The sequence below is a fragment of the Lipotes vexillifer genome, unplaced genomic scaffold (assembly GCF_000442215.2).
Source record: "Lipotes vexillifer unplaced genomic scaffold, Lipotes_vexillifer_v1.1 scaffold1002, whole genome shotgun sequence".
Lineage (NCBI taxonomy): Eukaryota > Metazoa > Chordata > Mammalia > Artiodactyla > Lipotidae > Lipotes > Lipotes vexillifer.
The window spans coordinates 1,009,953-1,073,013 of record NW_006796766.1 but is presented as its reverse complement, the minus strand read 5'-3'; the positions used below and the strand labels follow the sequence as shown (position 1 = coordinate 1,073,013).

General features: G+C 40.8%; 2 protein-coding genes across 2 annotated transcripts in view; one reads left to right on the top strand and one right to left on the bottom strand.

Annotated features, from left to right (window-relative positions):
- Positions 1-3,796: 3,796 nt before the first annotated feature.
- Positions 3,797-37,119, top strand: KMT2E (lysine methyltransferase 2E (inactive); the record flags this gene model as incomplete). Its single annotated transcript, XM_007472278.1, is given in 21 exon segments — positions 3,797-3,835; positions 8,259-8,489; positions 8,608-8,738; positions 10,041-10,158; positions 11,170-11,279; positions 14,329-14,593; positions 15,537-15,635; positions 25,178-25,342; positions 25,675-25,983; positions 29,441-29,695; positions 29,863-30,007; positions 30,567-30,817; positions 31,206-31,262; positions 31,392-31,955; positions 32,977-33,266; positions 34,171-34,259; positions 34,366-34,491; positions 34,664-34,761; positions 35,621-36,202; positions 36,205-36,360; positions 36,445-37,119. Coding segments are annotated over 21 exon segments (4,755 nt in total), but the record flags the coding sequence as incomplete, so codon positions are not given.
- A 3,131-nt stretch (positions 37,120-40,250) lies between these two features.
- The window catches only part of SRPK2 (SRSF protein kinase 2), a 128,173-nt gene continuing 105,362 nt past the window's right edge, over positions 40,251-63,061 (bottom strand). The window contains exons 11-15 of the mRNA XM_007468983.1: positions 58,994-59,094; positions 58,772-58,879; positions 53,619-53,688; positions 52,889-52,981; positions 40,251-41,898 (exon numbers count right to left, since the gene is read on the bottom strand). Coding sequence (XP_007469045.1) covers positions 41,714-41,898; positions 52,889-52,981; positions 53,619-53,688; positions 58,772-58,879; positions 58,994-59,094 — 557 coding nt within the window. The 3' untranslated portion in view covers positions 40,251-41,713. The remainder of the gene's footprint in view (positions 41,899-52,888; positions 52,982-53,618; positions 53,689-58,771; positions 58,880-58,993; positions 59,095-63,061) is intronic.

The window sequence follows — 63,061 nt, the reverse complement described above, 5'->3', positions numbered from 1 at the left end:
ATATATATATCACCAGGATATGGTGGCAGAAAACCATTTATAAGCCACTTTTTAATAAATTTGTTATAATTGCTAATGAAGTTTTTTGTCATGTAAGGTAAAAGATACTTTCCGTAATGACTATATATTTATTAAAGAGTGAAATTATACATAGGTATAAAATCATTTTTTTTGAGTAATTCTTCATGATATTATTTGGTTATTTAAGAGGCAGCATGTACTTTTATTTATTTTTTTTTTACATTTAATTAATTTTGGGGGCTGCGTTGGGTCTTGGTTGCTGCGCACAGGCTTTCTCTAGTTGAGGTGAGCAGGGCTACTCTTCATTGTGGTGCCCAGGCTTCTCACTGTGGTGGCTTCTCTTGTTGTGGAGCACGGGCTCTAGGTGCATGGGCTCAGTAGTTGTGGCACACGGGCTTAGTTGCTCCGCGGCGTGTGGGATCTTCACGGACCAGGGCTCAAACCGGTGTCCCCTGCATTGGCAGTCGGATTCTTTTTTTTGTTTTGTTTTTGTTTTTGTTTTTTTTGCGGTACGTGGGCCTCTCACTGTTGTGGCCTCTCCCGTTGCGGAGCACAGGCTCCGGATGCGCAGGCTCAGCGGCCATGGCTCACGGGCCCAGCCGCTCCACAGCATGTGGGATCTTCCCGGACTGGGGCACGAACCCGTGTCCCCTGCCTCAGCAGGCGGACTCTCAACCACTGCGCCACCAGGGAAGCCCAGCAGTCGGATTCTTAACCACTGCTCCACCAGGGAAGTCCGGCAGCATGTACTTTTAAATATCTTTTTCATTTTCTAATTTCACCTCCCTGTTTAAAATAAGTCTTGATTCTAGCAGTCTTCACATATGTGTCTCTCTCTAATTTTGCTATTCTTCTCCTGTATTTTATTCAGTCTGGACAACTATTACCAAATTCTCCCTCTGATTTCTGATATGTTATCTTTTTACTTAAGCTGTTCCCTTCATTGTTCAGAATATTCTCTTCTCCATCTTTATCTTTTAAACCCCTACTCTACTTTGAGGCCCATCTAAAGCAGTACTTTTTTCGATGAAATTTGCTATGATGATCTTTCTTTGCATTTCATCATGGCACTTGAACGTATTATTACAGCACTTAAGCACATTTTGCTTTATTTCATTGTTATTTTCCTCATCTCAGATTGTAACTTATGCAGAGAAAGTGATTGTCTATTAAGTGCTTTTTACAATTTAGGAACTCATGTTTAGGTATTGACCTAATTTTTTCATCTACTGCTTTCAAATTATGCCTTCTCTGTTTACTGTGTAAAAGTTACTTGGAAACATTATCCTTGTGTAGTTTTATTTTTAGGTCATCTAGATTAACAAATCAACTTTTTTAATAAAACAGATTTTGCATTTTCTCTGGCTGGAATGACTTTTCTTTTTTCTTTTTTCTTTTTTTTTTTGTGGTACGCGGGCCTCTCACTGCTGTGGCCTCTCCCGTTGCGGAGCACAGGCTCCGGATGCGCAGGCTCAGCGGCCATGGTTCACGGGCCCAGGCACTGCACGGCACGTGGGATCTTCCTGGACCGGGGCACAAACCCGTGTCCCCTGCATCGGCAGGCGGACTCTCAACCACTGCACCACCAGGGAAGCCCCTGGAATGACTTTTGGCTATTTAAAATGAATCAGTTCTGTCTTGGAGCACATTTTATTTGTTTCAGAATATTGTTGTATATTTAAACAGAGAATTTTTTCTCTCATGTTAAGTTAGTAATACTTGATAAGGGTTAGAAAAAAAAATCTAGGAACTGGGCGTAAAAGATTTAGTTTGCTTTACTGTTAAGTTTTTACTATTATTTAGGGGCAATATGTAGTTAAAAATATATAGCAAACGGATATATCTAATTTTGCTTTTTATTCAGCCTTTTGTTATGGCTAACTGTTAAAAATGTGAATGGAGTTAACAGCAGACATTCTGGACAGATGACATTTAAAAAATACTCATAAAACCCTATTAAGGTATTGTTGGTTGGTATTTTAGCAATTTAGGGCTTTGGCATGAAGCGTTAACACTGTTAAAGACATGGATTGTGTATTGTGACCCATATATTAGGATTTTAATATTTTTTAATTTTTAAAATTTTCTAATTTTACTTGAAAAGAATTTTTCAAACTTGATATTAATTTTTTCATAAAACTATGGTCAGCACATATTACTTACTTATGAATGTTCTATTTTTCTTTCAGTGTTTCCTCTAAATCAAACTTGCATCTTCTTTCATCATACTTCAAATTCTTCTTTTGTTTCAGCAGCACAGCCATTATCCAGGTTTAAAAATCTTTAAGTCATCTTTAGTCTTTGACATTCAGAGTTATTGTCAAAAGCACTATTGATTTTTCCTTGGGAATGTCTCTTCAATATATTGTTATTTTTCTTCCTTTTTGCTTCTATAAACCCAGTCTATGACCTTATTACCTCTAGTACAGTAATATCTTCTTTAATTTCTCCAACTTTATCCTCTTTCTACTTTAGTCCATTCTGCATTTGGTTCTGACATTTTCTGTGAATATCGTTTTTATATCCCTTCTCTGCTCAGAGGTATTTCATGGATTCCTCCATCATAGTGAAGAACATATGGTATTTAAGAATCTTAAATAAAATGCGACTTTTTATTTTTTTTTTTTTTTTTTTTTTTTTTTTTTTTTCTCTCCCGTTGCGGAGCGCAGGCTCCGGACGCGCAGGCTCAGCGGCCATGGCTCACGGGCCCAGCCGCTCTGTGGCATGTGGGATCTTCCCGGACCAGGGCACAAACCCGTGTCCCCTGCATCGGCAGGCGGACTCCCAACCCCTGCGCCACCAGGGAAGCCCAGAATGCGACTTTTTAAATAAGGCTTTCATGACCTACTTTTACATTTTTTTTAGCCAGTCTTATGTCATAACTATTTTCCGTAGGTAACAAGTGCGGTATATTAGTTTTTCTTTGAGTGCGACATATTTCTTCCTATTACGTGCCTTCTTTCATATTTCTTTAGTACCAGAATTGTATTTCTTTCAGTTGTCCACCTGTCTGAACATATCTATTCTCCATAGCCCTAGCTCTTTTTCTGTGTTTTACGTGAAGGTTCTTTGCTGCTGCTTCTCCTTCTCCTCCTCTTCCTCTTTTTAATAAAACTTGCTGTCTTCCAACGTATAGTCTGCACACAAATTTGGAACTTAAATAAATTAGGAACTGTATTGCTTACTCTAGGTTTAGTGTTCGTAAGTCTCTCGAAATAGAGTTTACACTTTGGGGAGTGGAGTGGTGAAGTAAGTCTTAGATTTAGGACTTGGCAGATTAGAGAGCTCCCATTCAATATTTAATGAGTAAGTACAGTTCTTTTCACCACAGTGCTTATAATTTCAGTCCTTACTAGTAAGTGCTCAAGTATTACTCGCTAGTTGACTTAGAAATTAAAGTAATAACAAAATTATTTTAACCCGCCCCAAACTTGGCTCATGACTTAAAACTACTGCAATATTTTTAATACCTTCCAACTTTTATCAAATATTTTTCCCTGATTGCAATATTGAGCACACAGAAAATTTAGAAATTTTCTTAGCATTGTATCTTATACATATTTTCATGTTATTACATAGTCTGTGTTTATTTTTAATAGTGCAGTGTTCTAGTAGATGACTTTACTTCAACATTCCCCTAGTTCTGACTGTATTGGTTATTACCATATTTTGTGTTATTTATGCGAGTTCAATAAAAAGCTTGAGTGAACTCACTTTTAAATATTAATTATATCCAGTTTTTAAAAAACTAACTCAGAATTCCATGTTATTTCAGGCCTTTCGTGAAGGATCTAGGAAATCATCAAGAGTTAAGGTAAACACATTAAATTTAAGCCCTTATTATCAGTTGTCAAATATCTAGTGGTTAACTAAGTCGTTGCCTGTTCATAATAAAGTAAATTATGCTGTCTTAATTCTGTGTCATTTTATTGCTTATTATCTTTACCAGAAGTGGGACGATAGAGAATTATAATAGCGTTAATATACCACTCTTGGAGATATTAACACTGTTAAAACATTAAACAAAAGGAGATATATAAGTAATTTCTAACAGTAAAATTTCTAATACTAAAATTAAAATTTTTCATTTATCATTATATTCCGTGTCTCCAGTACCACTAGTATTCTAGACATAGAAATGCGAAATAATATTTGGAATTTGAAATTTTGCTCTTTTGCAAAGTTGGAATTCTAGTGATTTAGTTGTCGGTAGTTATAAAATATTATAAAATCACCATAGATTCACCGTGTAAGTACAAACTAGTCACTTGTGCCTTGAATTATTTAGAATACATCCTCAATGTTGTAGATGCCAAGATTGCTGAGAGAAGCAAGCCCCCCCAGCTCTGCCTCCCCTTAAAAGATAGTTTCTGTTGGATCACAGAGGTCAACTATACAGTGTTACTCTAACTTTCTAGGTTAGGTAGTAAAGGAGAATGAGTATCTTAAGTTGACAGATATTAAAATAGGATGTGGGAAGCATATTAGAATACATCTGTTGTCCCCATAGTATAAAGTGTAATAATTATTAATTATTCCACATTCCTGGAAAACAGATCATTAAGCAGCTGTCCAATGATTATTCTTGCATAGTTTTGGAACTCTTTCTTAAGAATGTTAATGCATGGTGTCACTCAGCATACTGCAAGTCCAAAGTCTTATAAAATGTTCTGTATATGTTAAAGTTGGGGGTTTTATATTTACTATATTAAACTTGTATTTATGGGATTTTCACTGACACCAGAATGAAGAGGTCTGAAAAAGGGTTTTTTATTAAGCTGTTGGAACTATTGATACTCCAGTGGTTTTCCTTTTTTCCCATTTTATCTAATCTGAATAGCAGGCTTAATGAGGAAGGAGCATCTTTTACTTAACTGAGATATTTTCATTTATTATGTAAAGAAGTGACTAAGGAATTAAAATTTGAAAAATGCTTTGTTCATCTTTGAAATTTTTTCATTAACTTGAATATGTCTTTAAGATCATTACATTTCTAATAAGTAATTCATATTAAAAAGGCTCAAGAGATATAGAAGAGATGTATTGAAGAGAAACCAAGTTAGTAGAGGATTTATTTTAGGGGGGGAGGGAGAGCAAAAAAGAAAACAAATTAAAGACTGAGAGGATTTCTTTAATAAAGCTGATGAAGACCTTAATATGTGGTATCATATAGGAGAAAGACAAATACCATATATTATCACTTATATGTGGAATCCAAACAATAAAACAAATGAATAAGTAGAATAGAAATAGACTCACAGATACAGAGAACAAACTAGTAGTTACCAGTGGGGGAAGAGATGCCAAGGGCAAGATGGGGTTAGGGGCTTAAGAGGTACAAACTACTATGTATAGAATAAATAAGCTACAAGGATAATAATAATAAGCAAAGGGAATATAGCCAATATTTTATAATCACTTTAAATGAAGTATGATCAATAAAAAATTTTGAATCACTACGTTGTACACCTGAAACTAATATAATATTGTAAATCAGTTATACCTCAATATATAAATAAACAAATAAATAATAGGGGTAGTAAAAAAAAGTGATTGTAAACTTTTGTGTTGGTATATAGTATTTGAAAAACATTTTTGTATTATATAAGCCATATTCACTATAGAAAATTCTGAAAAATAAAAAAATAAAAATAAAGGCCCAAAAATATGTGATGTTTCATATTTGTATAAAAATCTGTTCTTTATCAAGTGGTCATTATAATGTAGAATATATAATTCCATAAAAGATCAGTTGGTAAAAGAAACCTACCCCTATCAAATAGTTGAGCAACTTACTATCGTTTGTTTCATTATAGAAAAGAATACTTTTTGTAATAAAGATTATTTACTTATATGGAAGGTGGACTGATGGTAAATTTTAGTAAGTGTTACCATACACATGTACATGTCTAACAGCATATATAAGAATTTTCATGAAATCTATAATGTGATTTTAAAATTTCACAGTTATGGTAGGTTGTACACATTATAGAAATAATCTATCTTCTCATAAAGGTGTTCCGTTCTGTAGGAAAATTGATGAACAGCATTTGCAAACAACCAAATTGAAACTTCTTGTGTTAATAAATCCATTATAAATTTGAATTATGCTATCGATAAGATATATGTTTTTGTTATCTGTATTTAATTGATTTTCGTCCTAAGACTGCAAATAATTAATTGAGGGAGTCTAGGCTTTAATAAACTTTTAAAATGTGTGGTAATTATGCCTTTCTGTAAGTTGCATTCCAATGAGAAAAGGATTCCCTTTTTGTTTCCTAAAACCTATTGAGAGCTTGTAAGTTTTCACTGCTTGGCATTTAGCATTCTTTTTCTTTTCTTTTTTTTAATTTTTATTAGAGTGCTGTTGATTTACAATGTTTTCTGCTATACAGCAAAGTGAATCAGTTATACATATACGTATATCCACTCTTCTTTAGATTCTTTTCCCATATAAGTCATTACAGAGTACTGAGTAGAGTTCCTTCTGCTATACAGTAGGTCCTTATTAGTTATCTATTTTATATATAGTAGTATGCATATGTCAATCCCAATGTACCAATTTATCCCTCCCCCCTTTCCCCCTTGGTAACCAAACCATAAGTTTGTTTTCTGCATCTGACTCTATTTCTGTTTTGTAAATTAGTTCATTTGTACCATTGTTTTAGATTCCACATACAAGCGATATCGTATGACATTTGTCTTTCTCTCTTTGACTTACTTCACTCAGTCTGACAATCTCTAGATCCATCCATGTTGCTGCAAATGGCATTATTTCGTTCTTTCTATGGCTGAGTAATATTCCTTTGTATGTATGTACCACCTCTTCTTTATCCATTCATCCATCGATGGACATTTAGGTTGTCCATGTCCTGGCTATTGTATATAGTGCTGCAGTGAACAATGGGGTGCATGTATCTTTTCAAGCTATGGTTTTCTGCAGACGTATGCCCAGGAGTAGGATTGCTGGATCATGTGGTAGCTCTATTCTTAGTTTTTTAAGGAACCTCCATACTGTTCTCCATAGTGGCTGTACCAATTTACCTTCCCACCAACAGTGCAAGAGGGTTCCCTGTTCTCCACACCCTCTCCAGCATTTATTGTTTGTAGAATTTTTTTTTTTCCGTAGAATTTTTGATGATGGCCATTCTGATTGGTGAGAGGTGATACCTCATTGTAGTTTTGATTTGCATTTCTTTAATAATTAGTGATGTTGAGCATCTTTTCATGTGTCTCTCGGCCATCTATTTAGGTCGTCCGCCCATTTTTTGATTGGGTTGTTAGTTTTTTTTGATATTGAGCCACATGAGCTGTTTATATACTCTGGAGGTTAATCCCTTGTTGGTCACTTTGTTTGCAAATATTTTCTCCCATTCTGTAGGTTGTCTTTTCGTTTTGTTCATGGATTCCTTTGGTGTGCAAAAGTTTTTAAGTTTAATTAGGTCCCATTTGTTTATTTTTGTTTTTATTTTCATGACTCTAAGAGATGGATCAAAAAACATCTTGCTGCATTTTGGCATTTAGCAATCTTATCTTACAGATTTTAATAGCGGGTATTAGGAGAAGCAAGCACTTAAGCTTAAAGGTCTTTATTTTGTGAGACATTTTATTCTCATGTTGAATTTATCATGTGGACAGTTGATTATAGATCTTGGAATTATACAAAATTAAGATATCAAAGTATATTTTTATTATAAAACATGTTAAAAATTGAAGTATTATATCAGAAAATAAGTTTATACTTAATATGCAGTATGTATAGTTTACATAATAATTGCAATTTTTTTTCTGGTTAAATAGAACTGTGAGTACAGAGTAGATATTGGCAGTCTCAAAAAAATTATTACACGCTATCTTTTTTTAACCGTTAGCTGACAGTGACTCCAAAGTTTTGGGTATTTTCAATTTTATTGAAAGCCCCCATTTGGCTACAGTAGTGAAGCTTAAGTTTCTGCTATTCAACTTAACTCTGCTTCCTTCAGTTTTCCAACTCGTGTGTCTGGCATCAGTATAAAAATGTATTAAGCTGCTCACTTACAGTCTTTTTTTTTTCCTTTTTCCTACTAGGACCAACTTAGAAAGCCTGTCATTATTTCTGGTTTATATTGTATTCTTTTATATAGACTGTCATATTTTGTGTGTGTGTGTGTGTGTGTGTGTGTGTGTGTGTGTGTGTGTGTGTGTGTGTGTAAATACTTAAAATCCAGATATTAATGCTTAGTTTGCTATGATTTTAGGGCTCAGCTCCAGAGATTGATCCTTCATCTGATGGTTCAAATTTTGGATGGGAGACAAAAATCAAAGCATGGATGGATCGATATGAAGAGGCAAATAATAACCAATATAGTGAGGGTGTTCAGAGGGAGGCACAAAGAATAGCTCTGAGACTGGGCAACGGAAATGACAAAAAAGAGATAAATAAATCAGATTTGAATACCAATAATTTGATCTTCAAACCTCCTGTAGAGGTAAATATATCATTTGCCAAGAGATGATAAAACAAAAACCTTTTTTTACTGTATATCTTAAGTACTTAGACTGAAAGCAGTCTGGTTTTAGTTAATCTCAACTTTTCTCTGATCATAGAGCCATATACAAAAAAATAAGAAAATTCTGAAATCTGCAAAAGATTTGCCTCCTGATGCACTTATCATTGAATACAGAGGGAAGTTTATGTTAAGAGAACAGTTTGAAGCAAATGGATATTTCTTTAAGAGGTATATTCATTTATTTCTCCATGTTTTCTGTAGTTAAGTATTGAATTTTTGGCTATTTTAAGCACAAAGCTATTGTTTATGTGTATTTTGTTTTCTAAGGGATTATTTTAATATTTAAAACTGTAGATGCAGATATATTCCTTAGTCTCTTTTTAAATAATTTATTTTTGCTTGCGTTGGGTCTTCATTGCTATGTGTGGGTTTTCTCTAGTTGTGGCAAGCGGGGACTACTCTTTGTTGCTGTGTGCGGGTGCCTCATTGCGGTGGCTTCTCTTCTTGCAGAGCACGGGCTCTAGGCATGCAGGCTTCAGTAGTTGTGGCTCACGGGCTCTAGAGCACAGGCTCAGTTGTGGCACATGGGCTTAGTTGCTCCATGGCATGTGGGATCTTCCTGGACCAGGGATCAAACCCGTGTCCCCTGCATTGGCAGGCGGCTTCTTAACCACTGCGCCACCAGGGAAGTCCCTATTCCTTAGTCTCTTACCCATCCCTATCTTGCTGACACTCCTAAAACAATCTACTTCAAAGATAAACTGTAGCAGTATAGGTGGACATTAATGAAAAAGTCTGATTACATGAGATTATAAGGAACCCTTTCCATCTAGGACATTTCCTAATTCCTTATAATTGCTAGAACCTGCAAAGACCACTGGTGACCACATCCTTCTTTTATCAGAGGATGTTCGATTTGGTCTTACATTATTGTCACCACTTTCAACTCCGACTTTCTTGGTACTGGAAGGACTTTGGAGTCCTCTTCTATTGTTTGTGATTTTGGGGGTGGGAATTGATGTGATCTCGTGATAGCCATCGCTTCCCTGAGGTCTAGAAATATGTTTGCATCTCTAGGGAAATAACAGTCTCAGCCTATATATTATAATTATTTAAAATATTTCGTATTGTTTATAACTGAGTTACTTAAGTTATGAAAGATATACAAGAATCTTTCCCTTTCGTATAGCAGATTTGATCTGAAAGAGTGCTGTAAATCAAACACGTAAATGCACTGATAGGAACTTTAATGACATCTCATTATGAATCCTTATGTAAAGGCAGTAGTCACTCCCTTTTTATCATTCTTTGTAAATTTGAATTCCCACCTGAATTAATTACCTTTGGTTTAGGTAAGGTTATATGAGCAGGTAAAAATCTTATTAGCATGAATTAGCCAAGTGGTTAAGAATGGGTTCTGGTATCAGACTGCGTATATTCAAATCTTTGCCTCCCTACTTACTATGAGTCTTTTAGAAATTTCTTAAATTCAAAATGTTAATAGTTTCTAATGCATTTCTTTTTTTGTAGACCATACCCTTTTGTTTTATTCTATTCTAAATTTCATGGTCTAGAAATGTGTGTTGATGCAAGGACTTTTGGGAATGAAGCTCGGTTCATTAGGCGTTCCTGTACTCCGAATGCAGAGGTAAGCTTATAGAAATCCTTTGGGGAGGCAGGGGTAGGGAGTGTGTGGAATCTGAGTATTAAGCACAAAAAATCTGGTGGCCTAAAACAGACCAACAGTTTTTAGTTGTTGATGCATTTTATACTGCCCAACGTCTTTCCATTATGAAAATTTAGGTGATAACTGGCTGTGAGGTCTCAAGTTACTTTGAGCATTGAAGAAATTGTGATGTTACTTGTAAGAGAAAATACTGGACTTCTCTGTTTATTCTGGAAGCTCTATTTATGAGTCAAATATATGCTCTGATTTGATCAAGGTAGATGACGAAGCTGAAAACTAAAGTAGATTTTATATGTGCTAGTATAAAATTTTTTATAAAATTATGTTTTAGAAGTGGTGTATGAAATAATATTTCTGGTTTTGTTTTTCACATGCCAAAATAAATGTTTTCTAGTTATATAATGTTACAGTTAAGTGTAGGTTTTGAAGCAAGACTTACAGATTCATGTCTTCTTTTTGACTTACTAGCTTTGTAACCTTGTCTGTGCTTCAGTTTTATCTGTAAAAAGATGTTATGTGGACTAAAGGAGTTAATGCATGTAGAGTACCTAGAACAGTGTATATCACAGAAAAGTATAGTGTTAAACTATACTTTAACTATATACTTATAAACTGTACCATTAATGCGTTTCATTAAATCAAAGATGCCATCACTTGTAAAACTCCCAATTTCACAGATTTTAAAAGGGGAAAAAATATGCACCATAGAATTGATGAAATAGTTATTTTCTTTTCGATGCTCCTAGAGCCTGCATCAAACTTGCATTGATGTGTACCTCCTTCCCAGTTGATAGCCACTGATTTAGGTACAAGTCTTGTAATTAATGGCATATTTTCCATGTTACATTTGTGAATTACTTTGAAAAGAATAGTTTTCAAAATTGCAAGATGAGATGCTTCTAAAGGTAGAAAATAACTTATAGAGACATATAACTATTTATGGAAATACAAAATTATTCTTTTAACTAACAGGTGAGGCATGAAATTGAGGATGGAACCATACATCTTTACATTTATTCTGTACAAAGTATTCCAAAGGGAACTGAAATTACTATTGCCTTTGATTTTGACTATGGGAATTGGTAAGTTCAAATCTGTAAATATGATACCTGTTGTTTTGAAATAATTCCTTAATGTCCTTATAAAAATGTAGGTATTGTCATTACTTCTTTAGCTTTTTATTTTTATTTACTATTAGGCAATTAAAAATACTTGGAAACAAGCATTCTGATATCAGCTTCCATTACAGCGTGGTTGCTTTGCTCTTCCAAACTTTTCTTATTATTGTAATGTAATGTTCATAGTATAATAATTAGTAATCCTAATTGAGCAATACTGACCTTGTTTATGTGAGAATTTTTTCCTTCTTTTCTTTCTTGTATTTTAGGTAGAGTGTAGAGTTTTACTCATTCAATTAATTTGGTTAATCAGTAGAAATGGATAATTTGACTTATTGCCCCTCAGAAGAAAAGAAATTGTGCCAAAGTTTCTTTGCAGTATAAATTGAAAGGGTTTGTTGGAGATCGTACGAGGAAACTCTGAGAACTGTTGTTCTGAAACACTAAAGAAGAGTTGATTAACACTAAGAAAAGTTAATTCTGAGTAGAGAACCTGCAATTTAAATTTTAAAAATTTTACTGTAAAAAATAGTAATACAAAAGTCCATGTAGGGAGTTCCCTGGTGGCCTGATGGTTAGGACTCTGTGCTTTCACTTCTGTGGCCTGAGTTCAATCCGTGGTCAGGGAACTGAGATCCTACAAACTGCGCGGCCAAAAAAAAAAAAAAAAGTCCATGTGCCTCATTTCCAAATTAAGAAGCAAAACATTATCCATTAAAGGCCCATATGTTTTGCAGCCAGATTGCGTCTATCCTCTGTCTTTTACCAGAGATAACTGCCATCTTTAATTTGGTGAGTTTAACATTTTTATGAGTTTAACATTTTTACTATGTCTGTAGATGTCCCTAAATAGTATGGAGTAGTTTTGTATATTTTAAAAATTTATGGAAATTATAATCTGTATTATATTGCATTCATCTTTTCTCATTCATTACTTTTGTGAGATTCAGTTCTTTTGTTATGTGTAGCTCTAATTCATTTATTTTCACTGCTGATGGCATTTATCCATTCCACTATTGGTGGACCTTTAGATTTACAAAAAATGCTGCATGTGTACATGTTCTCTCCATGATAGGGACGTAGAGGTGGAATTGCTGGGTTGTAGAATGTGTACAGCCTCAGTTTTTACCAGAGGTGGGTGAATGACCAGTTTATACTCCCATAGCTTTACTTCCTTGCAACACTTCTTTACTTTAAAAATCGATGTTAATCTGTGTGAGATAGTATCTTTTTATATTTGTAATTACCATCTTCCATGATTATTTTAAGAACCCAGAGATCCTTTTATATATTCATTTGTCATTTGGATTTCCTCTCTTATGACTTGTCTCATCATCTGTTCATTTTTCTGCTGGGTAGTCTTTTTTTTTTAAACTGATGTGGGTGGAGGCACTTCTTTATATATTCTATAATCTTTTGGGTTATAAGGATTTCAGTTCATATCCTCGTGTATTTTATTTTTAAAAGTTTGTGTGGTATCCATTTTACATGCAGACATTTTTAATGTCCATTATGTTTTCTGTCAATGAAATCCCTCTTCCTTCAGTATATGCATCTCTACTTGATTGTTGGAGTCAGATTTATCCTGATAACTAAAGTGTTTCCTTTTTAGCTCTTTCTCCACCCCCCCCCCATAATAATAGCTCTTTGCTCATTGCTTTGGGGGACTGTTTCCCACAGTGGTTAAAAATATAAGCTTTTTATAATCTGACTCTCTGCTTTCAAATCCTAGCTCAGTCACTTATATTAGTTATGCAACCTTGGACCAATTTCGTCATCTCTCTCTGCCGTATTACCTTATTATTATATGAGAAAAATAATACTCACCTAACAGGAATATTTCGAAGATTGAGTTAACACATATAAAGGGTTTAAAACCATTCTTGATACAAAATAAGTGCTGAATAAATATTAGCAGTTGTCATCATTATTATTTGCAGTTCTGTTGTCCTAAAATCAAAGAAAATATCTAGAAAAAGTTTCCAGCTAGTTTCTGTTACTGCCTGATTTGGAGAGGTGAGGGGTAGACCATGATGCTTGAGTTCTACCCCTGATTCACAGAATTAGACAGTTTGACTTGTAGCTTTCTACCAGTGTTGAAAGTGAATGAGTTAGGCATATTAGAAACTTGGAAAAGTAAATTATTTTTTATTATGAACAAACTACTCAAAACATGCAAAGTGGGAGTCTTCCGTTATTATTTAACTCTGGTTTGGGCATTCAGCCTATATCCTAGAGATGAACTGACTCTTGGTGGTAGACAAGAGGGTAGAGAGTTAAGAAATACTGAAGAGCTGAAGAGTGTGGGCTTTGGACCCAGACCTGTATTTGAATGTCATCCCTACCACTTAATGTGTGACTTTGGACAAGATACTAACCCTCTGAGCTTTAATCTCATCTGTAAAATGGGAGTAATAATGATCACTACTGTGAAGATGAGAGGTAGTGCAATTATTTTTCAAGCTTCCGTTTATTTGAAAGAGGGAATACCTAAGGGCAAAGGCAAACATGACATTCAGTTTTTTCAAGGTAGCTTTTTAAAGAACCCTGGCTATTGAAATCATTCCTTAAAGTATAAGACAAACTAGTTAAGGTTTGGTATTTATTGTACCTAGCATTTTTTATTTAGGTCAGATTTAGAGTATTTTATCATATTCTGCATACACACTTTATAGCACTCTGAGGTAACCTGGGGTTTTTGCCTTAAAATATGCCATGGTATCATTTGACTTAAAAAGACTCAGTTTTAATTTATTGGGGTTTTTTCCTTCTGTAACCCATCACTGGTTATCCTTATGATTATGACCAATCTCTGGTCAGAAATCAACTTCTAATTATTATATTGTTTTTATGAGAAAATTTATTTTGTCATAGTTACAAGGAATGAAAATTAGCAAAAATGATTGCTTATAATTAGTAATAGCATACAGTTTTGTGGAGGTGTAGCTTAAAATGGATTAGAAAATATTACAGTCTGTATCTTGAACAAATATTTACCTGGTTTTCTTTCCAGTAAGTACAAGGTGGATTGTGCATGCCTCAAAGAAAATCCAGAGTGCCCTGTTCTGAAACGTAGTTCTGAATCCACGGAAAACATCAATAGTGGTTATGAGACCAGAAGGAAGAAAGGAAAAAAAGAAAAGGATATTTCAAAAGAAAAAGATACACAAAATCAGAATATTACTTTGGATTGTGAAGGGACAGTGAACAAAATGAAGAGCCCAGAAACTAAACAGAGAAAGCTTTCTCCTCTGAGACTGTCGGTATCAAATAATCAGGTACTGAACTATGCTCTACTGATTCTTGATGAAAGAAGTTAAGAGAAGAAAATTAATTTGTCATGTTTTATCCTCTTTTTTATATAAAATGGCTTAAACTTTTTAAGTCATTCTTTTATTTAATGAAGTAGTTACAAATGTAAACTACAGGTTCTGCTAGAATTTGTACAATATTTGTTAAACTTTTAAGAAACAGCTCACCCAGCAAATCCTTGTAGAATTGAATACAAGATTTTCCTTAAGACTGGGTAATAAAAAAAATTCTTCCAGATGGCACTGTCCTTATGTTTATAATAAATGTTCTTATTTAAAGTCTTAAGCCATAATGATTCCTTTCCTTTAATATTTGGGACATAATGAAATCAATTCTATAGGGGTGACATATGATTTTTGAGAGGAAGTTATTTTAAAAACACATAAGATAAATTTGAGGAAAGAGTTTGGCCTGTACTTCCGCTTCACCAGGAAGTATTTTGTTATATGCCCTCTAAACAAATGGAAGTTAGTTAGGCGGGACCTTTTAAATGTGAAGATTAAGTAAGCTTTTATTCGTCTCCAGTGTCTTATCTTCTAAGGATAGTTTCCCTTAAGTGTTAAATTGAACAAACCTTTATTAAGCACTTGGTATTTGTAGGCACTGGGTTATGTGAAATAATTTATATGTTTATGTGTTGGTAAGAATATAAACTTAAGGCTCTGTGGACTCTATTGATAAAGAACATTATTGACTAGAACTTTGAAAAACAAAATTATTTGATTGCATGATTTTGAAAAGTTTCCTGAATTAGGAACCAGTTTTAAGTTTCTGAAATGGATTTAAGTACTCTTGTAATTTTTATGTTTAATTTGTTCTGGTTGAAAGACATTTAAAATACATGGTTCTGTGCCTCTAGTTTGTAGATGGAGTAGTAGTTTCTATAAAGCAGTCATTTCCATCTTTCAGGAACCAGATTTTATTGATGATATAGAAGAAAAAACTCCCATTAGCAATGAAGTAGAAATGGAGTCAGAGGAACAGATTGCAGAAAGGAGAAGGAAGATGGTAAGTTGGAAGGCCAGTAGCAGCTTCATGCTGTCACTTGGGTTTAGTGACACTGCTCTTCCCAAAATACTTGCTGCTGCCTTTAGGAGGGCCTTTACCTTGTTCTTTGAAGTTAGCAAACAAGATGTGTCACTGAGCATTTCTGTTTGGCTTTGTCATTACCATTCTAGTAACTTCCACTAATCTTTTGTATTTTCACTCTGTGTTCATTAGACAATTTAGAATTTCTGACATTTAAGAAATAATTTTTTAACATTTTTGAAGCAGAGTACTATTAATTTTAATGCCAGAATTACTGTTCAAAATGTTTTTCATTAACTAAATGTATCCTTTCTCTTCATAATTTAATGTAAAACAAAAATGGAATTTTAAAGCTTTTAATAGCACTAAATAAATGGCTTATGCAAAAAAGAAGAAAACGCACTGTTTGGCAGCTGCTGTTTTTACATCTCATACTGCTATCATAAAATAAGGTTTTCATTAAAATAAGTTTAGTATTTACACTCCTTGTACTATTTATTTGAAATATCTTAACCTGTTTAAAAACTAGGACAAGATATTTTCTTAAAACTCCATGGTAATTTAGCAATTGATACAATGTCTAGGCCAATTAAGAAGACATTATGATATAGTTTGCCTTAAGATTTGAAAATGACTTTATATACCAACTGATGATCTTAGTACAGGCTTTCCCCACTCCCCTTTATTTTATATGCTCCCTTGTTTCCTGTTTTAGTGATTTTCATGGAATCTCAGGTGTCATATACTTAGCAGTAGGATCTTTGGATTTTGGTCATTGTAGGCCTGCTTAAATGTAACTCTCTCTTATTGCCTTGATGGTCATTCCTCTAACACTGATGTATTGTTGATGTTCAAAATTGCAAAAGCAATGCAGAACTGTTTCACAGCCTCAGGATTTCAGAAGCACTGCTCTGATGGGACAGGGTAGTGTTAGGAACAGGAGAGAAGAAAAACAAATATAGGAGAAAATATTGGAGGAGGTTGCTTATAAAGAAAAAGGAGTTCTTCCTCTAAAAGGAATTATCTTGAACCTTTTTCAAGATTGGGTTACATCTAATAAATTACCTGTACCTACCCAAATTACCTATGGCCCTTTCTTGACTAGATGTTCAATATTGGCCAGTTCATTCCACAGTTGCCACAGCCTTGTCTTTGCAATAATCCTGCAGAAACTTTTAGAAGATCACTTTAGGGTATGATTGGTTTCTGTATGAGGCATGCGTCTGATACAAATACAGCTGTAAGGGCTGTAACAATGCTTTTGGGGGGAGAGAAATGAGAGGAAAAAAGAAAACTCAAACCTGGAGGTTTGTTATATGACTCTGGGGCTACTTCTAAAATACTTCCTTCTTTCAGTGCTGAGAAAGTTAGTTGAACTTAGAACATCCTCATTTTGAGATGGCAGAAGGAAAGAGAAATGCCTTTTTGTTGAACATGATGGAACTTTGGATAGGTAGACAAACAAGCATACTTGGGAATCCGGTTTTGTCCAGATTTTGCCTACTAGTATGCTATATTAATATAAATGAATACTTCATGTTTTTATATCTGTTTTAGCATATTCATTTTAATATATGCCACTGAGGTGGTTGTGCAGCTGAGTATTTTTCATAGGAGTAAACAAACGTAAATATTTAGAATTTGGTATTTTGAAGAGATATGAAATATTTTTTATTGAAGTATTGTTGATGTACAATATTGTATAAGTTACAGGCGTAAAATAGTGATTCACAGTTTTTAAAGGTTATACTCCATTTATAGTTATTATAAAATATTGGCTATATTCCCTGTGCTGTACAGTATATCCTTGTAGCTTATGTTCTACCTAGTAGTTTGTACCTCTTAATCTGCTACCCCTATATTTCCCCTCCCCCCCTTCCCTCTCCCCACTGGTAACCACTAGTTTATCTATATCTGTGAGTCTGCTTCTTTTTTCTTATATTCACTAGTTATATTTTTTCGATTCCACATATAAGAGATATCATACAGTATTTGTCTTTCTCTGATTTATTTCATTTAGCATAATGCCTTCCACATCCATGTTGCTGCAAATGGCAAAATTTCATTCTTGTTTTATGGCTGAGTAGTAGTCCATTTGTGTGTGTGTGTGTGTGTGAGAGAGAGATATATGCACACACACATACATATATATGTGTATATTGGTCACATCTTTATGCATTCATCTGTTGATGGACACTTAGGTTGCTGCCATATCTTGGCAATTATAAATAATGCTGCTGTGAACATTGGGGTATACGTATGTTTTTAAATTAGTGGTTTTCTTTACACACTGAGAAGTGGAATTGCTGGATCCTATTTTTAATTTTTTGAGGAACCACCATACTGTTTTCCTTAGTGACTGCACCAATTTACATTCCCGCCAACAGTGTACGAGGGTTCCCTTTTGAAGTAAGTGTTTAAAAATCCTTGGCTCCTTAACCTGTAGCCTTCAAGGTCACTGTAATGTTGTTAGTTGTAATTGCTATGTTTGCCTGGATGTTTTAATTATAGAATTTTTGCTATACTCAAATGACTGGAATGCAAAAGCATGCATCCTAGAATTCTTAAGCAATTGGTGTGGCCCCCTCCCACTCCCCAAAGTATTAGTATTTGTGGGTTGAAATATTTTGTTTTGAAAAGTTTAAGTACTCATCAGCCTTTATTACTCCAGTGTTTGCCTTTTATATTGGCTATGTTAACATCAGTAATTGGAAAGATAGGTCAACTCCTGAGAAACTTAGGTCAAACTGATTTAAATTTTCTCCTGTGATGGGACAGACTTTAAAACATTATAATAGGAGATACCAGTTCTCACGTGTATCTATGAGATTGAAATATAAAAAGTCAGACTTTCCTCCCAGATAAGTACCATGTAATGTCCAAATTCAGCCCATACTTCAGCCCATCCTTTTGTAGTATACTTCAGCCCATCCTTTTGTAGTATAGCTTGGACCATATGAAATTGTTGATTTGATAGTTTTTATCTACACAAATGACAATTCCATATACAACCTAATATAAGCATATTGCTCCGTCTCCAAAAATAGCACAGGTGATTTATGTAATTTGGTTGCTACTTTGTTCCTTTTGTTGAGAGTGGAAGATAATATCTCTGCCTTCAAGGGCATTTAGAAAACAGTTACAGTGCAGCAGGAAGTGTGGTAAAGGAGATATATGACAGGTAACTTATAGCTGGAGGGATCAGAGGTCATTTCATGAACTAGGTAGAATTTAGATTACCTTATGATGTTTAAACAAGTGCAGATTAGTTTGTGGCTAAATTGTGTGGAATTGAATGGGTGGTTATTTCTCTAGGGGAAATAGCCTGGAGGTAGTTATGTGATAAATCACATTTGGCTGGAATTATAGGCTCTTTTTTTGGGGGGTGGGTGAGGAGGGATATAGGAAACTAAGATTGGTTGATTGTAGATCACATGAAATGCTGAATGATGATTTCATGAAAGAATACTCAGATCATTAGGGGCCAGGGTAGAAGGCCATTCTTAACATTTTCCTTTTTCCTCCATTATATTTTGTCCTCTCCTTACAAAAGCTCACTTGTGGCTAAATGGTATGGAACTGAATAGATGGTTATTAGACATTTTCTCTTTAGCTAGTAAGAGATACTTCTTTGGCAGTGGGTTGGAATTGACTTGGGAGAATCTTAAGCTGAAATACAGTGGGTTGAAATACAATAATACGGTAAGTTGCAGTACAGCAGGCTGTTTATACTCACCTGGTTTCAAAACCAGGGTACTACTGAGTAGACTCTCCCAGGTCCATGGTAGTTGAGTTGAAGTTAGGTGGCCATAACCTTGTCAGAGGTTAAGTGTACAGAAGAGGGTTAGATGTTGAGAAGCTCACCTTATTTTGATGAACAGGTGATTGATTAAAAATATAAAACCTTAGAAAGATTTAAATTCAAAAGGAGGCTTGCTTCCCCTCCTTCACCCCATTTATAATGAAATGAAAAGAACCTCCTTTGTAGTATCTTTTAATATGACATTTTCAAAATAATTTTCCACAACCTTATGGAAAAACTACTTTGGGAATATAGTCTTGGTAATATTTGATGGCCTATTATAGTCAGATTGCTTAAACTGGAGTCCATGCAAGGTGGTTCAGGTGGTCTTCACATGTAGGAGGATAGAAATTTGAGACCAACAAAAGGATATGAAGGGATAATCACCTAGCTGTGAGTTTCTTAAACCTGTCAAGCATCTAGGACAGTCTAGAATTAACTGTATATCACTAGAATATAAACTACGTAAGGGCAAGGATTTGTAGGGCTCATTGCCTTAGCCCTAGCTTCTAGGGGAAAAAAAAGGTTTGGCTTTTATAAAAGTAGGTGGTCTATAATTGAGCTTATTAGATGTTCCTGGCAGCCATTTGAGGAAAGCAATAGATACGCCCATGAGTGTGAACTAAATGAATCTTATAGTCCAGGCAGGATAGGATGCAGGATTCCCCACAATTTTCTCAGCTTTGATCCTTCACATCAAAAGTATTCCATGGAACTCTAATTTAAGATGTTTTGTGAAAGAGAGAGCTTTGTGGCCAGTTGACTTTAGTAAACAGTATAGCTTGTCCCCAACTTCAAGATTTCCAGTATACATGGTGTGTTTGAAACCTCTTGAGAAATTCTGTTTATGTCAGCATTTCCTCAACCTGTACGTCCTTGCAACTTGTTTTTTTTTGTAGTGACACCTTTGACCTCCTGCAGATTTTTATTCCATAGAAAAAACACTCTGAGAAAACACTACTATACAGAATCCATGCTTTTACCAGTGTCTCTAGGAAGTGACTTGATTTAGAAGATCAGTTTAGAAGATGCAAAAGGATTTTTAATAATAGTAAACTATAGGGAGGGTAAATTTGCCAGAAAAGTCATCTGACATGTATTGTCCATCTTACTTTTCTCTCCTCAGAGCATGACTAAGTTAACGTTGATTACTAGTTTTAATTTTCTAAAGTCCCATTTTCTTCATCACAGTGTTTAGGAATTGTTTTTCCAAATATGAATAATGAATGAATGGGTAATTAATCGTAGTATCGACTAGCAAAAAGGAACCTGTTTATTTTTATAGGTTGTCTGTTCAGATGAAATGAGGATATTCAGCTTCAGCTGCCTTGTAGTAAATTCAGGATTTCCAAAATCTTGTTTAAAGACTTCATTACATACCTTCAAATTACAGTGGTATACATGGTTTATATAATGTATACACAATTCTTATTCACTTAAAAATTTGGGTGTTATATGCTGAGCACCATTTAAAGTACTGGGTGAACAAAAGAAGGCAAGGTCCCTGTTCTGGAGCAGCTTTCATGGAGGATGGGGTGGAAGGAAAAACAAACATCAAACAGGAAAGAGTACTATGAAGTTAAACTAAATCATCATGTGGTAGAGAAGAAATGGAGATACTTACTCTTTTGGAACAATTTTATTGGTAAGCAGTAATCTTAGCATTTAAAAAAAATTAATAAATAAATTCCTATTCAAAAGGTTAAGGGAAGTTAGTTGAGTAAGAAGTCTTTTAATTTCTCTATTTCAACGCTGTAAGTAATTTGGTAGGTTGGCCCTGCCATTTCCCTTTTCCTTTAAAAGGCAACTTTGTTGTTTTTGTTTTTAAGAGCCACTTCCTACTTGGTAGTAAGGTTAAAAAAAAAAGAAAAGAAAAGAAAAAAGGAAATCACAAAATACCTAAATGTCTTCATTTTGTTTCCTTCTCAATTCTTACATCCTACTACTAGCAAATTTCCTTCTAAAGCCACTGTAAGGCATCCAGAGTACATAAGCTTATTTTCACTCAGCTTCCAATTACCAAGTATCTCTAATTGGGATGAATTCTAACAATTTAGTCAGTGTCGTTTATTTTTTCAGTTGTGATATTGTATAAAACTTTAATTCGTGTTCTTTATTATGTAGTCCTTGAACTATATGGACCTTAGATTTTCACCATTTTAAAAAAATATATAAATTTATTTATTTATTTTTGCCTGTGTTGGGTCTTTGTTGCTGTGTGCAGGCTTTCTCTAGTTGCTGCGAGTGGGGGCTACTCTTCCTTGCGGTACAGGGGCTTCAGTAGTTGTGGCTCGCGGGCTCAGTTCCTCCGCGGCATGTGGGATCTTCCCGGACCAGGGCTCGAACCTGTGTCCCCGGCATTGGCAGGCGGATTCTTAACAACTGTGCCACCAGGGAAGTCCCTCACCATTTGTTGAATAGGGGCTCATACAAGAAGATCTCCACAGTCTCTTCCAAGTACAAGGTGACATGATTTCAAGTTAAATTTCTGTTGCAGTGTGTTTATACATTGAAGCACAAAATTGTAATAAAAATTCTCACTGTACCCACTCCTCAAGTGATTAAATCCTATAAAGGGATATTAAGCAGACTTTCTGCTTACAGAAAATTATTGTACTCTTGTGTGTTACTGTAAAGCCATAAACTGAAAAATGTCATAAAAGCAATCTGTAGATCTCATCAGAGATTTCTCACAGTTTTTTTAGTTCAGCGCCCAACACTCCAGCGTAAACAACAGTGTTGTTGTTAACAACAAAAGTCAGAAGTCAACCCTGTCTGATTCTAATTCTAATTGTATATCAGGGTCTATCAGTTGCCAAGCTCAGAGAGAGTAAAAATGACTTTTGAGGTCTGAACAGTCAGTGGCTTGGAATGAGTCATGATAATGAAACATGCAGGTCCTGGTGGTAGCCTTTGGTGACAAGTATCATCTAAACTACATCCAGCTCAGATGTCAGGGTCTATGGACAGTCTGCTGGGGCTAATTAGGACTCCTAATTTCTCTAGTCCCCTGAACAATCAGCTATAATTATCTCAAGCTATATATAAAACTTATTTATCAGATCTATAAAGTGGGTGGTAAATTTTCAGTCATTACATACTGTATATCTGGTTTGTGTGTCAGAGAATACACTGGTGAATATAAAAGCTGAATGACATATGAACCTTAAGGAATTTAAAATAAAAGTAGATTAGTAACTAATGTTTTTTTTCTTCACATAATCAAAAGCATGTTTACATTTTCTAAAGTGTGTGTTTTAAGGTGAAGCTGGGTTAAAGCTATTAGGATACCTGTTTAGTGCTTTCAGTTAATAGTTGTAGTAAATGTAGGAAGAATTATGTTTTATTTTGCATTATGTAGCGTGTCAGTGGTTGGTAATTGGAAAGAACAAACCGGAGCCTGGAAACTTGGATAATAATTATGGCTCTGCCTTTGAGTGATTCAGTTAATACACGTGGGCTCTGGTGTCTTCAGTAGTGTAGGACTAGATTATTTTTAAGATCCTGACCAGCTCAAAAAGATCGAGTCATCTCAAAATAAAGGATTTTGCTTTGACTATCCATTAGCTGCATTGTTTACCAAGGGAGTTCAATTTTTAAATGAATTAATTTTGTCTTTACATCAAGTAATTTTATCTCTGACCCTTACTGTATCTAAAACAAGTGAATAATGGACCATGTCAAGGAAACTTCTTTTGGCATAAATTCGTATTTATCTTAGGAAACCTTGGATAATCATGACATAGAAAGTATCTCCTTTGGGTGCCTGGCCCGTGGGTAAATTTATTTTATACATAAAATGATTCTTGCTAAGACAAGTTTGTTTCTTTTGGAAGAATGTACTTTTCCCAGATTTATTTTTAAATTTATAAGCACAATAATGAACCCCTTCTCTTTCTACCCACCCCCGTTCCACAGGTGAAGCAATTATGAAAATCGTATTTTTTAGTTACTCCAGACTTCTAAATTTAGGGTTTTAGAAAAGCCCTAATATATTGAGACAGGATTTTTATAGAGAGCCATAAATGAAAGGGGGTCAAGTAAAGTGATTTATTAAGACCAGAGACATGAATTATCTAAGGAAAGAATTCAGCTTTAAAACTTGCAGTTCCAGTAAAGAGATCATCTTTTGCCTATGTTCTTTATTATCCATCCTAGACCAAGAAAGCTAAGACGCAGATATGTGTCCACAAACAAGTAATCCTACCTCTTTGGATCTCAGTTTCCTTACCTGTAAAATAAAGAGGGTGAGGATAACACATTTTATAAGACTGACACATTTGCAGTTTCGTAGTCTGTTTTCACCAGTTATAAAGTTCTCAGAAGAGTTTTGTTTACATATTTCCCTTACCTAGTGGAACAATGAAAGAAAAAAATATAGGAAAGAGTAAGTAATAGTTTTAATAGTGTAGGTGTCTTAATGCTTGAATCTCTGCTGATAATTACTCGAACTCTAAAGCTCTGATATTGAGAAGACCATGCAGCCAGACCTTGAGTTATTGATCTTTCTTTCCCACATTGATGACAATAAAGGAAGAAAGACGAATGGATCTGAGCCTCAGGACCTGGTTCTTTCCATTTGGAGAACTGGACAGTTGATGGACATGCTTCCTGTTTCTGGTTGAAACCTGAAGCATTTGCCAGGCCCCCTGGCCAAGGCTCTGGGTCTTGCTTTTAATGTTCTCTCTCCAAAGAGAACTGACGCTCAAAGGAACTCTTGCTGTTTTCCAGTCTCTGCCTTGAACTGTCAGTGTAGACGGGAAGAGCAGAAGATAGAGGAATGCCTTATAACAATTATAATGGCGGGCAAGAGAGCCAAAGGAGAAATAGTAACACCTAAGAAATGCCTACCATTTTCCAAGTAAGGTTGGAAAACTTCACAGATAGTTTATATTTGAACTCATTAACAATTCTGTGAAGTGTAAATATTGTTACCCACATTTTATAAGATGCTCAAAAAGGTTAATAACCAGGGTTGTTACATTGCCTAGGGTCACAGAGATAGTAAATGGTAGCATCATGATTTAAACCCAGGACTTCACCCCACAATATCCTGCTATGACATGTCAATATATTCACTCCTTACGTTCATATGGATTTAACCTTTTCAACATACTATTACCTTAGGAACTTTGATCTTATTTGTATTTATTTTTTTATTATTATTTTTTTTTTGCGGTACGCGGGCCTCTCACTGCTGTGGCCTCTCCCGTTGCGGAGCACAGGCTCCGGACGCGCAGGCTCAGCGGCCACGGCTCACGGGCCCAGCCGCTCCGCGGCATGTGGGATCTTCCCGGACCGGGGCACGAACCCGCGTCCCCTGCATCGGCAGGCGGACTCTCAACCACTGCGCCACCAGGGAAGCCCCTGATCTTATTTTTAAAAGGCTGCCTAATGTATTATTGAGGAAAAAAGATTTTTGGTTTGATAAAGCAGGGTCGTTCTTGAGTCTTTTGGTTTTGCCTTACCTTTATCATTGGCATACAATCATCCAGACATTCCTTTCATTGTAATATATTTGTAATGACAGGGTTTACCACGATGTTTGGGATTCTCAAAGATCTCAAATGAATATAAATGTTTTTAATCCCATATCTACCATCAAAAGAGGTGTTTTGCTAACACCATCATAGAAATTTTTTTTTAATTTGCCATGAACATTTGGACTTCTGGATTTTACTTCACAGCAGTATTTATTATGTTACTTTAAATTTTGTAGACAAGAGAAGAAAGGAAAATGGAAGCAATTCTGCAAGCTTTTGCCAGACTTGAAAAAAGAGAGAAAAGAAGAGAACAAGCTTTGGAAAGGATCAGCACTGCCAAAACTGAAGTTAAAACTGAATGTAAAGATGCACAGATTGTCACTGACGCTGAAGTTATTCAGGTATTATTATTCAGGTCTAGTTTTATTTTCACACTTAACCACTTTCCAGTAAAATTTCCACAATTTAATAACATCTATAAAGAATTCTTGATGTGATACTAGCTTTTCAATAGCATTTTTCAAATCCTATGAGAACTTAAGACTTCAGCTATGAGACTCTACTTTCTTTGTTTTGGAGAGTAAGAAAAATTTTAATTATGTCCATTTAATATACATCAGAATTCATAAAGACATTTGGGGCAGTTAGCTTCTGAAGCAGATTGATGCCATTAGATTTCAACTACTAAGTTATATAAACATCGTATTAAAAGTTCCATTCTCTTTTGAATTAGGAACAAGCAAAAGAAGAAACTGCTAGCAAGCCAACTCCTGCCAAAGTAAATAGAACTAAACAGAGAAAAAGTTTTTCTCGGAGTAGGACTCACATCGGACAGCAGCGTCGGAGACACAGAACCGTCAGCATGTGTTCAGATATCCAGCCGTCTTCTCCTGATATAGAAGTTACTTCACAACAAAATGATACTGAAAATACTGTACTTGCAATAGAACCAGAAAGTGAAACTGCACTAACAGAAATAATTACTGAAACTGAAGTTCCAGCACTTAATAAATGTCCAACAAAGTATCCCAAAACAAAAAAGGTATGATTCTTAATGAATGTAAGAACTGTTTTTTAACAGATGTCTTATGTTAAATATATTCATGTTTTAGGAATTCAGTCTATAACATCTCATAAGGAAGAGTGATAAAGAGTCATAGCTTTTATACTAGCAAAGTTTTAAACTAAGAATGAGAATTGCAAAACGGTAAAATCAGTTAATAGAAATGTTTGCATCATTAAAGTATCCAGTATATCAAGGCTTCCTTGTAGTATTGCAATTCTGATTTCTAATGATTTAATTTTGCCTACTTTATGTACATAACTACACTTCTCAGAAACAACTAGTTTGAGATGTGTTATCCTTTCTTTATTCTTTGTAGTTTTTATAAATTTCATGGTAAAGGTAGATTGCAAGAATTAAATGTGAAGAAATTGTTGATTTCCATAGAATGTAGTAGGATGTGAAAATTTATAAGGAAGAGTAGTTTCATTTTAATTTTATTGGAGTGTAGTTGATTTACAATGTTGTGTTAGTTTCAGGTATACAGCAGTGATTCAGTTATATACATGCATACATGCATTCTTTTTTAGATTCTTTTCTCATAGCTTATCACAGAATATTGAGTTCCCTGTGCTATACAGTAGGTCCTTGTTGGTTATCTTATATATAGTAGTGTGTATGTGTTCATCCCAAGCTTCTGATTTATCCCCCCCCACCCCGTTTCCCCTTAAGTCTGTTTCTGTTTTGAAAATAAGTTCGTTTCTTTTTTTTAAAAATTAGATTCCGCGAGTGCTATCATGATATTTGTCTTTCTCTGACTTACTTCACTTAGTATGCTCATCTCTAGGTCCTGCTGCAGTGAACTTTGGGGTGCATGTATCCTTTCGGATTATGGTTTTCTCTGGATATATGCCCAGGAGTGGGATTACCAGATCATATGGTAGCTCTATTTTTAGTTTTTTAAGGAACCTCCGTACTCTCTGTACCAGTTTACATTCCCACCAACAGTGTGGGAGGGTTTCAGGAAGGGTAGTTTTAGATCAATTTATTAATAAAAATCTGTCAAAAACTACTGTCAGATTTAATGAAGCAATTGTGGTAAACAATCACTGAGATAAACCAACCTGAGCTTTACAGGAAGGCCAGAAATACAGAACACCCTTATGAAGCTTTGTTTTTCTCCTATTCTGAGTACAGCAGATTGGAGCAGATACCAAAGTGCAACCCTTAGGCTCTCTGGGCAGTGGGGTAGATCATAAATGGATCCTTCTCACGCCCTTCTATAACATAGTACTTTTAAACCCACTTTATCTGGTCTTTGTTCTTACCAAATTCAGTATAGTTTGAAGGTACTGTGAAACCATGAGAAGTATACTTCGTAAATATCTAGGAGGAACCTGGGAGTATACTTCAGTGGTGAGTCAGAGGATTAGACAGAGACGATCTAAACACAGCTCTGATTTGAAGTCTGTGCTCACCTTTGCACCTTGGGTCCTGAACAAGCAAGCCAGCACTTGATTTTGACAGTGAGCAGTTACTTTTGCCCACTTTGGGAGGACAAAAAGTAGCTGCAGATTTTCTCCATAATTTGGATTAGTGAGAAAGAAAAAAGATTCATGTTTAAAAGAAAAGCTACTTCTGGGAATTCCCTGGTGGTCAGTGGTTAAGACTCTGCACTCACTGCTGAGGGCCTGGGTTCAATCCCTGGTCTGGGAACCAACATTCCACAAGCTGCACAGTGCAGGAAAACAAAAAAAAAGGCTGCTTTCTTGATTGCAAATATGACATAGTCCCTGCCCTTTAATTATTAAATGACTAAACTGTTGTGGCACTATAGATTTAATTCCCTGGTCTTGAGATATAGGTTCCTGTATCCTGATTCTCTTAAAAAAAAAAAAAAAAAAAAAAAGAAGCCTTTTTCCCACAGGTTTTGCGTGTGATATATACTGTTGCTTTAAACAACATTACTGTTTGACAGAGTACCAAATTATCGTGATTTCCTATGATGTAAAGGCCTTCTTCAGTTTCATACATGGCACTTATTCTGTGCCAGATACTCTATGAAGAGCTTTGGTTATTTAACTCTTGTAATCCTTACAATAACCCTATTTGTAGAACTAGTTTCTCTCATGACCCTTCTTTCATAGATCAGGATTGAGATGTAGAAAAGTTATGTAACTTGCTTGAGGTTACAGTAAGTGGCAAAGCCAGGATTCACACCGGGGCAGTCTGTTGCAGGCTCCCAAGTGCTAAATTTAGCCCCACTGTTGCTTGTCCTAGAAAGGAAGTTTACATACATTGAAGAAAGGAAGGAAAGAAAAGATGCCAAAATGCTTATAGTGATTATCTCTAGAAGACAGGATGAGGGTAGACTGTTTTTGTAATGTATGTATTTCTGTATGTGTGTTGTGAGAATGTATATGTGTAAATACATATACACTAGTTTTTCTACATATTCTACAAATTACATTTATAATAAAAATAAAAGGAGTATAATTTGATAACTAGATAGAAAAGATAAAAATGCCCACACAGCAAGGAAAATGTGCTTGAGCTGAGAAATGTAATCCTTATTTCCATGCCCATTACATCTGAACTTTACTAAATAACTAGTTTTTAAAAAAAGAAAAAGTTGAGTAATCATTATACTTTAGGATCAGGTATATTCATACAGCCAGGAAAGACTGAACTACGTACATTGTAGATGCAAAAAAATAGAATTAAGAAAGGGATTATGTGAATTTTCAAAGCATGGGAACTTAAGAGATTTCAACCCCCTTAAATCATTAGTGATTGTCAATGCCGACAGCTTTAAAAAAAAAAAAAAAAAATATATTCATCACCCATAATCTTACCCCCTTATATATATATATATATATATATATGCACTGGCCTCAGCTGGAGATTCTGATGGGCAACCAGAGTAGGAAAACACTGCCTAGGGCTTCCCCGGTGGCACAGTGGTTGCGAGTCCGCCTGCCGATGCACAGGACACGGGTTTGTGCCCTGGTCCGGGAAGATCCCACATGCCGCCGAGCGGCTGGGCCCATGAGCCATGGCCGCTGAGCCTGCGCGTCCCACAACGGGAAAGGCCGCAGCAGTGAGAGGCCCGCGTACTGCAAAACAAACAAACAAACAACAACAACAAAAAAAACACTGCCTAAAGTCTGAGGAACTAAACATTTTACACATAACACAGAAGCAGTTTAGTGTTTGTGTTTTTAAGATAGTACTGAGATCTCCTAGATTTTTACTATTTTATAAAAACTATCATGTGTTTTGTTCCTACAAAGTATAATTGGGTAAAAAAATTTAGTAATAAGTGTAGATAACCAAGGAAATGCAGAATGACTTATATTGACGTTTTAGACATCATATATGAAGGATTTAAATCTCTCATTTTAGATATGTCAGTTACAAATTTGGTATTAGAATATTCTATAGGAGAATCTGTATAATTTACATATATAGTGATCCAGATTTTCCTTCTCTCTAGCACTTGGTCAATGAATGGTTAAGTGAGAAGAATGAGAAGACGGGAAAACCTTCAGACACCCTTTCAGAAAAGCCTCTGCGCATAACTACAGATCCTGAAGTGTTAGCTACACAGCTCAATTCTTTACCGGGTCTCACTTATAGTCCGCACGTATACTCTACTCCTAAGCACTACATTAGATTCACTTCACCATTCCTTTCAGAAAAAAGGAGAAGAAAAGAACCTCCTGAAAACATTTCTGGCTCGTGCAAGAAGGTAAACTTTTCTTTGGATATGAAAATCTAGTATGGGCCAAATGCCATTCTCATTCCTTACTCTACCAGTCCTGGTAGTGAAATGCTTTTGGAATTGGCTGTACATTTATAGGATATGTAAACAGCTACAAACTGATTTCTCTTCATTTATTGTTCTATATATTTCAGCGGTGGTTGAAACAAGCTCTGGAAGAAGAAAACTCAGCAATTTTACACAGATTTAATTCACCCTGTCAAGAAAGATCCAGAAGTCCTACAGTCAATGGTGAAAATAGAAGTCCACTACTATTAAATGACAGCTGTTCTCTTCCAGGTAGAATTTCTTTTCAGTGTTGTTCTAGTGTGGAGAATGTGGCAGGATATATATAGCATATATATATCCTAATTATTATGTACCTTTCAAAAGAAGCACATTGTTACATATATTTTCTCTTTTCTGTCCTCCAAAGTTTTAGACGAAGGTAGACATGAAAACCTTAATTTGCAAGTACCATGTACAATATGTTGGGGCTTATGGTTGAATTTTGGGCCTAGTTGGCCAGCTGTTTTTCAACAAGATTCAAAAGGACTCTTAGAAATCAGTTAAATTAACAGCTGTACTTGCAAGATTTCTTAGAGCCCCCCCCCCCACCAGGCCTGTAAGCCTTCTGGCAAGATAATATGCTTGCTAACAGGGAAAATGACTAAGTTGGGGGGCGGGGGGCGGGGTGGGGGAGAGATTGCTTCCTGTTATCTTTAAAAACTGTGAAATTTAATTTCGGGGTGACAATCATCATAATTACGATTGCTGATGTTTTTTGGTCTTCCCCAGAATATATTACAGATTATAGCAAATAGCAGCAGTATAATTTCTTAACTTATTTCACCAACAGATTTAACTACACCACTAAAAAAACGAAGACTCTATCAGTTACTAGATTCTGCTTACTCAGAAACCTCCACACCTACTCCTTCACCATATGCTACCCCAACTCACACAGATATTACTCCTACGGATCCATCATTTGCCACTCCTCCACGGGCAAAGTCAGACGACGAAGCTTGTAGAAATGGTTATAAGCCCATTTATTCACCAGTTACCCCAGTAACTCCTGGCACACCGGGAAATACCATGCACTTTGAGGTGAGAAAAAACAGAAACAAAAACCCATGGGGATGGGGTTTCTTTAATAGCTGTTTTTTTCTCCCTTTAATAATTAGTGTACTGAGAGCAGAAAAGAATTCTTAAGAATCTAAGAGCGAAAATTTGGAACATGCATTTGTGAATTTAAACTTTATTTTTTTATTAAAATGCACATAACTTTCATTTCATCTGATTGATATACAAAAGTCAGACTAAATGACTATGTGTATCAAAGTGACCTTAAAGCAAAATATAAGGGGAATGGAAATAAAGAAGTTTAAAACCAAAGTCTGTGTAGTAGTTTCTCATTTTAAGTTCTCATTTCTATAAATATCATGGGTTTGTTAACGTATTTTAATTTTCAATTATGATTATTTCTTTTATGTAGAATATTTCTTCCCCAGAAAGTTCTCCAGAAATTAAGAGACGCACTTATAGTCAAGAGGTAAGGAGATACTAAAAAAAGGTTTTTTAAATCGGTGACTTTTCCCTAGTATCATTATAAATTATTGGTAGATTTAATGTAACTAGCTTCCAAATGTGGTTAATTTTTTTTTTTTAATTCTGTAAACAGGGCTTTGACAGATCTTCAACCATGTTAACATTGGGGCCTTTTAGAAATTCTAATTTAACTGAACTCGGTCTGCAAGAAATAAAGACTATTGGTTATACCAGCCCTAGGAGTAGGACTGAAGTCAGTAGGCAGTGCCCTGGAGAAAAGGAATCTGTGTCAGACCTTCAACCGGGACTCGATACAGTCGAGCAAGCTGCCTTACATAAAACCATGGAAACACCTGCACATGATAGGACTGAGTCTAACAGCCAACTGGAATCTGCTCACTCTGGACGGGGCCCAATATATTCTTCCTGGGTAAAGAGTCCTGACAGAACAGGAGTTAACTTCTCAGTAAACTCCAACTTGAGGGACCTGACACCCTCACATCAGTTGGAGGTTGGAGGAGGCTTCCGAATAAGTGAGTCAAAGTGCCTGATGCAGGATGATACTAGAGGCATGTTTATGGAAACACCTGTGTTTTGTACTTCAGAAGATGGGCTTGTATCTGGTTTTGGACGGACTATTAATGACAATTTGATCGACGGAAGTTGCACACCCCAGAATCCACCACAAAAGAAAAAGGTTACAAATTTAACGATTTATAGTCCTTTTAATAGTGTTTTTTTCATACTACTTCTGAGGATAATTAGTAGTTATAATATGTATTGTGTAAGGCATTCATACTTTATTCATATTGAATTATTGATACGTACATTTTTAAACCTTTTGTAAATGCTCAGTGAATTAGATTATGTTTGCAGAGAGCTAGTGATATGGAAAATTCCTATAAGGAGCATGGTTTCAGAGATCGAAACCTCAAGGTGATTTATTTCACTGAAAGAGTAACTTTTAAAGATAACCACTTCCCAACCAAATAAACAGAATTGAATAATATTTGTGTTCTTATTACCCTTATTTTACATAGAACAGGCAGCCTATGTAGAAGAAATGCCTCTTTCCTCATCCTTAATACCTGCAGTATTTAGGCCATGGATATAAAAGTATTTATTATATAAATAATAAGTTCCCTGATTTACCACCATTATTCGGTTGGCAGATATACCGAGACAATTGGAATGCCTTATTTCAGATCAGTGGGAGAAACTACAACACGTATTTTATTTGTTAATAGGCTTATTGCTTTGCAAGTCGAAAGAATTTTAGTGATGTGTGCTTTTAATTTTTATAACAGAGTCCAGTTGGCAACTTTGTGGGAAGCAATATAGTATAGTGGAAAGAGCACGGGCTTTCAAGTAAGACCTAGGTTCGAATCCCGGCTCCAACACTCACCAGCTGTGTGACCTTGAGTGAGTGAGTTACTCAATTTCCTCATCTGTAAAATGGGGATGATAATATACCTATTTCATAGGGTTGTTGTGAGGATTAAATGAGATAATGTATGTAAATCATCTAAATACAATGCCTGGCATATAGTAGGCATTTGATAATTGTTAATTATTATTGTTTGTTCAGAATCAAATTATTTTATATAATTTTCTTAATGTAAATATAGTAATTCTCTTTAGAAAGAAAAGAATAGATTGACACTGACATATAAAAACAAGGATAAAAGATTTGCTTTTCCTTATCTTTCTTGCTTAAGGTTTCTCTATTAGAATACCGGAAAAGACAACGTGAGGCTAGGAAAAGTGGCTCTAAGGCAGAACACTTTCCACTGGTTCATGTATCACCTCACACAAGTGGAAACTTGAGCAGCAACAATGCTGACGGGTGTGCCAACGGGAATGAAAATGGGGAGCAGGTAGAAAGCACTGCTAGCCTACCTTTACCAACACCAGCTACAGTTTATAATGCTACTTTGGAAGAAACCAGCAATAACTGTCCTGTCAAGGAAGCTTCTGCCAGTGAAAAGAATGAACCAGAAGTCCAATGGTAAGCTGCCTGCTGAAAAAAAAACCTAACTAACTAACTGGTAACTTTAGAACTACAAGTAATATACCTTATAATGACAGTAGTCTTTGTTATTTTATCATCCAGTCAAGTCAGGATCTTAACTTTTTACATAGCTGATTTTGAACGGAGCTTATATATTCGTAAAGACTGGTAGTATCCTATTCCGAAAAACAACAAAGTTTTTGTTAATCAGCTGCCTTCCCGTTTGTTGTTCTCCTAAAGCAGAGGTTTGTGATCATAATTTTGACAGATCCTTTTTGCTGATAAGAGTTTTAAGCCAGTTAAGTATTTCCCTGCATCATGAAAGGTCCATTGTATCTACTCCTTGATAATTTTCACACAAATATTCCTCTCCAAAGAACCTTTATCCTAGTCAACATCCGGCAGTTTCTTTGTCACCCTTACCAGTTGCCTTGAGAGTACAGCCATGTTTAGTGTTTCTTCGATAGGAATAGAAGAAGCTGGATACAGAAGGGTCCTGCAAAGGGCAGGAGGCCACATTCACTTTGCTCCATGGTCCTCTTACCTCTGAGCTTCCTGCTAGCCTTATAATCCAGACCCAAGGTAATTTGTCAGGGGTATATGTGGTCCCTTTGGTAACCTGAAGTGACGTTCTGAATGTTGTTTTGCTACCCCCTTCAACAACCCCCTCCTTTTCACCAAGAAATTGCTTAAGACAAAGGAATGGCGTCTGCTTGAGTTCTTCAAATAAGTAAAAGTCTCAGTTCTGGGGGGTGTTGTGGGCTGGGGTGGGGAGCTGTTATCAAAGCTTTTTCCCCAACGAGCAAAGCCTTTATCTGAGAGGCTGTGTTGGCCATCAAGGGACACAAACTGATCTAGCTGGCAGCAGCTTCTGAACTGTTGTTATGACTTGATTTTAAAGGACCGCCTCAACTTCAGTGGAGCAAGTGCGAGAGAGGAGTTATCAGAGAGCTTTACTACTCAGTGATCACCGAAAAGATAAAGATAGTGGTAAGTGAGCTTGTTGCTTTGCCAAAAAGTGGGAGTCAGCTAATCACTGCACCCCCGTTCTGTGCTTCTAACGTTCTCTTTGGGTCTGCTTCTGCTTCATCTCTAGGGGGAGAGTCACCATGTGTCCCATGTTCACCGATTCATGTTCCGTCTTCACCTTCATCTCATTCAAATCACATTCCCCAGTTGCAACCCAAGGGCCCAGTCCCTTCTTTCAGTGAACTTATGGAAGGTCAGTAAGCAGATGACCTATCATGGTTGTTGTTTTAAATACCTCTTCAGAAAGGAGAGAGAGCGCCTTTATAAGACGTTGGTTTGAATAGTAGAATGTACGTCCAAGTATTAGTAAAAAGCACTATTTATCGTGCAGTTTTACATTTTCTATGGTTCCTTACGCTTTACAGATCCTGATCCTGAAAATCCAGAACCCACGACTACAAGTGAATGTGCATCCCCAGATACTTCCCAAAATACTTGTAAAAGCCCTTCAAAAATGAGCAAGGTAATAACGACCTTTGAACGTGGCCCTTCAGAAAAGTGGATGGTAATGTGCACATGGAGGTTCTTCTGCTGTACCAGGGATCAGTTTCTGATTTCTGGACACTTCTCCTGTTCAAGTTCCCATGTGCTGAACGTACTTCACTTGCTCCAAGAGTTCCTTCCACCCCTTCCTTATCCTAGTGTCTAGGAAATTCATAATCTTTTCATAAAATATTTGACCGGCCAGTTAATTCTCTAAAAACAAACGGTCAGGTGACATTCTTAATTTAAAAGAAATGCTGCCTCTATCCTGGATCATGAAGACATGATAATCCAGTGGGGCAGTATCTTTGGAAACTAACGATGAGGAAATCTGAGATTGATTTTTTCTTTTTCCTTAAAGAACATCATTATACGTTCAAGTAGTCTTATCCTTGGATTACCTGAATTTGAACAATGGAAAAGGTATTACAAGTGAAAACAGTTCGGGGGAGCAGGTTTATCTACCCAAGCAAATTTATCCTTAGGTGGAGTATAGAAATTTCAATTATGGAATTGAAACTCGCCTGCAGTGTTTAAGTGTGGTTCTTTCAGAATAGGAGTCAAAGACAGGTTTCACTGCTCAGGGGAAAAAGGGCAGATTAATTTCCTTAACTTGCCTTCAATAAAAATTCAGGGAATTCAGTTGAAGCTTATTATCAGAACTTGCTCAACTACCTAAAAGAACTGGCGTTTTAACATCCCAAGCCTCTGTAGTTGTCCTCCTCTCAGACCTCTTATTCCCTGCCCCCGTTCCAATTAATATTTAGCTAACATTCAACACCAGTAATAACAAACCTCAGTGTACATAAAATGTTTCTAAATTTGTTTTCTTCTCACAGCCTGGTTCACCGGGACCTGTAATTCCTGCCCAGCCACATGGGAAAATACTCACAAAACCAGATTCCCACTGGGAGGGAGCAGTTACTGTGTCAGAAGCTGAGAACGGTGTCCACCTGAAAACAGAACTCCATCAAAAACAGCTGTCAAGTAACACCCAAGCACTTTCGAAGAATCATCCTCCACAGCCACTTGTTCGCAGTTCATCTGAGCAACTTTCACAGAAGCTGCCTTCCGCGCCCGTGAAGTTGCACTGTCCTCCATCACCTCACGTAGAAAATCCTCCAAAGTCGTCGACGCCTCAGACGCCTGTACAACACGGTTATCTTTCACCAAAGCCTCCTTCACAGCAGTTAGGCTCTCCCTACAGGCCTCACCACTCACAGTCACCTCAAGTTGGAACACCTCAGCGAGAGCCTCAAAGAAATTTTTACCCAGCAGCACAGAACCTTCAAGCAAGTACGCAGCAGGCCCCTTCTGGAGCGCTGTTCACGCAGACGCCCTCAGGACAGCCCCCGGCAGCGCTCAGTCAGCAGTTTGAGTAAGTGATACTTGGATCCAGCTCAAAATTCAAAAGGTATGACTGCCACCACCATCCCCAAGCCATTCAGTTCCTTCTTTGGAGGCACCCAGTGTTGTGTGCGTGTGTCCTTCTAGAGTGAGTTTAGGCTTAAATGAGCAAATGCACGCACCCCTCCCTCATTTTACACAAATAATTTTTACAGTTTTGCACCTTTCAAAAGTTATCTAAATTATAATGTTACGGGATTTTACAAAAGGCAATAACCTTCAGGACTGTTGTTGTGCAACAGCTGTTCTGCAATAGAGGCAGAACAGTTTGGGGGATGGGGAAGTATGTGTGCCCAGTGGCCCGAAATCACACCTGCAGAGGCCACGATCACCTTCTCTTCTCATAGAGTTGGTGCTATCTGTAGGCTTTTAGAGTTTTGCCAAAAAAAAAGCCCCCCCTCCCCCTCCCGCCCCGCATCACCATCCACCGCCCCACCCCTCCACAGGACTCCCAGGTCTGCAAGCACAACACCAGCACGTGGTGAGCTCCGCCCCTCCACCACCCCCTCCGCCGCCGCCTTCCGGTGTTCTGGCTTCCGGGCATCATACCCCATCGGCTCCAGCCTTACACCACCCACCTCATCAAGGACCTCCACTTTTTCCTTCAACTGCTCATCCAGCCGTACCACCGTACCCCTCCCAAGCTACTACACATCACACCACTCTGGGACCGGGACCCCAACACCAGCCTTCTGGAACAGGGCCACATTGTCCTTTACCAGTCGCAGGTCCTCATCTCCAGCCCCAAGGACCAAACAGTATTCCCACACCTACCGCTTCAGGGTTCTGTCCTCATCCTGGCTCTGTGGCCCTGCCACATGGGGTTCAAGGACCTCAGCAGGCATCTCCAGTGCCTGGACAGATTCCAATTCACAGAGCACAGGTGCCACCAACATTTCAGAACAATTACCATGGTTCAGGGTGGCATTAAAATGGACTCCAAAAACATTTTTTAAAATGTTCTGTAAGATAAACTGTACATTTCATATGTACCTGTTAAGGTACTTTTTAAAGCTTGTACATGAAACTTTGTATAAAAAACAAAACAAACACCAGTGCTCTCTCATCATTGTATTTTTCCCATTTTTGCTTTTTAAAAAAATCCCTTAAAAAATGTGCTGTTAAGCCAGTGTAGGTATCTTTTATTTTGTAAGTGAACATTCCAGCTGTTTTTCTGGCAGTAGATTTGATGCTACATGATCTTTAAATTTTATTGTTGGAATTAAATTCAGTTAGTGAATGTTTTCTATATTATTATGTTATACATATGCATTAAATACACGGCTAAGTAATGGCAGTACGAGGATTTTCTTTCAATCAATCAGCAGTTCTGTGAGTGCATCTTATGTATTAAAAAAAATGCAATACAGATTTTTAGTTTGGTGTGAAGATGGCTCATTTTGTTTTATCGGTTATTTGCAAGCAAAATGTAATTTAACGTATAGATGATTTTTAATGTCTCCTGAAAAACTGTAAATACTGCGTTTCTTTTGCGTATATAATTGCTTACAGCTTTTCTCATTTGACATATAGCACTGTACATATGACATGTCTCTGCAAAACTGTGTGATCTTTGTGAAAGTAGTACAGTATATGGCCTTTAATTCCTCTATTTTAAATATACTGTCACATTGAAGCACTGGTTGGGCATTTTAATTCATGTTAATAAACCACAATTATGTCAGTTTTACCAAATTGTCCTGTACCACTTCTGAGATTGGGGTCTGTTTATACAAGTGTTTGTTTTTACAGAAGTTACCTTTTCCAGATAGAGTTTGTAAGGAGCCTTCCATTTTCTTTCGCAACTACTACCTCAGCTGGACGGGACTGCAGCAAGATCAGGAGGCGGTAAAGGCTTGTTCCTGGAAGGTTTCCTACATGTTATTGTTTTGCAGGAGCAGGAGCCATGAGAAACTACCGTGCTACGTAAATGCTGCACGCATTTGCTTATATCTGACATCGTACAAGATGAGTCCATTCCATTGAAGCGTCCCATGATTCAACTACAGACTAATTTACAGCTGTTTGAAAGTACGGAACATTTTACCTAAAAACACAGGAATATCTAATTTGTACATGTTAGAACATAACTGAAATGTCCTACTGATGAACCAAAATTAGTTGAACACCTTAACATTTACTGTCTAGCTATATAGTATTTTAAAGAGTAGCAGGAAATTTTACAAATTGGTTTTGGGTGTACAAAACTACAGGAAAAACGCATTCTTAGCTCTCTCAAGTGAAATGAAAGTGGCCTCTCAAGTGAACATTTTATTGCTGAAATACAAAATTACTAGTTATTATTTTGGAATAATAAATTCTTATTTGTCTTCCACCTCTCAGGAGGATTAAGTATAAACCAATAGTAGTGGCAGTATTTGTCAACACATAGTTCACCATCCAGTTACTTGACATAATTTGACACAGTATACAAATTCTGTGTATTGGAGAAAAAAGTAAACAGACTAAAAATGACTAAGATTGGCAGTAGTATGTCATGTTTTTACACTTTTAATTTCCATTTCCTTTTCAAAACAGCTACATTAACACAGCTGTGTTTAGGGCTCAATCCTAATCAAGTTTTAGAAGAACTTAGGTCAACTTTGCCATCCTTGATTATCAAACAAGATTCTACTTACGGTATTTGCTAAAGAAATACCTGTCCACGAAGAAGTGGCTTTACATCATCCAGTCATCCACTCCCCCCCGCCCCCCCCCACCGATAGTTTCAAACAGAAGACAAAGTTAACTAGCATAGTGAACTATGAATATTCACACCTCTTTAAAAGGACTGTCCTAAAGAAAGATTTTAATTCCTCATAGTTTTAGATTTGCCTACTATACAAATAATGTATATGGAAGCTTTTCTGTAAACTGCATTAATTTCTAAAAAAAAATTAATGGGAGAAAACTGGAATTTAAGAAGTAATTTCACCGGCAGATACAAACTGAAGTTCTCTACCCCAGCTGTTAACTAGCTACGGACGATCCAAGTACGGGAAGAAGCAAGTTAGTAAATCAGTTTTCACCTAGAAAGCTAATGCTTTTTTGAAGCTCCTATTATATCCACTTTTCCTCTGCCTTGGGGCAGTTCTAATTTCCAGACAGCCAGCTTCTGAATCTGCTATCATCACATATGTGATCCACTGCTTGTCATTTTCCATGACGACTTCACATGGACTAGAGAAAGGAAAAGATAGGACATTCAACTGAAGTCACGGAGCTGGCTACAGTGTTCTGCATAACCAGTGGTTCTCGTTTAGCTTATATGCATTCATCATCATCAAGCCACCAAGAATCTGCTAAAAACCATACCATACCTAACACAAATGTATATTCCTTCTAGAACAATTGCTTTTACATTTATAAACTAGTTAGGCTATTTTATCCTAAATGAGAGATCCTTACAAAGTTTGTAATTATCTGGATTATTTTCTAACATGAGCCCAAACTGTATTAGACAAATTTCATTCAAGTGTGCCATAACCCTGATAAAAATTCTTATGGACTTAGGGAAGACATATGTGAACTCCGTAATTCTCGTGAGAATGATTCCTGTGCAAATTGTGGATGGCATCACTGGTCTACAGCCACTATCTTTCACAGAACCTACAAGGTCACCTACAGCCTCAGAAGAAAAACTTAGCATGCACATTTCATAAGTGAATGGTATCTTCCACCTCACAGCGATACGATCTAATGCTAACTCCTAAGAGGATTACGTGTCTTGTTCCCTCACAGTGAATGCTGTTAAAAAAAAGAAAACTGACAATGTGCAAACAAAATGTTAACTAGTATGTTTTTGATGATACGTGAATGAAAAAGGTTCACAGAAATTCTACGTAATGGATCTATACTACAGCATCTTTTCTAGATCCATATCCTACCCTTACAAAACGATGAATGTTTTCCTTGTATTAAGCCTTAATGCATGTTCTACAAGTACATTTCCTGCTACAGGAATGCTGATACTTCCTTTCGTTCTGGTTACACTACATTAAAAGGATAGCAAACGTTTATTGATTCTATCGCTTCAAATATAGGCCAATGACCAAGGCAATGTCTGGAAAAGAAACCCAAAACACTTTAATTTTTAAGACAACTGCAAGCACCTCAAACAATGGATTATTGTTACAACACTTGTTAACTTTTCACAATCTAGTTATTGCAAAGGCATATGGATAAATGTTAATGGACAAAGTCAAGAAAAACGAGGCACCTTGAGGAATGTAAAACAAACAAAAAAATTCAATCCACTGATTTCTAAAAGAGGCTAAATGTACCTCTATATATTACATTCTAAAATTGTATTGCCTACTATGGTTTGTGTTCTGGATTCTACAGTTTTAAGGAAATGCATAAACAAAATTGTGCGCAATCTGCAAAGGGAAAAAATCATTTTCTCAACTTCAACGCATGGAAAGACAATGAAAAAGCTAGTAAAATGTGTTGTAGCCACACACGAAACCGTCTCTGGAATGAATGCAATCCCTGTTACCTCTGAGATGTTAGTATTCTGCCCACTGCACTGCAAATTGTACATATCATACCTTGGTTCTAGACAAACACGAGCAAGCTTTTCCAAAAATATATATTTTTTCACTCCACACACTGAACATGTTTCTCTTGTCCAATTTAATCTATGTAGAGTTTAACTTACAGGGCTTGGAGGAGGCAACACCACATGGTATCAGGCTACCACATTTTTAAAGGGAAATTGCTCTTTTTCCTTAAAAGTACCTTTAATTTAAAAAATGCAAAAATATGAATGGGAGTGCTAAACTATAATACGTATTTTAGAATGAGAAGCATGTCTTTTCTTTGTATAAAGTGCCATATAGGGAATGATATAACCCAGAGCCAGTTGTTTAAAATCCAATGCAAAAGGACTGTCACGGAATGAAAAGTTTGCGCAACTCCTTGGAGTAGTTAAAGTCCATTACATGCAACTTAGGCTACAAAGCACTCAAGACTGGGTAGCTTTTCTGAAATTTGAGTCCCCATCCCATATTTAATGGAAATTAACATTTACAGGGTGCATTTACATACACTATAATACAGGAATGATGTCCCTTTGCCAGAAGATCAAATTGTACATTTCCTTGCTATTTCTTGGTTCCAACTTGATAATTTCTTAAGATTGTAAATTATATAGTACTCAGCTAAAATATTTCTTCATAAATAGTTACAAAACCTGCCAAAACACAAGGAGGAAAGTATTTTTCGTTCAAAAAAAAATTGACATTTGAATGTCACACAACACAAGAAACAATGCTTAGAGACATGTTATTGTTTCCAGAAGTAAAGTGGGTCAGTAACTACTAAGCTGAAGACAAAAGACTGCCCTTCCCCAGGACCACAGGGCACAAAAAAGCAAAATGTCAAACGACAGTACCTCAAAGCAAAATAAAAGGTCTGAGGATGAAGCCAGCTCACTTGTAATCCTGTTAAGAACGAGAGTCCCCCTTTAGGGCCAATGCGCTGGACAACATGTGCCAGCTCAGAATGCGTGTGTGCAGAATCTGCTAAGAATTCAACCAAGGATGCCGAAGGCATTCGCCAGCTGAGGCTCGTTTTTCTGGAACCATTTCTAACATTGGGATCAGGAAATCTGTAAACTGTGCAGCATCTTCATGGGGCCAACCATACTTTTCCACAAGTACATCAAAGAGGCTCCAGGGCTTCAGCTTGGTGATGTGCCGCAGCTCTCCTACAGGGAAAAACAGGCATGTCAAGAAAGCTCCAACTGTACATTTCCCATTGTTGGTCCAGCCGGGTTCTTTACAATGAAGCAGATACCTACCTGCTCAACACTACGTGACAACAGAGGCCAGCTTTCCCACAGACGAAAATGTCACATTTCAAGTAAGCTTGGTGAATATAAACAAGGGTTCATTTAAAAAGGAAGAATTCATTTGTATCAGTTCCAAGTTTCTTTAAATAAGCAGAGCATGCTGAGGATGCCCAGAATATTTTCATTTGCAAAGACTGACCGAGGCACTCTCCCCAACTTGGGATTCTTTGCAATTTGCTTAGAAAAAGCTTTAAGATACATGCTATTTAAACTCCTTGGACCATTTTTCTGCTGCTTACCATTTTCCTCTGGAAGAGCGCTATTCAAGAGAACTTGACAGTAGTGACAGTAGAGATGCACTTCATAGGTATAGGTGCTGTCCAGTATGATCGCTGCCAGCTCAATGTGGCTACTGAGCGCTCAGAACGGGGTGAGTGCAACTAAGGAACAGAAGTTTAACTTTAAGTTTAAATACAGCCACAAATAGCTAGTGGTGACTGTACTGGACAGCACAGCCCTAGAGCCAGCCCAAATCAAATAGCATTCATCTCCACACATTTGTTGTAAAATCTAAGCTATCAGGACATCAATTTATAAAGCCTGAGTTATACTTTTCAAAATGTGCTAACTGCAGTATGAAAAGTGTGGGTTATCAGCAGCCCTGACAGAGTGACTGACAAGCTCGTAAGTGGTCCACGAAGTATAACAGCCTTGTTCGCGATAGGAAAAAAAGCTATTTTTAAAGTCAAACTGCCAAAAGGACAGGAGGACTTTCAGGAAGAGTGACTCGTCTCCCCTCCCTGTTCACTGGAGCCGTGCACCGAGAGGCCTCCTCCGTCTGCCCCGCGGCTCCCCTCGTCCTGGGGCCCAAGCCACCGACAACGGGCGCCCTCACACAGAGGCCAGTTCCTCTCTCCGCTGGCACCTGCTGTAACCTCACCAACGAGGGGGTCTGTACACGTGGCGCACTGACAGAGGGTCAGTCCAGGGCTCACAAAGGTCTTCTCGGGAGGCCGGGTCTGCTCCACCCAGCTATTCAACCCAGTGTAGAGACACACCCCTCCTGCTTCTTTAGTCATAAAGAAGATAAAAAGGATATCACAGACAATTACAAAAACAAAGGAAAAAACGACTGGTAATCCACCCCACGATGACTTCTCCTTTGGGCCTACACTCTTTTCAACCTGCGTTCTTATGAACTGGTCCGTCTACAGAGTAGTCATCACGATGTGCACACAATTCTGAATACAGAAATCACTAGAAGATATTTCTCGTGAAAGGGACTGGGTGTTAAGTAAGTTCCTGGCTCCCAGGTAAAGATGGGGGACAGAGTTAAGCGTGGAGGCTGCAGGTCAGGTCTACTGTCCCGAGGCAGGTGGACCCGCCACCTTAGAGGAGAAAATGTTCCCTCTGCCAGCAGGAAACACAGTCCCCGCGAGAACGAGTGGGAGCGACCACTGACCGTTCACCCCTGTAACCCAGAAATCCCCGCCGTCGGGACCCCACCTGAGATAAACCCTGGCACCCACCGACCCGCCGTGCCCCCAAACTATGCTCACTGCAAAATCACATACACTCACAAAATTACAAGTGCTCAGTCATCGGAGAACGGTGGTCAAAAACACAGCCAGCCACGGTACACACACTTGACGAGGAGTAGGTAACAGCACTCAGTAACGTGTAGGAAAGTGTATGGTAACGTGCTTAGTAGTAACGTTAGTCAAAACTGTGTTCCACATACAACCCCAGGAGTAATTTTCAAAGTGCCCATAAAGATGGAAACCAGGTGCTCTGAGACACCAGCTTTGTTTTAAAGTTGTTTCTTTCTCGTTCTGCATTGTCTCCAGTGAAGCTCTATTGATTTTATAGTAACTGCTCATCTCACCAGGGTGAGGTTAGAGCAAACTAAGAGAGCACACACGCAACATGGCAAAACCAGCTCCGTGGATGGAGAATGTTATTCTGACCTGGAACAAATGCTCGCCAGGTTTGCAAATGAGAGCAACTGCTGAGCTCGGTCTGCTCAGGCCCGCTCAGAACATGGGAATATGCTCCTGAGGATGCTGTTCTCAGATATACTAAACTCCGTACACAGGCAACAGAGTACAACCTTCCATGAAAAGAGAGCCGCTTTACCATGACAGGTGCCTTAAAATCTACATAATAACAGCGATGCAAACAATACAAAGGCTGGAAAGCTATACCGAACTAGCCGCCCCGATAAACTGATAAAAGCGATTCCAAAGGAAATCCTAAAACATCTGACCCACTTTTGACCAGGTAATCCCACACAAAAAAACTGTACCTGAAAAGATACTGTCTGTAATAGGAAAATATGCAGTATGCAAAACAGTCCTAAATACCAAGATACTGAATACATAATAATACTGCAATATAACAGAATAGTGCATTGTCTTTAAAAAGAACCAATACGTGGATCATGGAGATAGGTGGAAAAACTCTATAATGCCAAGAAAGACGAAATAAACTCGCCTCGGCCATGTGATCATATGCACAACTTCTTATGTTCAATTCCATGATAAGAAGAAACGCTGTCTTATAAAAGTTGATAAAGGTTACTTAAAAACAAACCCTAAGCTCCCAAACTTGTGCGTCTATTGCTAGAAATGCCACAAAACAGGTTCCTCTAATGAGTAAGGGCTTCAAGTCCATTTACCAACTCCAGACTGGCCCATAACACACAAGAAACACAGCCACCTCCACTCCCACCACGTATAAAACAAAAATAAAATAACCAGATAGTACAACGTTTTAAAAACAATTTTTTTTACTATTTGTCCTATTGTACAAGTAGCTTTTACCTTGACAATTTTTTCCCTTAGGAAAATATACCAAGATGTGTTCTGTTGAAACAAATTGTGCCAATAACAAACCACTTGGTTGTGACAGTCTTTACTTTTTAAACCGTTTCCAGCCTTTCTTTCCTAAAGAATAGTTGAGTAATACTTAACCTTCCCTCGGCGTCAGCTCTCACCCACACGCAGGCCACCCAGACACCAGCAAGGCCAGATGGACAGTTGCCTCCCAGGCTTCCTGACCCACTCCGGCGGGGCGGAGGGGGGATCAGGGAAGGCTGACAGGGAGGGGCCCTGAGGGAGGGCCCCTCCCCCGGAGTAAAGGCTCAGGAAGGCCACTCTACATGCCAGCCTCAGGTCATCAGGGTGCTCTGTAAGGAAAAAAGTTAAGTACTTCCATTATACTCCTCTTGAATATTAAGTGATTTGTGAAGGAAAATGTATTATATTGACTATGAAATTACAGCATTCCAGAATTACACACACAAGCATATGAGGTTTTACACCACACATCGGGGACGATAAAGGGAAATCCTGGTACTGTAACTCCTGGTAACTAGAAAAGAAACCATGATATGAAGTAAATTAGGACAAATTTCAATAGCATACACATAGAAAGGAAACCTATCAATAAATACAGGTACAAAGCAAGACAAAAAAACACAAGAAATTTGAACAAATTCCTACAAAGTACATGTAGGTAAATATTTGAGGTGAAGATCTGTATTAAACCGTACCTCCCACACATAAAACAGATCCTAGACCTAAGAGCTAGAACCATAAATTTTTGGAAGAAAACTGAAGAATGAATTTTCATGACCTTGAAGTAGGCAATGGTTACTTAGATGTGATATCAAAAGCACAAGTAACAAAAACAAGAAACAGAAAATTGGACTTCATCAAAATTAAAAACCTTTGTAATTCAAGTATCACAACATGTGCATTCAAGAGAAATGAAAACATTATGTCCACACAAAAACGTGTGCATTGATGTTCACAGCAGCGTTATTCATAATAGCCCAAAACTGGAAATCCAAATGTCCATCAACTGATGGAGAAACCTGACATGGTCTATCCATACATAAAAAGAATGGAGTATTGATTCATGCTACCACATGGACAAACTTGGAAAGCACTAGAGTAAATGAAACAGGCCATCACAAAAATCGACATATTGCATGATTCCACTTGTATGAACAATCCAGAACAGGCAAATTCACAGAGAGAAAGCAGATCAGGGTTGCCAGGGGCTGAGGGTAGGGGGATGGAGAGTGAGTGCTAATGGGCCCCGGGTTTCTTTGTGAGGTAACGAAAATGTTCTAAAATCAGAGACTGGTAATGGTTGCATAGCTGTGTGAATATACTGAAAACTACTGAATGGCACACTTTGAAAGGGTAAATTGTATGCTGTGTAGATTACACCTCAGTAAAACTGTTACTGAAAACCTGGCACAAAGCATACAACAAAATAACTTTAAAAGAATTCCAAAGCTGTGTTAAAGGATGCAGTAAAAACAAACATCTCACTACTGAGGAGCTCTTTCTAAATGATAGGAATAAATGGGATGAACTGTAATAGAATTTACCTGAACCTGTTAGAGCAATTTCATTGTTTTCTTTTTTTGTTTGTTTGTTTTGGTTTTTTTTTGCACCACATGCTCAAATTTGAATGAGTAAAACAGTAATTCAAAGCTACTCTCGGCTGTGGCTGTGGCTCGTGGTCTGTTATTCCCCAAACACCTTTGCTGTGTGTTCTGTGTCACTACAGCCAGCCTCCAGGCTGCAGCACTGTCACTATCACACACTATCTCCCCCACATCTCTCGCGGGGAGGCCTCTCACGCAGCCTCCAAGCAGGGACCCAGGGCAGAGTGAGCCTGCCATCAGTGATGCCAGGACGACGGGTGTTACTAGGACTGTCCCGGCACCAAGGGTCAGCCACCGCCCTGCTTCTAGCTCACAAAGACTTCCATCTGAAACACTCCCCGGAGGCGCAGTGGTTAAGAATCTGCCCGCCAATGCAGGGGACACGGGTTCAAGCCCTGGTCCAGGAAGATCCCACATGCCGCAGAGCAACTAAGCCCATGCGCCACAACTACTGAGCCTGCACTCTAGAGCCCGAGAGCCACGACTACCGAGCCCGCGTGCCACAACTACTGAAGCCCATGTACCTAGAGCCCATGCTCCGCAACGAGAAGCCACCGCAATGAGAAGCCCGTGCACCAAAACAAAGAGTAGCCCCTGCTCACCGCAACTAAAGAAAAGCCCACACACAGCAATGAAGACCCAACGCAGCCAAAAATAATAATAACAATAAATCATAAAAAAAAATAAAAAATAAATAAAACAAAGACTGGACTCAGGTGAAGGCTTTCAAAGGTACTAAGTCAGCAGGGAGCCACCTTCACCAGGCACCACCCCCCCAACCTGGGCTCCGGGCAGCAGGCAGGAAAGGAAGCAGATGGAGCCCCTGCTTGCACGGAGCTCGGCTTCTGAGAGAGAGTTTATCACAGACAGGGAAAACCAGACCTCTTATAACACAGAATTAGTGCTTCAGATAAAATGAGAGTTAAAGCAGTTTATGTTTTAAAAGTTTTGAGACTCACTAGTATGAAGAAACTTTTCTAGTTCTCTCCAGAATCCAGCTCCCGCGGAGATCGGCCCAGCTCACACTTCCCTGAAGGCCCATTTCGGCGTACAGCTCCTACAGGACAGAGTGAGGCCTCGCTGAGGCCTGCATCCTTCCTCCCCAGCATTTCCAGGCCAGACACCCCTCAAGTTCACAAACTGCTCTAAGCCCACGTGTGCAATCTGCCTGTCTTCACTGACTACGCCGCGTGGAAATGCTATGACCGAGAAGGTTTTAAACTTGAAGCCACGAAAATCAAGTGGGGCAGTGACCATCCTACCCTGTATGGGCCAAATGCCACAGAGGGGCTTTTCTCTTCACAGAAATAAGAGAATCAGTTGATTTTCAGGTAATTCTGGAGCTATGTTAAAATCATTCTAACAAGTTTCATCTCAACATTAAAAATTAAGAATAGTGCCTCTTTTAAAACCCAGCTCCTGGGATTTCCCTGGCGGTCCAGCGGCTGAGACTCCACACTCTCACTGTTGAGGGCACAGGTTTGATCCCCGGTCAGGGAACTAAGATCCCACAAGCAGCGCGATATGGCCAAAACAAAACTAAACTCAACTCAAAACCCAGCTCCTTAGTTTCATCCTCCGTTCTCATCCTCTCCTACACTTTTCCTCATCTTCTACTGGACACCACTTCTCCTGATGCCGTCCCCTGCAAATGTACTCCTTTGGCTACACAGAAGTTTCTTGCATGCTCTGAAATTCTCCACTGTATTCAAGAGGTCTTTGGTCTGACACATACTATCTCTCATATATTACAATACACTCAACGCCCTCATCTAGAATCAAGTAGTTTTTCCTCTTTAAAGTTAACTGTCTCCTCTCACACTTCCATTCTCAATACAGCAACTTCTACTAAAGTGATGGCTACTGATGGCTCAACAGAATATCTGCTCGGTGGCACAGTAAGGTATGCTCCTGGCTGTACTGTTTTTCTCGCCATCAGCTGAGGGCTGGGACACTTTCCCGGGTTTGTGTCTTAGTCCGTTCAGGCTGCTATCACAAAATATGACTGAGTAGGGAGCTTACAAGCAACAAATTCACTTCTCACAGTCCTGGAGGCAGGGTGCCAGCACAGGCAGGTGAGGGCCCTCTTCCAGCTCAGAGATCTCCTGTGTCCTCAGGTGGCGGAGGGGCTAGCGAGCTCTCTGTCTCTCTCCATAAGGCACTACCGCCACCCATGCCTTTACACGCCACCCATGCCTTTACGCGCCACCCATGCCTTTACACGCCAGCCATGCCTTTACACGCCACCCAAGCCTTTACACGCCAGCCATGCCTTTATACGCCACCCAAGCCTTCACACGCCACCCATGCCTTCACACGCCACCCATGCCTTCACACGCCACCCATGCCTTTACAAGCCTTCCAACAGCCCCGCTCCCAACACTGTCACCTTTACGGGGTCAGGAATGGGTTTGGAGGGACACACTCAGGCCACAGCAGGACAGCATAGGGATAAAATCCACAGAGGTGCTTACTTCTGTTGGGCCACACCTTGACACCCTGACCAAGATGGCTTTCCTTAAAGATCTTTGGTGGCTAATGCCCACACCCAAAAGAATGACCAGCACATTAAACCCCAACAGGGTGAGAACAGTAATTATATTCCCAGCCACAAAAATCCAGCTCAATTTTAATAAAATGCCTGGCCAAGTAATAATTTAAACTAGTAGCAGTCATTTTACCCTGAACTGTAAGCAAGAAGACGCCACTCAGCTGCACTTGATGTTTAGCTTTAATGCACAGACCCCGCTCCCCTTCCCTGGCCTCCGAGTGGGGATGAAGCCTGCTTCCCACCCAGGAGAGCGAAGAGCAGGAAAGCCTTGCCGCTCAGCCCTCTGTTCCCGCTCAGCCCTCGGTTCCCGCCGCTCGCCAACGTGGTGTAAGCAAAATAAAAGCCGTTTTCAATGTCACCTTTCTCTATGGGTTCTGGCACAAAGGTATTTCAGAAAAAATTTTAAATGGATACACTTAAGAGCCCATTATTTCCAAAACATGTATTCACCCCCTTTACTGGGGGAGGCATGCCAAAACACATTTTTAATGCAACCATCACTCCCCTCATCCCAAGGGACATGGTGAAATCGACTTCAGGACAGGCCCTCATTCGTCATCGTACTATTCCCGAGACTTCTGTGAAAACCCTAAATCCCTTTTGAGTTCCACAGTTACCATAAACAAACAAGCATCAGGAGAGAACTTAAGCCCCAATTCCCAGTCATTTTAGGGGATTTCTTGCCTAATCATCCAAAGGAAGGAAAAAAGGACTCTAGTCGCCACAGTAACACAAGTCCACGTGTTGTCGGCCTGTCTCTACCAAGGATGCCAGATGCACTTCAGTTCCACAGGCCACCTTCAAACAAGCTCCTCAAAAAAGAGCCCACGCACACAACCCCTACAGCACACATGCGTAACAACGTGGTGATGGAACAGCAAGGTCCCGTGCAAGCACTTTATACTCCCATCTGGGCGCAGGCAGTGGTCCACTTGCCGGAGGAGTAGGGCGCTTATGGAAAGGCCAGCGTGAAAGCCACCCTCCAGCATGAGGGACCCAGGACAGAGAGCTGTGAGCTGGAACCAACCACCCGCCGACATCAGTCCCCCAGGCATCGCTCATCAAGTCTGCGGAAGAAGCCCCACAGGTGGGATGAGGAGAGGGCCCCAGGCGCACCGCCGGCTCTGGGCTGGGACTCGGCAGGCGTTGCCCCAGTCCCTGCAGCTCAGACCAGGGGCAAAGCCTGACAGGCGCAAGAGTCGCAGAGCAGCCAACTCCATGAGCAACGCTGACCACAGGCTGCCGGCAGGGGAACCTTCAAATCGTTTGCCTGACTCCATCTTCTCACCACTCAGGCCCCGCCCCACCCTGGGTCCTCTTCAACTTCTTTGCCACCGTGCACAGTACCGGTTCCTCACCCACAGACAACGGACAGAGACAGCAGAGACCAGCCACCCTACACGGCCTCCTCGCTACAGAGGAGAGGACAGCAGCAGCACAAGTACAGGAACACTCCTTGCGTGCCTTTGCTGGCTGCTGGCCCTCACCACGCCTGATGCCCGAGACGAGGAGTGAGGCTCCCACAGCCCACTTTGCTCGAGGATCAGGGGCCGTGGTCCAGAGCCCTCCTGGGCCCTCCCCCTTCCCCTCCAGGGCACCCGCAGGCCAATACTGCTACTTGCCTGACAGATCAGGCTGCTAGCTCCTGGCTGCCCTCCCCACCTGACAATGGTGAAAGCTACGGCTGTGGGCAGGTCATCTACCAGCCAAGTCCTCCGGAGGCCCAGGCCATCTCCCATGGGCTCTGAAAACATTCTGAAATGTGGAAGGAGTCTGCTTTGATTAACATAAACACAACTCCCCAAGCCACACCATCCCAGGCCAAAATAATCCAGAGCTTTCCCTTGCTTCAACTATGTTCAAATAACATTTTCTGGAAATTTCCTAGGAAACAGCCCACTCTCTCAGTCACACTGCTGACCAGTTCACAATGTGCACAGTGTTATCCTGTTTATAAACTCTGCTTTAGCAATAATGGAAACAGTTCCTAATGCACCGCGTGGTGCAGACATCCTCTCACGCCTCCTTGTATCAAGGATGCACTCACTGGAAGTCACCCCCGCTGACAGCCTCGGAGACGATGTGACACGCCGTGCCCAGCCCCCCAGCACGCTCCAGCCCCGGCTGTGCCACTGAACACGCTGCCCTGAGCACGACTTGAGACTGCGTTGAGAGTCTGGGTGTGGCGGGGAACCCCTGTACCTGCTTAAGTGACCCAGACTCGATCAGAATCTCAGAACGAAAATTAATACGCGTCTGAAGTACATTTTTCCTCGACAATTGTTTTTCCTCTGATGAGCTTTAAAAAGGAAATAACAAGATATTGCATCCAGTTACATATTTCAGAGGTTACCCACTGGGTGTTCCCAAAAAACCTAAGAGTTGCGGTCAACGCTCTCAGAGTACGTGAGCAAGAAACCACTGTCTTGGCATGGTTCGCTCTCGGGCCTCATGCATTCACGGCGAGATGGACTTTAAGGGGTAAGACAGGACTGGTTGGCTGAACATCACCAAAGTATATCATAAAAGGTTATTACTCTACAAGAATTCCTTATCTCACAGGAAAGTAAAAAGTCAAACTGGTTTTCCACATTTGGCTAAAGCAGGGGAGCAAGAGTATCTAGTACTTGCAGAAATTTCTAGAAACTCCATGTCCCGCTCACATCAACTTTAAACAGTTCTTTTTTAACGGGAATTGCAGCACCGCGCCCCCCCCCCCCAAATCAAAGCTGGAAAAACATGAGTTCAGAGGACTATCTCTGCTCACATCAAAGACTATAGCATTGGGGAAGGGCCCTGTAAAAATAACTTCCCCGGGGCTTTTGGGTATTTTTAAAAAAGTGATCACTCACTAGGGACTACACAGGGCAAAGAGAGTTGTTCTAGGTCATGCCAAGGAAGATCAACGAGAACTGCAATATTAAAATAAATCACCTACAGTACAGCGTGAGGTAATGCACTGGGAGAAGAGCATCTGATTGACAAGAACGTGAGGCACACAGGACTTCACAGGCCCACACCCCTACAGAAACAGCTCAGACACATGGAACAGGACGCAGACGGACAGTCATTAAGCCCAGTCTCTAGGCCACCTCTGCTCCACTGCAAAAACACTCTGGTCCCAGGAACAATGTAGAAAATGGAAAGGTAAGCCGAGCTGCTCTCTAAAAATCATTTAAACTCTTTTACAAATACTTGAATACATGAATTGGTGCTTAGCATAAAGGAGAGGAGTGGAGGAGGTCAAAGGATTTTTGGAAGACTGTTCTCTTACAAAATTCTTATTCCACAGATATCAGAGGCTTCTTTGTTTCTTGAGAGCCTTCTTCAGCAGACTCCCCCAGCGGTAAGTCCAGATCTTTCTCCACTGCCCAAACGCGAACGCACAATTTCTCCTTTGGGAGAGGATTACGCTGAAAATTAGTGTTGCATAAATACCGTTACCTTTTCTGGTGAAAAACTCCTTGGAATATTTCCCCAACATAGCGTATTTTCGAGGGACTTTCCCCAGCAGTTCAATGATCAATGCTATGTGATCTGCATTGGGAAACATTGCCAGCAAAACAGAAACACACGACAATTTAATCAGTACACTGCATGCAGACACTGCCATCGCCCGCGCAGACAGAAACAGAGCGCAGCGTCAACAACCAGAGCACAGGCTCTGCCCGAGTGGCCAGATTCAAGGCACCGCAGAGGAGCTGATGCACAGGGTGACCGCAGGACAGGGCCAGGCAGGGGCTCCTTCTCAAGTCTGAAGTCAGCACAGGAATTCTGCTGGGTTGCTTTTGGAATTTAGGAGAAAGGCCTTTGTCACCATTAATGCTACAACCAGCAGCTGCTATTCCATTTCTGTCTGCATCGTGGCGCTTTTCAAAAAGAAGAGGTACTACCTCTGCGATTGAAGAATTCCCGAGAATATTTTCCAGACAGAGCAAAGTGCCTTGGGATACTGCCTAGCAGCTCTATGATGTGGGCTATGTGGTCTATGGAGGAGAGAAAAAAAAGGATACGGGAATGGGAGGGACAAAGGGAAGGATGGGATAAAAGAAGAGGGGGAAAAAATTGAAATTAGTAAAAGATCAGAGATAGAATCAAATCAACAATGTGTGCAGCACATCTACACAGAGGCTTCTGGGACTGGCAGGCCTCAGGCCCCATCTGGAGCATTAACAGTGACTGACACCAGCTCACCCCAGGCTACCCCAGAATCGCAAGCAAATAAGCATGGAGATGGTCAGGTCTGCAGATGGGAATTCAAGCCAGAGTTCCCTGGTTTTAAATTCAGCCCCCCAACAGGACAGAGAAGTGGGCAGCAGATCAGTGGACAAAAGGTCCACGGAGAGGCTCCGGGTTCGTCCGGCCTGTCCTCTCCCGGCCAGCTGGGCTCAGGCCTGCGGGGGCGGGCTGAGGCCCGAGGGCTCTCCAAAGCGTCGCTGGTGCCAGAAGGCTCTGCCCAGTCACTGCAGCTGAGGGGGCTTCAAGCTCAAAGGGAGAGCATCTGAATTTGGTGCTTGAAAACCGAAACACAGCTCTGTTTCGGTGCAAAAAGACAATATTCTCCAGAAGTTCAGGAGTCTCAGGAAACCCGGACTGAGGTACTCAGCAGGCAGCAACACTCACCTTCGTCTCTGGAATAGTCTTCCCCAGAATGCGGTTCAAACAAATAATCTCCCGTTGCCAGCTCAAATGCCTAGGATACAACAGATGATATGCTAAGCGCTTCACGGAGACGGGCCCCAAGCCAGCAACTTTTTCTGGTACAAGAGACCTATATTTTATGAGGATCTGAATCAAACCAAAGAGCCTCCTGAAAGGGCTCAACACCAGGCTTTCTCTTCTTCCCAAAAGTTCAAAGAAGCTTCAGAAATATTCTTGCACCTCTGCTTCACTTTGCAGGAAGCAGCCGTGTGCAGGCGTGGCCGGAGCACTGCACTCTAACCTGAACGGCAGAACGGGGGCTCAGGCTGAGGTCCAGGTCTGCGTGACCCCAGAGCCCAGCTGCAACCCGCAGGCTAACCTGGCCCCGGACCACGGTTGCGGCCGCTGTCCTGAAGCAAAGACCTTCATGTCTTAGCAACTTAGCTCCTTTCAGCAACTCATCATCACTTCATTCACTTCTGACTCAACCAAAGGACATTCTAGAACCGAAGAAGCCCCTCTTGCTCTGTCCCCCGGGGCCAGGAGGAACCAGACCACCCCCCCCCCACCCCCACCCCTGCCCCGTGCAGCCCGCCCGAGGGCGGCCAGGAGAGCGGCCTCCTGGTTACAGGGCTGTCCCCACCAGGGTGCTGGGGTCGGGAGGGAACGGGAGGGGCACTGCTTTCCCATCGCTACCTCTGAGCCCACTTCCGTTGTTCATAAAATTATCTCAGGACTATAAGCTTTAACTTGCTAACAATACATAAAAATGACAACTGCTATCGCTCTGTTGATCAAATACCATGCTTTTTTAAAAACATGTTTTAAATGTTTTAAAAACAAGAAGTTTTAAAAAGAACAAGCTAAATCCCGTGTTCGGTTTTTCCCATACTTACTTCTCCTGTGTGTTAGATCTCGCTGTTCTGGAGGCCCTCAGGGGCCGTCCCGCTTCACCGATGCCTGTGGGCCAGGGCACCGCCCACTCCTCTCAAGGTACCGCCCTCCCCACAGGCGCCTCGATGAGCCGAGGAGCCCGCCCCACACCAGCCCACCCTCTCCGCTTCTGTCCAGGATCACAGGGTGTGGGTGGGCACCCGCAGGGGAAGTCTCGTCTGCCTGCCTGGGGCGGGGCCCCTCTCACAAACCCAGGTGGGCGCACTTAGCCTAGGACCCCATCTCTTCACCTTGTATTTTCCTTTTTTAAGAAAGGCGGGAGGTGGGATGCCAAGCCCATTGCCAGCTACCCTGTGACGAGCACTAGTTCACAACTCGGGATCCCTGCCCTGAGCCAGACCTGGGTGTGATGTGCCCAGTCTCAGCACAGAGTACGTCAGGCAGTCGTCTGGGCGCTGCAGGGCCTCCCCGCTCCACCCAACAAACAATAAAGATACTAGGTTCAATCCCAGATCAGGGTCAAACACCTCACATTTGGCCACAGGTCCATGGGGAACAAGTGGATGACACACTGAATGGCCAGAAGCGTCTTTCTCATCCGGGACACAAGCCAAGAGAAAAGGGTGAAACCCTAATGGAGAAAGAAGACCCCAGAAATCGCATGATCTAGCCAAAGGAGAGCGCCAGCTGCTCTTCACCGTCCTTGGGGCCTCCCTCACTCTTCTAATCAATGCTCAAAAACATTTCAATCTGGTTGTGCGTATTTCTGACAGCCTAGCACTAAGACATGCCCACTGAGTGTTCTTTGAAAGATGACCATTTTGATGAGCACCCATGTATTTCCGAGGAAACACAGGTTGAAGAGGCCTATCAATGAAACGGTTTAAAAGAAAAAAGGAAGAGGCAAGATGAAGGCTCCCCCGTCATGTTATCGGGTCCTGATTCTCTGAAGCATGATGAGATTCTTCTTAACAACTAGGACACAGACAGCAGGCAGGGTAAACACACATCACAAGGAAAACATCAGTCTCTGTACTTTACAACTTGCTTTTATGCTGGCAACTATGAAACCATGAAAAATTATTGCCTTCAACTCAATAAGTTACTCTCAATATAACCTCTATTATTATTGTTTATTTTTAATACTTGGGAACTCTGTACTCGGCCCAATCCCCTCAGAGGGCTTTCTTTCCCTTGGACCAGCCTCTGTCCTCAGGCTCTGGGGAGACCAGATACCCTCTTCCTGAAATGCCATCATCCCACGTCAAGTATCCCATTCTGAATAAATAAGGTCACGTATGCCTTCTGTGATGTGACCACTGCCGAGAAGTTTGGTGAAGTGGGTCAGACTGGCTTGTCTTGTCTCTACAGCGCTGACTGAGGCTCACCACGGAGCCAACGGGAAGATGCCTGTTCAGGAACTCCGAAACACAAGTGCAGAGCGACCAATGCCGGGGTCCACACGTAATTTGTAGATCATGCACACTTACATCTGGAGGGCTCCGAAGCTCAGGAAAAGAGAAAGAGATTCAACGCCTGACAAAGCCCAGCTGCTCTGCCTCGCGGCGCTGCCCCTGCCCAGGGGGGAAGCTCTCCTCCCCGCCAGCAGCACGGGCGCCCGCCAGTGAGCACGGCTACCAGCCACCACTCCCAGCTCCACCAGCGTCTCTGTAAGACTTGACGCCCTTTATCACAAAGAACCCTGGGCTTTACCGCCAAGAACAATCTGGAGCTTTACTACAGCTTGGTATTATGAATTTAATGTACTGTTACATACTTAAACTTCAACAGCAGGGTGGGCTGGGCAAAGACGCCTCATCTGCACCAGGTTCTCTACGAAGAACACGAGGCGACCTCTCAGCCGCGGCCTCCGGGGAGGGGGGAGGGTGGGGATGCAAGCTTGCCCCGCTCCCAGAAAATCACCCTTAAACTGACTAACAAGAACTTCCTAAGCAGCCCTAGAATTACTGAGGGACCTTACGCTCCACTTCTTGGGAGGCGAAGGAGATGGAGTGAGTGCTTTTCCGCAGGGATCTGCTCTTGACGCTGACGCCACCGTTCACAGCAACTGCAGGGCTCAGCAGGACAGGAGACTGTGTGGAGGGACAGACCCTCACCTCACAGAAGGCCAGACAGAGAGCCCGGTATAAAACTGTACTGACAGCTCCGCCATTATCCAACTACATCTGTGATCTTGTCCTATTTTTCTGGTTATATCACCCAAATTCAACACCCGGAATTAGAAGCACAGGATTTCAGAGCTGAAAGAGCCTGCAGAGTGTAAATGAGGGCAGCCCCGACACGGCCCCTTCTGTGCTGCTGGGGAGGAGGAGGGCCTGACCTCACCACACCCTGAGGTCCAACAGCCCCGCAGCTCCCACTGCTGACGGCGCCCCCTTCTGATGACCTGGCCGCTGCTTCCCACTGCTTCCAGCCTCCAGCCCCCCTCCCCACCCACAGGGAGCCTCACCCCTGTCCACACAGCAGGCCCTGCGTTCTAAGGAGCCATGACACGTCCACCAATTCTCTCTCTCTCTCTCTCTCTCTCTCTCTTTTTAAAATTTAAAAAGAGTTATCAGGGCTTCCCTGGTGGCGCAGTGGTTGAGAGTCTGCCTGCCGATGCAGGGGACACGGGTTCATGCCCCGGTCTGGGAAGATCCCACGTGCCGCGGAGCAGCTGGGCCCGTAAACCATGGCCACTGAGCCTGCGCGTCCGGAGCCCGTGCTCCGCAACGGGAGAGGCCACACAGTGAGAGGCCCGTGTACCGCAAAAAAAAAAAAGGAGTTATTAAAAAGAAAAAAGACTAGAGTGGCTACCACCCCCCACACCCCCTGGCCTCTGGCCCATGATCTCTGACCCCTGCCCTCCTCCCACTCTGATAACCTCCCTCATTCAGAAGTCAGCCTGCCCACCAGGGCCAGCCCAGCCATCTGGTCCACCAATTCTTTTAACCCTCCTTGTCCATACCTAGCAAGGCAAGGGCTCAGTTTCTGAAACTTACTGAGAAACTTAATTTTAAACTTATTCTCTGGCATTACCCGTCAGAGCAACAATGGGAACAGAAGGGCACACTGTTCTAGACCTGCTGGGCCATACTGGCTGCAAACTTGAAAAACACAGAAGATCCACTTTTTTCCATGTTGTTTTAGCACGACTTGCTAACAGTGTTATACTTTAGCATCAGAGGACACACCCAAAAGAAGTGCTACATTAATCCTTGAATAACAGACAATACACTTATTCTGCATTGTTGTTTTTTTAGTGAGAAGACAAGTACCAAGCTTTACACACATGCCATGCCCTTTCATTTAAATATCACAGGAGAAATTGGAGAAAAAATGAGGAAAGCATGAAACACCACGTGAAGCAAGAGACACATGCATCCCCTTTTCCAACAAAGGACTACAAAGCTCAGCCCACTAAGAGGAAGGTGACAAACCGACCAGGAAACAGGACCAAGAGAGAAACTGAAACTGGCTTATGGACGAGGGACCATTCATGCTTATCGGTTCACAGGTAAGGAGTAGGTGAGAAGAGGCACTGGTGGGGCTGAGGAGAGTTTAGACACAACCAGGCTTTTGATGCACACAAGTGGCAGTGAAAATGGCTACATCATACTGGAGAAACAAGAGGCATCCCGAGGCCCTGAGGAAAACCATCGCTGAGCTGCCTAAGGGAACAGACCCGGTCAAACGGTACAGGCGGCTGCTGGTGCCTCAGACGTGGCTGGACACAGCCTAGAGCAGTAAGCCAGAACAGTCTCTAGACTCTGCTTAACAGAAGGAGAGAGGTTGAACCCTGGTATGTGGGGAAATCCTCTCTCTCCAGCAAGGAGACAAGGTCTGTCAGAGCCGCTCAGACTACCTTCCCCTAAATCGCAGCTGTCTCATCTTCCTCCACGGCCTGAGTGAGGGGACTGCGCGCAACCTGCAAGCTTCCAGGAGCCACAGGAGCTCCCTGAAGTCACTGTCACCACAGCGGGGCTCTCATTCTCGGGGCCGCGGGCTACAGAGGGCCTCGCGAGGTTGTCTCTCACAAGACCAAACCAAAACACACACTAGGACACGCCAGAGAAGGTCTCTTAAGATACCCAAGGCAGCCACCTTCCCCTCACCCACCCATCAGTGGACAACCCTCATGGTCAGAAAGCTTCGACCAAAGGCCCTGGTGGAGCTGCCCCATCATGGGAACTAAAAGGATGAGCCTTTACACAGAGGAAAATGGCAAAGGCCGTTCTTACCATACACGCCGTACTCCAAATGTCAGCAGGGGTACTGTAACCTGCTCCTATTAAAACCTCTATGGATCTATACTGACGCGTCTGGATGTCTTCTGTGAAGTGTTTATGCTGGAAGGGAACAGACTGCATTACCGTGGAGGAACACAGACAGTAAACGAGAGAAAAAGCATCTTCTAATACATGATCACGACCGGAATGTTTTAGAAAGAAAACTGTACTTACCACCCAACAAGCGTTTCCCAGGTCGGCAATTTTAACTCTAATTTTATCTGCATTCCGTGGGTCCAGGGGATTCACCAACAGGTCGGCTGCCCGGGTTTTTGCTGGCATGAGCAAACAGCAGGACAGTTAGTGCCTGGGATAAGTGGTTTGCGCTTGTGCACACAATGCTTGCTGGGCACAGTGTCCTTTTCTAGAAAAGCGGTGGGTGATCATTTAGGCCTGGAATCCTGTAAGTTGAACTCAACAGAATTTAAATTCTTGGTCTCCATCTCGGGAAAATACTTCACAAGAGAGCAAACTGCCCAGAGACCCCATGGACACTGCCTTGCCCCTCCTCCTTTCTCCCCATCCTTCACTGAGCAGGTCAGCCCTGCTTGGTTCCTGTATCTTTCAGCTGCTCCTCATTGGGCCATGCCAGTTCCCTAACGGACCCTGTCTAGCTCAGAAGTGCGTTATTACTTAACGTGAGGGTAGAGAGAACGCTCCCCAGGGGATGCCCATCCCTTCCTAAGTGGCCCACAGCCCTCACCTCTCCCTCTGCCTGGGCCGAGCACAGAGACCTCAAGAGTTAGATGATGGCCGATTAACAAATACAGATTAAGGGCAGGGACCAATCAATTCTGGTTTAGCTGTGGACAAGTAACACTGCAGAACAGAGGTCTCTTGAGACGGCCCGGGCCCTCTGAGGTCCCTCACAGACTTGTCAAATACTCAAGCCACTCTCAACCCCCGGGAACCCTGAGGAATTCTCAACAGTAGGCACGGGGCCGGGATTCTCAGGGCTGCAGGGCCAGAGAAGCTTTTCAGATAAGCACAGACCAGGCCTGCAGAAAGCACAGTTAACCAGGGGGCAGTGACAAAGAAGAATAATGTGGTGAGGCCCAGACAGAAAATGCTGAAGTGACTCAGCATCTCCATCAAACCTCAAACTGACCAGCAAGCTGGGATTTCTGGTAAAGATGAGATGTAACCATGGCTTTTCATTCATTTCAGAAGTAATTCTGAAATGGTACTCACAGACAAAACAGAAAAGCCCGCTCAATGCAGAATATTAAAGACCCTTTAGCTCACTCGAAGGTGGGGACTGCTGGAATGACTGTCCCTCCTTTGGGTAGACCCGTGCTGTGCTGTAGGGCTCGGCACCCCAGGTGGGCGGCAAGGCCAGGCTGCACGCGCCGTGAGCAGGGCAGGGAGTAGGTGACGCACCCAGGACCTGGGGCGCCCACAGAGCTCCCCAGGAGGGGCCAGAAAATGCAAGCGAACTCTGGCAACGTTTTAACCCTCAAGACCTGTTCCTCAGACTTACGGACCAACCCAAGCCAGCCAGGCCCACACATTCCCTCCTGGCTATCTGCCCCACAACACGTCCCTCTTTAAGAGGGCACTGACCAAAGTGAGGCCTCACCAAAGGCTAGGTACGAGCCGAGGAGAAGAAACAGAGGAAATGAGAAATGATAAGGACGGCAGCACAAAGACACACACAAAGAGGCAAGGTGTTCACACCGAACAGGGAATGGCTGCGAAACCGAGTTCCAGAAGAAACATAAAAATGCCGACCCAACAGACGGATGGCCAGCACTGGAAATGGCTTAGATGAATCCCTCATGTCATTTAATAAAGGAGACTCAAGGAGACTCGGCAGGCAAGAAAATGGAATGTGAGGTTTGCAGAGCTGGATTCAAATCTGTTTCTACGTCTGTAAGTTACAAGACTCCGGCAAATGACTTAAACTCTGAGGCTCAGTTCCCAGTAAAGGAGGAAGAGGAAGGGACCACCCTTCCTCCGCCAAAAAATACAAATGAAAGAAAGACCAAACACAGGAGAGCTACGACAGCGCCTGGCTGGCCAGATCCAGAGGCTCCCTCCTGCCTGCCACCAGCCAGACCACCCTCTGAGGCCAGGGCTTCTAAATGGCCAGTGAGGGACCAGCCAAAGCCCCCACGGCACAGAGAGGATGGGAGGCCAAGCCGTGGCTTCCAGCACTGCAAGCCACTGAGATCAAAGGCCTGGCAGGAGGGGAGGATGAAGCGGCAGGTTCTGACTGAGCGAGAGCTGCCGTCAAGGTGCTCGAGCGGAAAGAGGGGATCTGAAACCGCCACCCTCCTCCAGTCGCTGTTCTAAAGACATCACACATGAGTCACTTCAGCTAGAGGAAAAACACCTTAAAAACACAACATCACACACCTCCAGTACAGATCCTCCTCGACTTACGAAGGGGTTATGTCCCAAAAAACCCATCTCAAGTTGAAAATGTCGTAAGTGCAAAATGCATTTAATTACACATCGCCTGCCGCACGTCATAGCTGAGCCTAGTGACTTCAACATCACTCAGGACACTTACGTTAGGCCACAGTTGGGCAAAAAAAACAACTAACACAAAGCCTACTTCATAATAAACTGTGGTGAGTATCTCATGTAATTTACTGCATGCTGTACTGAAAGTGAAAGACAGAAGGGCTGTCTGGGCACAGAGTGGTTCTACCTGTGCCAGCTGTCCACTTGCGTGATCGCGTGGCTGCCTGGGGGCTGCCCAGCATCACAAGGTGGGATCGTGCAGTGTATCGCTAGCCCGGGAGAAGATCACGATTCAAAATGTGAAGCACGGCTTCGACAGAATGCGTTTCGTTTTCGCACCATCGTAAAATCGAACCACTGTTAATTCAGGGGCCACCTGTATAATTTCTTTGTATTTAATATCCCTCATTCATGAGCACCAGACCAAGTCTCTTCGGTGGCATGCTGTTATTCTCCTAGTTTGTGTCTATGCGTGGTTACCAGGCGCACAATGCATTCCAGATGATACTAGGGAATTTACCTCAAAATTTTAACTGTATTAAGAACGCAAAGGATGTAAAAGAGAATCGGCTTGCACTTCTTTTCCCAGTGTGCTAGTTTCCTGCTCTAGGTAATCTGTAAAAGGTTACCTGAGTACAACACTCAAAAAGGCCCGTTTAAACACAGGGACAGCCACACTTGCTGTGCAGTCGTACGAGTTTTGCTTTGCCCAGAAATCAGATCACCTCCCGTGATTCAGGCACTATTATGCAACTACCACAGCTCTTCCCTGCTCTCTGCTTCTACCAAGGAGGGAATGAAAAGTGGGACGAGAGAGGCGGGAAGACTTCACTTCAGGAAGGGCTGGAGTCCTTAAGTCATTCTGATAACCTGGTCTCTGGGTGACACTGTACTCACTCCATCTGAGGTCATCCTAGGAACCAGTAAAATGGCAGCCAGTGGGGCCTCAGTGATGAAACAGCCCCACACTGACACTTTTATGTTTAAAACATCCTTACAAGGAAGGCATGAATACCCTCTTTATATGCAGGAGATTTAGTACCAGACTAAAGAAAGAGCAGAACTAGGAGATTTAATGCCCAAACCTGACCTATTTGTTCACAAATAGGTACTGTATTTACTGAGTCCCCTCTATGTGCCAGACGTTGCCCTGGCACTGGGAAGAGAATCAAAAAGACATACAATGTTCCGCCACCACATCCCAAATTAGGAAACTCACGCACTCGCTGGGTATATGGGTGATAAATAAAATGAATGATTCACACATCATGTCAAGTAGCTGTACATGCTAAGAAGAAAAACACAGCGGAGAAAGGAGATGGCTACTGATGAGGGTGTTTGGCCACGGGCGGGTGTGGAGAGGGCATCTCTTCTGAGAAAGTGACCTTTGAGGAGAGGCCTGAACAAAGGGAGGCACAGAGGAGAGAAGCTCTGGGCAGAGAGGACAGCAAGTGGAAAGCGCCAAGAGGCAGAAACAAGCTTGCACCCTTGAGAAAGCTCAGAAAGAAGACAGTGTGGGAGAGGCAGAATGAGCAGGGGACATAGAGGCGGGTGGGGAACGATACCAGAAAAAGCGCGGCCGGGACGGACAGTACAGGGCTGTAAGCTTTAGAGAATGACGCCTCTGCGGGTTATGCTACACGGTGGGGGGCAGAATGTGCTTTAAAAAGCTCTCTCAGGGGGCTTCCCTGGTGGCGCAGTGTTTGAGAGTCCACCTGCCGATGCAGGGGACACGGGTTCGTGCCCCGGTCCGGGAAGATCCCACATGCCGCC